The sequence below is a fragment of the Vombatus ursinus genome, unplaced genomic scaffold (assembly GCF_900497805.2).
Source record: "Vombatus ursinus unplaced genomic scaffold, bare-nosed wombat genome assembly UNPS02014816.1, whole genome shotgun sequence".
NCBI lineage: Eukaryota > Metazoa > Chordata > Mammalia > Diprotodontia > Vombatidae > Vombatus > Vombatus ursinus.
In genome coordinates, this window is record NW_020954594.1 from 27,772,665 (window position 1) to 27,844,753 (window position 72,089).

Sequence of the window (72,089 nt, forward strand, 5' to 3'; positions counted from 1 at the left end):
CCTAAATAAAATAAGCTATTCTTCTACATAGGGTAATCTTGCTGTGTTACACAATTGATTGTAAAGACTTGCTTCAGAATGTACTGATTTCATTATTTCTGTTACACTATAGTACAAGAAATAGATTTTTCTGCCATCATAGGCAATTTACTTTATGCTAGAAAGGGGGTACCAAAATTCTTAATGTTCTGAATACTTTTCCCAAATTATTACTTTTCTTTAAAGATTTTTCCCCCTGGTTAATGTTCAACAGTATTTTAAGGAGTCTAATGAAGTGTTGTATGTAACAATATTCAATGAACATGACCTCACCTCCCCTATTCTTCAGCACACTTTATTCACAGCTAAAATTTCCCAGGCTTTCTAGAGGATAGCAGATACTTCATTGTGTTTCTGCATACAAATCCAAGTCATGCCCAAGTAGATCCTTAAAGCTTTTAAGCTCCTTGGATCAATCCAATCTATGCAGTAAAAAAGTAGGTGTCCAGGGAAGAAATTATATGTCTACGTTTATGATTATTTTACTTTTTTTACAAGTTGGGATTAAAAGTTAAAGGATGCACAATCATTTTAACATAATACCTTTAAGTAACCCAAGTTTTAAGGTTTTAAAATTCATAATACCCAGTTATTACTTTAAAAGTAACTATGACCATTAAATTAAAAAGCCATGTTCTCAAAATACTTGATCTCATTTTCTTTGAACTTCATTTTAAGCAGTCTGTGGCCTGAAGTTTCCAGTAAAAAGGTAGTCAATTACATATCACATGAAAATGTATCAACACTATTGTGCCACCAGGATAAAATTTGATACAGTAAAGAGCTCATCATACAAATTTAACTAATAGCCTAGCAAAATACAGGTACTTCATTTTCTATTTATCTGGAGCACTATTGAAATAAGATAGTCATGTATTTCAATATCAGATATACATTTAAATTCTTGTCACATAAACTGTGCTTTATCTGACTCTTGAAAACTTTGCAAGAATTTTGATATTTGATTGAAATAAAACACATTCATTATGACACCAACACTTCTCCATGTACAAAACCTTCAGCAGGCAACAAGCTGCTTAATCTTATACAACATAAACCTATTAAAGTCACAAAAATCGTAAAATAGACCACAAAGATACCTCAGTCTAGTCAAGAAACAGATTTGGAAGAAACTTCAGAGATTAGCTAGTCCAAACTATAAATGAACTGGAGTCTTCTCTACAATAATCCTAGCAAGTTAACTTCTGTTCAAAGACTTGCCATGTGTGAACAACCCTTTCCACTTGAGGGCAACTCAACTATTTAAAAATTTTCCTTACAGTGAACTTACATCTGCCTTGATGGACTTGGACTCCAATTCCTTCATTTTATAGATTAGGAAACTGAGGTCCAGAGTAGTCAAGTAAATCTACAAGCATTTATTAAGTACCTACTATATGCCAGGTACTATGCTAAGGGCTAGAGATTTAAAATCAAAAGTCTAACAGTCCCTGCCCTCAAAGAACTTACACTCTAATGGGTTAAATAAATTGACCAAGATTACATAGATAATAGATGGCACAGCTGGCATTGGAACCCACTGTCCAGATTCTCACTCCAACACACTCACTACATTGCCACTCTCATTTGTACTTGGATGTGCATGGCAAAAACACAATGGTTTTACAAAACACAAAGTCCAAATATGACCATGATGTTTTGCTATACTTAATTAGGGTAACGATGCCTTCAAAAATGGGTTTGTTTGGGTTTTTTTTTTTGCTATTATGTTATATATTCCCTCACTGTCTAACGTCTGATTTCCACTGGATTTTTTCTGTAGGAAGTTGAAGTTATATTCTCATACCAATACTGGTAAGTAAAGTGTTAAAGTTATTTGTACCATACAGGAAAAGACTTATTATCAGCACTTTCCAACCTGTATATTGTTTTTTTGTAACAAAAAAAAAAAAAAATCTTTTTTTACTGAAATTAGCGGATACTTTCATACTGCTGATTTCAATGGTACTTGAGTTAAAAATAACCACCAGAAAATTATGTAGGGAAATACTGCATGCTTAGCATAATAGGATATTTTGGACAATAAGTATTAAAGTACTACTTTTGCTTTTATGGAAGAAATCAAATCTAAAGTATTAATTCTAGAGTGAATTAAAAAATTTTCAACTAAAGCAATCTGTCTCCCCCTCTATACACATACACATACACATAAATTGTGTTAGATTCAAATTTTCTATGAGACCACAGACCTTGACTCATAACAAGGTTTCTTTACCTAGTGCCTTGGTACTGGTACTTACTAAATGCTTAGTACTAAATTGAATAAACCCATGCCTATGCCATCACAAATTCAGGCCTTTTTCACTTCAGAGCTACTATTTCACAAGCAAAGTTCAAAGAATTTTTCTAAGTAGCAAATGAGACAACTGAAGTAATAAGTGTGTTCAAATGAAAATTTTCTTCTATTTATGCTAGTTGTTATGTTATTTTGACAAATTAACCAAAACTACCAGATTTTGATTTGTTGTTAAATGACAATTAGTTTCTAACCCAGTAGCCTTGGGTCAAGTCCCTTAACCTGAACCTTATTTGTGAAATATGAATTACCTGTCCTGCCCACCTGACAGTATCATAGTGATCAAATGAGATGATATATGTGGATGACTTCGCAAACTAAAGTGCTATACAAATAAGTCACTATTATTCAAAATAAATTATTAGTTTTTTTAAGATGCAGGTGTCTACTTTTTGAATCAAAATGTCAGAACAAAACAATGTATTCTAATAAAATGAATTAAAACAAAGTTTTCCAATGTTGTGAGTTAATATTCAACAGCAAAAATAACTTTCCATTACTATAATTAGACATTTCCAACTGTGATGTGTATTTTAGGTTTTATTTTTACTGGATATATGATTTCATTAGTATAAGAAGCTCTGGGTGAGGAATTTCCTTTTTCAATGTAGATCAGCATCTTCTCTATAACTTATACTCTTAAAAATTTGCCTAGAGTAATAAGTAAACTTGTTTAGGGTCACACACGAGTGTCAGAAGCAGAACTTGAACTCAAGTCTTCCTGACTCTTGAGACCAATTCTCTAACATTACACCACACAGCCTCTTATTTTAGTTACTATGAGCTGGTAAGACAGATCATTTAGCCAGCACACATTTATTTAATATCTACTATGTGCCAGCCACTGTGCTGAGCACTGAAGAGACAAAGGGAAAAAAATTTAGCTGCTCTAGAAGCTCATCCTACTGGATCAAAAACATATACGTAAACATCTGCTGTATATTGGCGATTTCTGAGAACCATTCCTTACAAAAGGCAAATGTCCTATGTATCATTTACATACATATCCAAACAGAGCACAGACTTCTTCTGAAAGAAATTAAGGGTCTAAAAACCTCATTTTGATATAAGAAGTTTTTGCCATATTTTACTTTAAAGTGTTAGTGAAATATATCAAAGAGAATTTCAATACTGAATTCTGCAACACGTACCACCTGCAACATGGGTATGATGTTATTTTAAAATTTCGGTTCACTAATAATTTGCTAAAACTTCAGATAACACACACACACTTATTATTTCTTCTTCTTTCTTTCTTATTTCTTTGCACCAAGTTCCTATGCATCACCTACTATATATTCTTCTGCTCATTCTTTCCTTTACATATAGAAATGGAAGATTAAAAGAATTAACTAAATAAATTACATGTTTCATTTAAAGTTTACATATTAATATAACCTTCAGATGAACTTAATCCTTCCTCTTATATTGTCCCTTTATTACTTCAAAAAAATAAGCATGCTTTCCTAATTAATGCCTCCTTTCTTAAAACACTTCATTTTAAACCAATAAACTCTTATTAAGTGCCTACTATGTGCTAGACAATGTTAAGCTAACCAAAAAATACAGGTTATTTCTATAGACTTACTGGGCTTGCAGACAGCAGGCATGCCTTGCAAACCAAAAATGGCATAAGTTTGGCTATATGTGATTGATTTTAAAGCAGACATTAACATTCTTCCTAAAATAAAGCAATATACCTGAGAGAGTACTCATTTAACCTTGCAAAGCTCACTTCTACATAAACCACCTTACTCTTTTAGCTGCCAGTAGGGAAAAAAAATCAGCTTAATGGAAAGAATTAATTAAGCCATCTTGAGAGAAGCCAACATCTCAATAACATATCAAACATTATTTAAAGGAACAAGTATATGGAGTTGGTTGCCAATATACTCTAATGGCTTTTCCAGCTTTAAAAGGCACTCATATTAGATTTTTTAAAAATACCTCACTGTAGTTCTTTCCAATTTGAATGCTCGCTTGAAACATAAAGTCTTCCTTCATGCCAAACAACTAGCAAGCTTTTCTGGATCAAGGTCAAATTTTTAAAATATTACATAATAATGACATTTAAATTATGTATAGAAAGAGAAAAAGAAAATTAACTCAAGGTAACAAAACTTCTACCTCTGTACTATTAGGCTAAACATGGCTCAGCAGAAATTAGAAGAAGCAACCTATGCAACTAAAGACGATGAGTATGTGTACTCATTTAATTGTCACCAACTCCCAAGCCAACATTTATCATGAACATGAGACTTGGCTACTATAATTTCCATAGGTAGGTCTCTATCTTTCCTCTGTGCAAAAATGGAAATAAAATTGCTCACACATACACAAATTCTGCTGGCCAAACACTTAGAGGAAAAAGATAAAGTCCTTCCACACATTTCCTCTCTCCACACAATTCAATAACAAAGGAGAAAAACTGGGTGAGAAAGGCAGATGCTAATAAAGCTACCTGTTCATTTAGATCAAAGCTTCTTCTTAACCTGGAATCTAAACTTTTTATAAAAAATATTCTGATAGTTATTTTAATAGCTGGTTTCCTTTGTAATCCTATGTATTTTACAATCTGCATTTAAAAACATTTTTCTGAGAAAAGGTCCATGGATTTTTCAAACTATCAAAGGGGTCTATGAAAGAACCCCTGATCTATAAAAAAAGAGTACCCTTTGAAGGAGGTTTCCTCTTTAGACAGAAGCAAGGCAGTTGGAGAATTTAGTGTCTCTCTATCTCTCTCCTTCTCAGGACTGAGCAGGCATTTTAAATGTCTTCATTTGTCTATGAGAATAAATCTCCACTGCCAGACTATAGGTATAAAATCAGTTTGAGTTGATAAGCATGAGCAACAACCCCAAATATGGAAATATCACCAAACTTCATTTAAATTATGTCATTTCTGCCTCCTTCACCAACCAGATTCAGAAGTCCAATTTTTTAATTGTTAATTGTACCTCCTCTTTCTAACCCTACCTGGCTTTGGCAAAAGTATTTCTAAAATAAAAGGCAGGCAGCAAGATAGATGAGAAGCATGTATTAAATAATCCTAAGCCCAAATTAATCCCTGATAATCCTAAAGTACTTTAAAAAGCAAAAAACCTTTTATTTCCCCCAGATACACAACCTAAAAAGATAATAAAAAGAGCCAAATCAATTTAATTTGGGCTGCCAAGAACTTTCACTAGTTCTGAGAAAGTGGGCAAATTTTTACCCATAATACTATATTAAAGAACAAATAGCTTGAATATATGATGCGAAAATACTTTCAGTAACAATATAACAAGAATGTTTAGAACTGGAGGGCTGAGCTTTCTCTCATTTTCCTATTGCCACAAAGAGTTTCAGAACTTAAATGAGGCCAGTTTAAGTAACATTACTACAAAGTGACTATTAAAATGTCAATCTAGTTAAGTAGTTTTAATGAAAACTAAATCACCTTCTTTAAAAGCTTGAAATCGGAAGGGGTTATTCATTAGTCATAAGCATGGAAAAATCAGAAGACTCATTCATTCACTGCCATCTATAGTGGTTAGAGTCCAGAAGCAGTTGTACAGTAGATACATTCAAGAATCTAAAGTCACATTAAGGGCTAAATGTTTTACATACAATTTTATCTTAGTGGGCTTTTTATTCAAGTACAAAAACAAACAAAACCCTCAAATGACAGAATCCCTTTTTGGTTCTCTCTCAATTTAGTTTAATTGTTTAAAAGCTCATTTAGAAATACAAAACTAAGGAGGTGGTTTATAGTTCTGCAACAAATGAACACATTTAAGCTTGTGGAAAAGCTAGTAATTGTTTGACTCATTTGTAATACACATACATACAAATAACAGTTTAAACAGTATTTTATTTTAATAACGGGCCATATCTCATCAATCTAAATTATTCCATTATGAAAATTTCTTCATTGAAAAGTGACCATTTCTTCCAATCTTTACAGCAAGCACAGCTTTAGCAAGTCAAGTTTATATATCAATAACCTTGAGAAGTACTTAATCCTCCCTCATATAACACTATTTCCCCTTTAAAAACTTGCTCTGGGTCGTCGAATTTATAACACACAAGGCACATAATGCTACAGAAAATTCTTACAAAGATAACATAGTATATGTAGTGTAAGAGAACAAAAGAACCTGTTCCAAAGATTTATTTTTTTCAATCTCAGATTCAGAAAATGTATTATTTCATAAATTAAACTATATTTCTGTGGTGTTTATATTCAATGGTTTACACAACACAAAAATATAATCTGTACCTACAAGGCACCTTAGCCTTTTGCATCTCCCCTAAAACAAACACTGATCTACAGACTTTAAAGATTTCTTATATATAGCTCCATAGTCCAGCATTTAACAAAAATGTAAAAACAAAGTCTCTTTAACATCAGCATTTTCTTCCTTGATAATTTCACCAACTGAACCCCATGAGATCTGTAAGGCAAGTTGGTTCTTCAGATGGAGTGGAATATCCTATACTTGTATTGATATCCATTTGTAGCAAAATAGTTCATTATAAAACTTAACAAAACAAGAATGAGGAGAAAATATGTATTTTAGAGTTTCAAAGAACTGAAACTATTATTATTCATTTTGGAGTAGGCACTGAAATATTTTTTCTATGTAACCTTGTCGGAGATTGTCTCTTCGCTGTATAGTGCTTCATCATCAAGCTAAAAATAAAGACAATATCATTAGATTATAATTTTCATAAACCTTAACCTTTTATATTATAAAAACTATGTTAGAATAGATAATCCTTAGAAAAAATTCTAATGCTGAAACTAAATATTGCTTATACTTCACTAGCAATTCTCACACTGGACTACTGTAAATACTACAGATGAGTCCTGAGAAGAATTCCAAAAGGTGAAACACTCTAGTCAGCCTAACCTATCAAAATGAACAGGTGTTCACTGTCTTCTCTCTGCAACCATGCAATATCACTAGTCTCTTTTCCCATGTGCTCTATTTTATATTCCATGATAATGCTGTTCTCAGCCTTCTCTGCCCCACTTGGTTACTTGTCCTTTGATATAAATAAAAATCATCAAAATCCACAGGTTTGCTCAGATAGGTAGGTATTATATGTGATATACTGGGAATGGGGGTGGCAAAAGAAAAATCACAGCAGAGAAAAACACATTTAATTTTAAAATGGCATATTAATAAAAAGAAAAGAAAAAAGACAATTGGCCCAAGATAGATGTTGTTGGTCTAATTTGTCATGCTAGTCACAAAAAGTAAATTGGATAATTCTACCATAAATAAATGAATGGGAAATCTATTCTGTATTGGGAATCTACAACACTTAAACACCAGTGATGTCAGCTCACACATAATGAATACAGCCAACTTATTTTTTTCAAATGTATTTATAGGCATACCTATTATTTATGAACAGCAGATAGCTCCATCCTCCTGAGAAACACTGTGCAAAGGAATGAGACTCTCACACTGTTCATTATCCTCTGGGACTCTTTAAAAAAAAAAGGCAAATAATTATGTAGAGTAACTAAAAAAGGTTTTATAAAAAGTTCTATCCTATTTAGTAAAGTTTCTGTGTCTAAATTAACTACAACAAAAAAGTTTTTTTCTCCAGTAATCAAATAAAATTTTATTAAGCTAAGAGTTTATTGACACCAAAAGTAAACATGCCTACTAATAAAGGAATTAATTTGCTATTATTAGTTTATCCAGCAGGTTATGCATTTTAAGTACAATCTTTATTCTTCACAAAAGCTCTAAAAGCTTAACTAGGATTGTATGGTCATCATATTGATAAAGAACCAATGTTATGGTTAAAAAACAGATTTTTCCTTTTAAAAAAACTTACCTCTGAATTCGATGTTTTCTACAAATAAAGGCAAAAATTCTTCTGACTCCCACCATCACTGGATCCCAGTTATTATAATGGCATAGTAGAGTTACAATGAAAAATGAAAAAAATACAGGGATAGCACCTGCAAAAAATAACCAGGAAAATTGCACCTGGGAAAAGAAATTAAGAAAACTCATTTATTACTGGCACAATTACTTTTTTCTTAAATGTAAGTTTTCATTTATGGAAACTGGCATGGATAAGTTTAATACCAAGAAGAAAATATAAAGCACCTAATTTTATTACTTTTAACATTAAAAATCTGGGTACTCAGATATAACCACTATCCTCTAAAGACTGATAGCTGTACCAACTAACTGAAAGAAGGGAGAAGTTAGCAGCACAGCCAGCGACACAGAATGCATACTTTTCTTGTATTTTACCCAAGAGAACAGTAACAATTTTCCTATAGCATCCTGTAACCTTTGATCCTCAGACTACACTACACGTTCATTCCTTAGTGCCTTTCATTTCTTACTTAATGGTTATCTTTACTGTTGTTCTCCCTTGTTCTTAGGCTAACTCCAGGAATCACCTTTTGGCTAAAAACTGTTGTATCTCTTAACATTAGCTATCAAAATTAAATTACTTAGGTGTAACAATTTTTAATTCACTGAAAGAAAAGAAATAAAACTTTTTTCTTAAAAACTTGTTCTTTTCATAAGGTAGCTATGATATACCATTAGTTCTAATCTGACTCAAAATGGCTTAGATTAAGTATCTCATGGAAAATATTTCAATTAAAACAGCATTTTAAAAGGAAATACAAAAACTAAATAGCTAAAAAATTAAGATGTTATTAGCCACCTAAGCAGCAAAAGATTAACAAAAAATTCACATCAAACCCATTTTTTTCTACCAAATTTAGGACATAGTTTTGATGCAAACACCATTAACTAACTTAACACATGAGAAGAACAAGGGGAAGAAGAAATGTAATTTCCATGGTTGGCCAGTAAGATTTTAAATTTGGAATTTACATATAGTACACTGAAAATTTTAATGAAAAGAAAGATTTCAACTATAAAATAAAAAAGTAAAAAGCTCTGCTTGCTCTTTGAGACTGCAAACAATTAAGGATGAAAGGCTTACATTCATAGGTAAGGCTCCCTCTGCTGGAAAGTACAGAATATTCCATTTCAAAACTCAAGTAAGGAAAAATATCCAATGATATATCATCATTCCTCTTACTAGGAATATTTTAAAGCAAATTCAGTAGAAAATTAAGTTAAAATCCCTTCAATCTAACTTATACATTTCCCAGTTGTTTAGGCATATAGTGTGGTTAGGACAGCTTATATTTCTATAAGGAGTCAAGGTTCATAAAGTGTTTTTGCTTATTCCCATTTTACCGATGAATAAGTCCAAGTACTCATAAGGAGAAAACATTGATAAATATTTTTAAATCATAATGTTCTGTTCATGCTACTTAAATGTTATATTAAAAGGGGTTTAATCTTTGACAAAGAGCTTAATAACTGAGAACTAAGAGTGTGACATCATGAACACATTAGAGGAGTAAGGAAGAAAATACTCAGTAGATAATAGGGATAGAGGAAGAGTTCTTGACCAAACAAGATAGAAAGGTTCACAGAAGGTAAAATGGACAATTTTAACTACATAAAATTTAAGTTTTAGCACAAACAAAACCAATGTGGCCAAAATTAGAAGAGAAGCAGGTAAGTGGGAAAAAAAAACTTTCTCATCAACTATCAGATTTCTCATTTCTGATATATAGGGAACTGATTCAAATTTAAAAGAACAAGAGCCATTCCCCAACTAATAATCAAAGGATATGAACAGGCACTTTTCAAAAGAAGAAACCCAAGCTATCACTAGCTATGTGAAAAAGGTGACATAAATCACTATTAGAAAAATTCTCACACTCATCAAGATTGGCAAAGTTGACAAAAAAGGAAAACCATAAATTCTGGAAGGGCAAACAGGTACATTAAAGCACTACTGATGGAACTCTGAACTGGTCCAGCTATTCTGGAAAGTAATTTGAAACTATGCCCACAAAGCTATTATACTGTGCATATACCCTTTTTGACATAGAGAAATCATTAACAGATCTATACCCCTGAGAAATCAAAGTAAGAGGGAAAAAAAATTTATGTGTGTCTGTATCAGATCTTTTTGCAGTGGCACAGAACTAGAAATTAATGGGATACTCATCAATTGGGGAAATGCTGAACAAGCTATAAAATATAAATGTGATGAAATACTACTATGCTACAAGAAATGATGAAGCAACAGTCTCTGACAAACGAGGAAAAATTTTTATAAAATGATGCAGAGTAAATTGAGCAGAACCAGGAGAGTAATTTATACCATAACAATACTGTAAAGACAAATGACTTTGAAAGACATAGGAACTCTGATCATTGCAATGACCAACTATGATTCCAGAAACCTCACAACGAAACAAAGGTAGCCCCATCTCCTGATAAAGAGTATAAAATGGACTCAAGAGTATAAAATGAAACTTTTTTTTTAATATGGCCAATGTGGGAATTTGTTTTGTTTGACTACACATTCGTAGTGGGTTTTGTTTTGGAGGAAAGGTAGAAGGGAAAGACAGATTTTAACCTTTTAAAAGTTTAGAACTTCAGAAAACCTGGATTCTAAGCTTTGTTCTCACACACTTTATCTGACTTTGGACATTTTTTCAAACAGGTATAATACTACTTGTCCAACCTACTAGGTAATATAAAGGGCAGGTGGGAGGGGGAGGGGGGGAAAGTGGGTTAAGAAAATAGATCAAAATAGATAAACATTTTTAAGGCCTTATAAAAATGAGTTATTATAGTGCTGTTGCTGTTGTTACTATTGTAGGGGAATTAAGAGTAGGATTTCTTTTGTTCACATATACATTTGCTTTTGAAGCAAACAACATTATCATTATCATCATCACAGCAACAGCTAACATGTATATAACATTTACTATGTGCCAGGCATTGTGCTAAGCACTTTGCAGTTATTGTCTCATTTGATCCTAACAACAATCCTGGAAAGTAGGTGTTATAATTATTATCCCCATTTTACAGATAAGGACTAAATGACTTGCCTAGGGTCACACTGCTAGGAAGTATTAGAAGCTGGATTTGAAGTCAAGTCTTCCTGACTCCAAGCCCAGCACTCCATCCACTGAGCCACTAAGACTGACCAGTAGGTAGGTGATAAATTTGAGGGTGACCATAATAAAACAGGGGAAAAACCAGTCACAAAAAAACAATGATAATACTCAAATCAGTATTGGGGATAGGGGTAAGAGAAGAACAAAGTAGAATAGATTCTTTTTTTTCTATACAATACCCTTGTTTCAGTGGACTTTGATGCTAACATTATACATATAGTTTTAGTCTGATATTCTTCTCACTCTCAATCTTGAGGATAATGTACTAAGGAGAGAAGTGAAAGATAAAATATAGCTCATCTGTCCTTGTAAGGTTAAAAAACAGACTAGAACTCCACAAAACAAATATGAAAGAGTTAATACATAAAGTTAACTTTCATTTTTAATATATTTCACCTATAATGAGCACATTGCTATTACCATTATTACTATGTTGCCTGAAAATGAAGAATCCATAGTTTTTGCAATTTAAAATTGATACTATTTTTGGTCATGTTTCTGAAATAATTTTGAAGATATGCTTAAGTCTGCCTTAATTACTAAGTTACTCTCCACTGGAGACCCTTATAAAGATATAGTGAAAGCTCATGTATTCACTACTTGAAATTTGTTATTTTAAAAGTAACTTACCAAATTTTAAAAATCTGTAATCATAGCTGGGAAAATGGTAAGCAAGAAAAGAACAGTGGATTTGGGTTCAAATCCAGCACTGCAAGTCACTGCCTGTATGTTAGGCAAATCTTTTAACCTCTGTGTACCTAAGTTTCCTCATCCGTAAAATGAAGAAGATGAGCTAGATGACCTAAATGCCATTTTCAATTCCACAATAAGAAAAACCAACATTCTTCCCTATCTTCTATTTTATAGCAGCTATATAGGACAACTCTAGGTACCCTATTGATCTTTCAAACTAACATTCATCTGAAGTTTCTAATTATGACACATTTTATTGATCAAGTCCATTTTAATAGTATATCATTATCTTTAATCAATAAAGGATAGCTTACCTTTTGCAAGCACATATCAGCTATTATGGTCAGAGGTATTGTAAGGCTTAGTGCAAGTGTGCCAATCAGGGATGAGGTAAGAAAACAGCCCCTGAAACAGATTAAAATACACATTCTTACATTTAAAAGCTACAACTAAAGCAAACCATCAAAATGCAGGTGTTAATTCTTAATTTTATATGTTGAGGAAGGGAAATCAATGGTAGCAAGCTAAAATTATGACATTCACATCTAATATTTTATTTTAAACAATGTCATATTGCTAAAACAATCCTTCTTAACGGTAAACTTGAAATGCCAAACCCATTAAAAATTCTTACTATAAAAATAATGGAAAACAGTAAAAAAAAAAAAATTAAGACAACTACAGAACATTATGACAAGCTAAAATTAAACTCTAAATTGTATGTTATATTCCATTAAGAAATAATGTATATATTTAAAATTAACTATAAGCTTTTCTAAAGTTCTGATATTATGAAATTACAAAGTAAGATTTAATCATTCAATTTATGAGAATAAGGATGTATGTGTTTGGTGGGGGAGGAGAGAAGGACTGTATGTCTGAGAAGTCTCCAGAGTTACGAAAACCTAAGTTGAAATCGCTCCTCTAGTCCATAACACTTTTGAGACCAGGGCCAAGTCACTTAACCCCCTGGTGACCCCCGAGAACTCTGTAAGATTCAAAGAAGTTGCTCTCTAGGAGCTCTAGATGAAATAGCAGGCGTCCCTTCTCCCTGCTCATGCCACTCCTGCCCCCCAACTAAAAAGAGGAGGAGGGAGAATCAAGTAACCTAAGGGATGGCTAACAATCAGTATTTCTAGGCCAACCCAAAGTCAGTGTCACAATGAAAAATAGGCCTACCCTATAGAACTGAATACCAAAAATGATGCATATTCTCAGTACTCTCTACTTCTCTACTCATTTCATAATCTAAAACATTTTTAATGTTCAATTCTGGAATATTAGTAACTAATTCTGAAAAAGCAAGTTGCTTTAGGATTATTTTGTAGAATTTCACAAAGAACTGGAAAACATACATCCTCTATTTGCAGAAAAATGAACTGTTGCTATTTATAAATAAAAGTTAACTTTATTTGTCCCCAATGGCCTACTTCTACAAACTCATAGGATTCCTCTTTTATGTTTTAAACATTTCAGACACCTTTCCTTTCACCAATTCTAATTTCACTTAAGGTAATATAAGACCACTTACAGGATTTGATTTTGTATGTACAGTGTCTAATTGCTCTTTTAATTATTTTCTCTCATTTCCCCAAACAAATTCATCACTGTCTTTTTTAAGCCCACAACAGCACCCAGCAGTGAGCTGGGCTTGTAATAAGCCTCCAATAAAAACCTATTGACAGACAAGTGACTTAAAATCATGAATATTTTTTCCCAGAAGTTACAGGAGCAAACCAGGAAAAATACAGTTTTGCAAGACTCTAAAAGTTCTAGCTAATAAAAAATAATACTTTGATCACCACAACTGGGCATCTAATACAACGTTGGGTTTAATCTCTATGTAAACAATCCATTTAACTTATATGCTTTCCATTACTGTCATAACATAGTCACGAAATAAACTGTTACCCTATTTCTGAACAAAAGAACTGAGACACAGAGAGGCTGAGGAGTTTGGCAAGATCAGTCACATTCAATTGTGTTCTGTATGCCACAGTAAGGATACAAATTTAGTTGATCTAACTGTATTACATGCAAATGTTTAAAATTTAAAAATAATTCACAGAACATTGATAATTTAAATATCTGCAAGTACCACAGTCCTTGTTTAAGATCATGGTGTATAACAAAGGCCATGCTAACCTTTAAAGTGATAAAAATTATTGTGAATTAAGAATTCAATGATTTATGTAAAGCACTGGTCTGACAAGCAGCAGGAACTTAATCTTTTCTTAAATGCACATTCATTTCTGCCAAAATTTCTTAATTTAAGACTCTGCAATTCAAATTGAACTAGAAGAATTTCATAAAAATAAGTATAGATTTTAAAGTAGCCATGTATATTTCCATCAAAATATTATGCTAATTGCTAATGGTTTTTACTTGCCCAAAATGAGTAGTCATAGATAGAAACAAGAGAAATGGCAGAACAAGAGAACAAAAGACAAGCTTTTCTTCAATGGCAGAAAGATGCCTTTTAAATAACGAGGACTACTGTGGACCATACTCCTGAGAAAAAGTGACCACTTCCAAAAGTAATTTTTTCTCATTACATATGTAAAAGATACATAAGTCCGAAAAAATTCTCATTTTGTAATCTTTTGTCTACCCAATGGAGGAAAAGAAATTTAATATTTGAGGACTCATTAAAGTTCCATTCTTAAGGCCTTATCATGGCATAAAAGTTATACTGGGTTCTTAAAGACAACCAAGTTGGAAAAGCTTCGAAAGCATGACCTAATGAGACTAAGCGTTTGGAGTCCAAAGGACATCTTGCCTAAGTTTAGAGAAGTTCATCGTGAGAAGACTGGCCACCAGGTGTTTTGGGGTTTTAGGTTTTTTGGACCAGAGTAAATCAAGACAGTTACCTAAAGTGTAAGATCTAAAGTGGAAAATTTGTTTCCATAAAGAAAATAGGCACAACAAAATTTGAAGGAAGTATTTGTTCAGCTTTAGTAGAATAGAGCAAGACACTATGCTAATTTCTGTAAAGAAAGTGAAGATAAAATAAGGAACAGTTCTTGACCTCGAGTACCTTAAAATCTCAGGACATAAAATAAACACACAATACACAAATAATAAAAACAGCAAGTAAAAACACAAAGGAGAATGTATTAAATACCATAAAAGAAGTAAAAACAAAGAAGTTAAGGCATTCAGAAGGAGATATTATCAACTACTAGTAAAGATGCAATTTTGTAGGCTTTTTTTTTCTTTTTTTTTTAAGCCACTAAATGAAAAAAGGGATCAGAAGTAAAGCTTTCATCCTTCTGTAGATTTCTTAACCTGGAGTCCAGACTCTACCACGAGGTCTGTGGATAGGCTTCAGGGGGTTTACGAACTTGAATGGGGAAACAAAATTACATCTTTATTTCATATAATCGGTGTCCTTTGTAATCCTACATTTTTTATTTTACGCATTTAAAAATATTATTTTGAAAAGGGGTCCATAAGTTTTACCACACTGTCATAGGGGTTCATAACACAAAAAATATAAAGAAACCCTGTTCTAAAGATTCTTGGCACTAAAGAACAAGTCAATATTGAGTATTCTGTGATTACTAAAGTGTGTGTGTGTGTGTGTGTGTGTGTGTGTGTGTGTGTAAATCTCATTTAACTTTCAGAGGTATCTTACATGATACTAACCACCATGGTATTGTGGATGAAGTTCTGCCACTCCATTGTCAAGCCTTAGGGGTCATGCCACTTCATCTCCCTAGAATTCATTTTCCTCATTTGTATTTTTTAAAAAGAGGGTAGGGGGAAGAGTTGGACTAAAAATCTTTCTAACTCAGTTCCTCCTAACCCTCTTGACCTAGTTCCACTATGCTCTAGTGATCCTCATTCCAACTCAGCTATACTCAAAGCCATGCTTTAACAATTCCTGGGATTTTATCAGTATTCAACCCCTTACAAAAGATTTTCCAAGCTCCTCTCCATCCTGCATCCTCTTCCTCTGTCCTTCATCAACAGCTCAAATGTTTCAAATAACTATTCAAACTTAGTTTATTCTCTCCTAATACTCTGCATGATAAGCAGAGACCCTATTCCTTCAACTAAAGCTTCTATCAACCCATGGTTTAATATAAAAATCAGTATTTTTTAGACCCCAAGGGGAAAGAATTTTCAACAAGTACCAAAAATTAAAGTTTTTTTGGGGGGGGTTCCTGACTCTACCCTATTCGGTCGTAGAACCTTGTCCAGCCTCTACTATCCCACTCTCCATTCTCAGAACCAGGCAATGCTACCCTCCCCTCAAAACTCTTCCCTCCAAACTTCTCTACTATTTTAACGTTGTTCTTAAGGTACTATACTGCTTCCTAGAAGGATAAAAGTTTTCATGGGCTCAATGAACGGAGTTAGATGAGAAACGTCCGTAGTTGGTATCCTTAATAATAAAAATAATATCTATATAAAATAAATAGTACATACCATAACCACAGCAACTCTGAGAGAACTGTTCCAATTAGGCCATTAATGACAATGCACATTAACACTAACTTATTGGGAAACTCAAAGGCCTCAAATCCAGTATAATGAAGTAAAAAGAAGCCCGGCCATAACAGCAGCAGATTAAAGAGACCTACAAAACCTGAACACACATATAAGAGAATCAGGGTTAGTCACTGTAATTTATTTCACTTTCAAAACTTTTTATTGTAAAACTATATCCCTGCATCTGGCATGAGGATCTTAATTATTTGATTCCCTAGGGGTTTTGTAAAAGGCTTGTTCCCTGGCGAATGTTTTATAACTTAAGGCAAAAACTGTATTAAAAAACTGGTGAACATTCTCTTAAATTTAAACTACCACAGAAGGTGAGAACCACTACTAAAATAATGCAAAATAAACTACTTTAAATTATTTTAAAATAGGGTTGAACATAGTTACTAACAATAGAGAACTTCTTAGTGCAGAATGATATAACCACTAAAGATATTAGAATCCAAATTGTCATTGAAAAATTGGGCAGTTCGAGTTTTTACTTTAGTCAACAAATATTTGTTGTCCTTGCTCTTCAGGAACACACACAGACCAAATACAAATAACTATAATAAAAGGCAACATGTTTTTAGTGCCATATAAATGAAATTGGTATATTTACATTTGTAATGACACAGAAGGGGATTCCCAATTTATATCTTTTTAAAAATAAGGTCTGTTCTATTCTTGTTATGAATGTCATGGACCAACAGATTTTAGAAGATATTTCAGGGAATCCCTAAGGTTCACAAAGTATTGCTAAGGTTGACTGGGGAGGGAGGAGAGGAACGACATAAGAAACAAATTATATCTACTGTCATCTCTAGGCACCTAATATCTCAATAAGCAGGGGATAAAATTCGAGAACACGAAAAACAAGGAAGAGTTCCACAAAAATCACAAACTGAGTTGGAAGGAACCTCAGGAATTGGTAGGGACAGGAATCCCTCTATGACATTCTCTGAAAATGGTCATCCAACCTCTCCTGAAGACCACCAGTAAAGAGGAAATCAATACTTTAAGAAGCAGTCCATTCCACTTTGGGGTCCTTCAAATTAGGAAGTTTTTTCTTTATTTCAAACCTAAATTTGTCTCTATTTCTACACACATAATTTTTTTTTTGCCCTCTGGTCTCAAACAAAATGACTCTACTCCCTCTTCCACAGTCCTTCAAATATTTGATTACAACTAATTTGTTATCTCTTCTATGAAATAAGTATGTCTGGTTCTTTCCACCAATACTGTATGGCATAGAGGGGTAGAGGAAGGGTATGACAAAGTCTGATGGTTGTCTTAGATAAAGAATCATAAAACCTTCTAGATTCCATTTCCTAAATAGGACTGAAAAATAGCAATGCGTGATATATCATATAAAGTTTTGTGACATGCCATTGTCAAGTTATTTAGTAAGCATGAATGATGGAAAGAATGAGTTTGTTACTGGTATCCCTGTGATTCTAGAAGACCTAAAGGTAGATAGCTTTTGAAAGATTTATGGGGAGAGACAAGAATCAAAAAGGATGAAAAGCCATGGATGGGCTATGATTTGCACAAACTGCAGTGCCTACATCAATGAGATCATAAATCTGTTGAAGTATTCCTACAAGATAAAGTCGAAACTACTCATTCTGTCATTCAATAAACTCCATCAACTAGTTGCATCCTCATTTTCCAAGCTGAACTCCCACTCCTCCTCTACATGAATTCTCAGCTCCAATGCGGCCAGAATAAGCTTTATGAATTCTTTCTTCCATGCCTAAGCTCCAGTCCAGCATCACCAATTGCCAATTGAACATTTCAAATCAAATGTACTTCCAAGATCTCAAACTCAAACATGTCCAAAACAGTTTTATCACTATCTTTCCCAAAAAACCAACCTCTTCCAAACTTCCCTGTTACTGCTGAGGGCACTATAATTCTTTCACTCATTCAGGTCACAACCTTGATGCCATCCATTACTCCTCCCTCTCATTCATTGCACATATCCAAAGAGTTGTCAAATCTTATCATTTCTATCACCAGATCATCTTATGTACTCCCTTTATTCACTTAACATAGCTGCCACCCTAAAGTAGGTCCATGGATTATTGCTATAGCCCCCGAATTAGTTATTCTAACTCAAGTTTCTCTCCACTCCAAACTATTCATTGCATAGCCACTAAAGAAATTTTCCTTAGGAGGAGGTCTCACCACATCAACCCCACATACACATGCATAACACCAGTGGCTCTCAAATGGAAGTAAATATAAAGTCCTCTTGCATTTAAAGCTCTTCAAAACCAGGGTTCCTCTTATTTTTCTAGTGTTCTTATACATTATTCTCCACTACAGTCCAGCTATACTGGCCACTTTGCTGTTCCTCACCCACAACATCTTTCACTTCTGTGCCTTTGCAGTGGTTGCTTCCCATGTGTGGAATACTGTCCATCTTCACCTCCCCCTTTTGGAATCACTGGTTTCCTGCAAAATTTAGTCAACCAGCATTTATTAAGTTTAAGTACTGGGCACTGTGCCAAACACAAGTGCCATTTTCTTTAAGAAGCTTCTACATATTCCAACCTTCTCTCTTTCTCTACACAGACAGAGACAGACAGATACATAGATACATAGATACATACACACACACACACACACACACACAATTGTGAGTGCCTGTCACACAGTGGAAACTTAAGAAATTCTTGCTGATCAATTGACTGACCTATCCAAATCTTACTGATTCTTCAAGGCTCAGTTCAATTTCCCCCTCTTCCACACATTTACATTCTGACAATTCTAGTATAGTGACTTCTCTCCTCCTCTGTTTACAGTACTCTGTATATCATTATATTTGACACATATCTTGGTTTTGCAAATAAACTCCTCACATCACAGATGCTAAATAAAAATGATCTGAACAAAACTTTGTAATAATTCATTCTAGTGCTAAAGAATAACAAGTTTATTAGAGAAAGAGTTTAAGGAAGCAACACTTTTTCAAAAGAAAAATCTTTTCCAACTCTTAACATTACACTAGGAAAGAAAACTTAAGATTTCAAACCAATTTAGATTTGACACATCATGTCATGGTTGAAGGTAGTTTAGTAAACTAGTTATCCCCTATAAAAGTAGGAAAAATTTTCTTTTTGAAATGTTAAGAAAAAGAAACAACATGTCACTAATACAACACTTTATTTACATGCATTATACTTGGATATATAACTTTACTTACATATCTTTTCACTGAAGTTTAGTTTTGATAGTGCTCATCTCCTAAAATTATTTTCACTACTATGTTTAAGAATTCGATTTTAAAGCCAGAAGCAACTTTAGAAAGAAAATAGATCAACCTTTTCATTTCACAGATTCAGAAACTGAGGCCTAGAGGTTAACAGGGTGGCTCAAGATTATACAGCAAACTGGTAGGAAAGCCAAAAAGGCTCTCCTAGGCCTTCTGACTCTGTGCCAAAGTCTCTCCTTACAATACCATATGGCTTCCTTATCTGAAGAAAATAATGGACACAGAAACAAAGAACAGCCTTTATAAGGTTCTTCTTCATTACGATGGAAGTGAGCTTCCAAAAGAGCCTAGGAGTCTGCTCATTTTCAGCAAAGAGTCCTATGAACAAAAGTTTTATTATTAAGCAGGTGTTAGGTAACAGAGAATGGATGGATTTATATTTCAGAAACCACAAATCCAAGGGATGGTGAGTTCAAGGGGTCTGAAAACTGTATTCGTTGTTCAATTGTTTTCAGTCGTGTCTTTGTGACACCATTGAGGTTTTCTTGGCAAAGACACTGGAGTGGTTTGCCATCTCCTTCTCCGTCTCATTTTACAGATCAGAAACAGAGTTAAGTGACTTCCCCAGGGTCACACAGCTATTAAGTGTCTGAAGCCAATTTTAACTAAGGAAGATGTCTTCCTGATTCCAGGCTTGACACTCTATCCACTGTACCACCTAGCTGTGGGTACCATAACACTTTTAATTTCAATAAGGAAATGTCAGGCAAAACCAATTCCAAATGCCCACATGATCTTTTTTCTTAGTACGGCAATAAAACCACAGAACAAAAGTGATATTCCTAATCCTGCCACAGTGAATGCATTCCTATGTTTTCTATGGTACACAAACTGTCATATGCAAAAACAAGAACAGATTAACTGTCTCATGAGATTTACATTACCTAGCAGAGAGGTAAAGTGATGTGACTCAATAAAGGAGTTCTCTTTTGGCAGTAAAATAAAGAATTCTCATTTCCAACTATATTCACATTATACTCTGAGAGAAAATACATTAATAGTTTTGCACTAAAAGCTTAAAATTCACAGAGAGAAGGTAGAAAGGAATGCTAAGGGCAATGAAAACAAGCTCAAAAACTTTGGCTTGGGGCAGACAAATTATGGACATTAAGAGAAGGCAAACTATTCAACTCTTGCACTTCTGTTTTCTCTCCTGGAAATAAAAGAAAAATGGTTAAGAGGGAGACGAATACTCAGATATTCAAATGGATTTGCTAATATCAATTTGGAAGTTGATCTCCAACAATGAAGATCGCAACCCATTGGTGACTGCCCACCCTGTGTTATTCACGTCCATATCCTTCCACAAGCTCGCCACAGGTGATCCATCCATCATGCTAGAGGTCTCTCATTTTCTCCTGACATTAGGAGGGTATATGCCCCTGGGTCATATACACTCTGGTTATATGCCTGTCACCTCTTTCCTTCATCCTCATCACATAACCAGCCTCTCTTCTTTTCCTACCATATATTTCCTTAGTGATGTCTTTTACACCTATTCAACATTTCTCATTTTGGTTCTGTCACTGCTCAGTCACATCTACCACATGCTACCAGAGTCCTGTGTGATAATTCATTTTTAATAATTCAGAGACTTGTATTCCATGTCTCATTGCCATATTGCAACACCAAAAGAACACTGGTATTTAAAAGACTGGCACTGGTTTTTGGGACATGTAGGGTCATTAAAGAGGCCCAGCAATTTCCCAAAGGCAAGCTATCCTACTATCTTCGTCGTTTTCAACTCTGTACACAACTTGTCTATCTACTGTCTAACCCAGATACATGTACTGACAAACAAGTTCTATAAACAGTTCATCCTAATACTTGTCGTAATTTGGGCAATAGACATTCTTCACACACACGGGTCATTCCTGTGTACACGGTCAAGGAGTAGAACCCAAGTAGGGAGACAGTTAAAAAAAAGTACCCAGATGACCATGGACCTGCCACCAGGTCCATGAAAGCTATATTTCAGTGTAGAAGGTGATGCACTAAAGTACTGGAGGACAAATACTTTGATTTTCAAAAAAGGCATAAAGTGGAGTGTGCAAATCACAAGTCAACAATGTTGGATACACTGTTAAACATGGTTGCTGTGTTGCTCAGTTTTTCATAACTATTTGGTCAGTTTTCTTCATTAGGTGGTTCTGGGGGTTAGTGTGGAGAGGAAAAGAAAGGAGATACATACACACACATGTGGAAATGATCGTCGGGTAAATAACTAAGTTATCCTTAAGAAAACACAGCCAATAAACCTGACTTCAATTCCTGTTAAACCTTGGAAGACAATATTAAAAGAACTGGTAAACAACTTGAAAGGGCTATAGCAATTACAAAGAATCATAACTTTGTAACATGTCTTCAACAAGAACAAGTCATGGCTTATGAAGTTCCATTATTTCCAATTCTCTTTTATTAAGTCTATTCCACTGTTCTATATCTCAATTTTTTTTTTACCCAAACCAAATGGTTTTAATAGCTTGCTTTATAACATAGTTTGAAGTCTAGAAGTGCTATTGCCCCTTCATTCGTACCTCTTCATTATTTCCCTGGATATTCTACAGATCTTTTCTTTCTCCAAATGAATATTATTTTAAGTCTATAATATGTATTGTTTATAAGTATGATTAGAAAAGCATTAAAATTGTAAACTAATCTTTATAGTAATATTTTTTATACTGGAACAGCCTATAAGCACTGAATATTTCCTCGGCTACTTAAGTTGTTCTTTAAGAAGCATTTTATAAATGGATCTATGCGAGTATTTTATATGCTTTGCTGGATTGATCCCCAAATATCTGGTGCATTTTGCAGTTAATGTGAATGAGATTTCTCTATTATTACCTCTTGAACTCTGTTATTATTATACTGAAAAGCTATTGATTTTTAAGGGTTTATTTTGCAGCCTATGACTTTGGCAAAGGCATTAAATGTCATAATTAAATCTTTATTGATTCGCCAAGATTTTTTTTTCATAAATTTATTTTAGTTTTCAACATTCACTTCAATAAGATTTTGACTTCCCCCACCCCAAGACAGTGTGTAAATTTATATAGGCTCAACATATACATTCATATTAAACCTATGTTCACATTAGTCATGTTGTAAAGAAGAATCAGAACCAATGGGAGAAATCACAAGAAAGAAGAAACAAAAAAAAAAAAGAGAGTGCATATAATGAGTTTCAATCTGCATTTAGACTCCATGGTTCTTTTTCTGGATGTGGACAGCATTTTTCATCATGAGTTTTTTGGAGTTGTCTTAAATCCTTGCATTGCTAAGAAGAGATAAGTCTATGAAGTTAGTCATTGTACAATGGGGCTGTCACTGTGTACAAGGTTCTCCTAGTTCTACTCACTTCATTCAGCATTATATCATATAAGTGTTTCCAGGTTTTTCTGAAGTCTGCCTGCTCATCATTAATAGTATTCCATTACATTCATATACCACAACTTACTCAGCCATTCCCCAACTGATGGGCATCCCCTCAATTTCCAATTCTTTGCCACCACAAAAAGACATGCTATAAATAATTTTGTACATGTGGGTCCTTTTCCCATTTGTATGATCTCTTTGGGATACAGACCTAGAAGTGGTATTGTTGGGTCAAAGAGTATATACACAGCTTGACTGTCCTTTGAGTATAGTTCCAAATTGCTCTCTAGTATGGTTGGATCAGTTCACAACTCCACCAACAATGCATTAGTATTCCAATTTTCCCACATATTCTCCAGTATTTATCATTTTCCTGTTTTGTCAGGTTAGCCAATCTGATAGGTGTGATATGGTACCTCAGAGTTGTTTTGATTTGCATCTCTCTAATCAATAGTAATTTAGAGCATTTTTTCATATGACTACAAACAGCTTTAATTTCTTCATCTGAAAATTGCGTTCACATCCTTTGACCATTTATCAATGGACGAATGACCTGTATTCTTATAAATTTGACTCAGTTCTCTATATATATTTTAGAAATGAAGCCTTTATCAGAGACACTGGCTGTAAAAATTGTTTCCCAGCTTTCTCCTTCCTTTTTAATCTTGATTACGTTGGCTTTGTTTGTGCAAAAACTTTTCAATTTAAGGTAATCAAAATGATCCATTTTGCATTTCATAATGTTCTCTATCTCTTGTTTGGTCATAAATTCTTTCGTTCTCTATAAATCTGACAGGTAAACTATTCCATACTCTCCCAGTTTGCTTATAGTATCAGCCTTTATATCTAAATCGTGTACCCATTTTGACTTTATTTTGGCATACGATGTAAGATGTTGGTCTATGCCTAGTTTCTGCCATACTCTTCCAGTCTTCCCAGAAATTTTTGTCAAATAGTGAGTTCTTATCTCAGAAGCTGGAGTCTTTGGGTTTATCAAAAAGCAAATTACTATAGTCATTGACTACTATGCCTTGTGAACCTAACTTATTCCACTGATCCACCACTCTTATTTCTTAGTCAGTACCAAGTAGTTTTGACGACTGCTGCTTTGTAATATAATTTAAGATCTGGTATGGCTAGGCCACTTTCCCGTGCATTTCTTTTCATTAGTTCCCTTGATATTCTGGACCTTTTGTTCTTCCAAATGAATTTTGTTATTAATTTTTCTAGCTCTACAAAATAATTTTTGGTAATTTGATTGGTATGGGACTGAATAAGTAAATTAATTTTGGTAGAATTGTCATTTTTATTGTATTAGTTCGGCCTACCCATGAGCAACTGATGTTTTTCCAGTTATTTAGATCTGACTTTATTTGTGCGAAAAGTGTTTTGCAATTGTGTTCATGTAGTTTCTGAATTTGTTTTGGCAGGCAGACTCCCAAATATTTCATAATGTCTATAACAACTTTAAATGGAATTTCTCTATCCCTTGCTATTGGACTTTGTTAGTAATATACAGAAATGTCGATGATTTATGTGGGTTTATTTTATATCCTGCAATTCTGCTAAAGTTGTTTATTATTTCAAGTAGGTTTTTGTTTTTGTTTTTGGTGAGACAATTGGGGTTAAGTGACTTGCCCAGAGTCACACAGCTAGTGAGTGTTATGTGCCTGACATCAAATTTGAACTCAGGTCCTCCTGACTCCATGGCCGACGCTCTATCCACTACGCCACCTACCTGACCCTCAAGAAGTTTTTTACTTGATTTTCTAGTGTTCTCTAAGTATATCATATTATCTGCAAAGAGTGATAGCTCTGTTTGTTCTTCGCCTATTCTAATACCTTCAATTAAAAGTATGTGGTGCTTCACGAATTTGCGTGTCATCCTTGCGTAGGTGCCATGCTAATCTCTATTGTTTCAATTTTAGTATATGTGCTGTCGAAGCAATAATTTCCCAAGGTTTTCTAAGTAAATAATCAAATCATCAGCAAATAGGAAGAATTTTATCTCCTCTATGCCTATGTTTATACCTTTGGTTTCTTTACCTATTTCACATAATGTAGATGGCTATTTCTGATGTGGAGTCAGGACTATCTGAGTTGGAATCTGACCTCAGCTTTATCAACCTGGGCAAGTCACTTAACCTCTGACTCAGTTTCCTCAACTGTAAAAATGGGGATAATAACAGCACCTTTTGTAAACTTTAGAGCATTGTATAAATGCTGTCGATCGCTATAATTAGTTATTACCATTCCATCTTACTGTTACTGCTAGCATTTCTAGAACGAAGTCAAATAATAGCAAGAAGAAAAAGCACTCCTTGTTTTGTTCTATTATTTACTGAGAAAGCTTCTAATGCATTTAGTTTCAGTTTTTTTATATTAAAAAAACATCCTCTGTGCCTACAGTTTGTAGGGCTTTCAAGAATTAATTACTGTTGTACTGTGTTGAAGGCTTTTTCTGCATCTTTTATGATAATCATGTGGTTTTGGATATTTGTTTTAAATATGATTATGTTGTTTTCCTAATGCTGAAACATCCTGGTATAAATGCAACTTGGTCATAATGAAAGATTTCTTAAATAACTACTGAAGCCTATTTGATAGACTTAAAAATTTTTAATTAACATTCATTAATAATATTGGCTGATATTTCTCTTTTATTTTATCCTTACATGGTGTAGGTATTTTAGTATATTTGTCCTGGGAGGGAGTGGTTTCCCTTTTACAGGAGGTCTTCAAGTAAAGGCTAAATACCCAATTTTTGGATAAATTACAAAGGCCTTTGTTGCTCAAATATAAGTTGGATTAAATGAATTCTGATGTACTTTTCTTCCAGTTTAGATTCTGGAATTCTATAATTTTCTTTCCCAAGCAGGGAGGATAGAATTAACCCACAATGTAGTGTACAGTACAAATGGCAAAACAGAGGTGGAGGTAAGGGTGAGGAGTAAACTACTTAATTAACTAAAACCCTTTATTGTGATAAAATTTCATGATCCTAGACACCTTTATAAATTAAAGAAAATTAAATATCAAAATATGAAAATAACAATTACAACACAGAGATAGTGACTGAGTCATTTAGAAAAAAGTCCTATGAATTAATAGTCTTACCAAAGAACATTGGTATATCCAATTTATCTTCTCTGTCTACTTTTCTCTTAATCATAACAATATAGACAGCATAAAGCATGGCACCAATAAGAGACCAAATGGAACCTGTAAAAATAAAAATAATTTAAAGCAATGTTTTTGATGTACTGTTAAAACACATTTGCTATTTCCATCTCCCTAATGTTGTGTCTTTATAACGTTTCTATTCTTCTCCGTGCAAATCCTACCCATCTGTCAAGGACCAACTCAAATCCCACATCCTCTGCAAAGTCTTCTCCAACTACTCCAGTCAACACTGACCTTTCCCTTCCCTTAATTCTTACTGTTGTCTTTACCACATAATTTAGTACTTATTGCAGTTATATATTCACTGTCTTATATTGTTCTCCAATTGAATAATGCACTTAAATGACATATGCTCAACTAATTTTAAGCTCCTTGAAGACAGGATATAGTACCAGCTATACAGAAGATATATAATAAATACTTAGTAAATGAACTATTGTCTCTTGAATATCTTTTGAATGTGAAATTTTAATAAATCATCAAAAGTATTTAAATCTCAAACAAGTCAAATATCATCTATTTGCTTTGTGATAATTTTGAGCACATCAAAAATTTCATTGCATTCATTTCTTCATTTTGGTTTTTCACTGTCTCCTGACATTCACTCCATAAAAGGACTTTCCATAACTAATAAAGACATTCAGAACTAAACAAATGGTAAAGGTGAAAGTCAGAATTTGAATGACAAATAACTGAAATATCCCTAGATATCTATGTTCATACTATTTTGCATATGAATATAATTTGGGGGCTAAAAGAATAGATGAGGAAACTGAAGTACAAAGATATTAAGTGACTTGCCCACAGTAACACAGAAAGTCTGCAGGATAGCCAGGATCTGAACTTAAGTTTTTGACCTCAAATCCACCCCTCACCCCACTCTACTGTGCTACCTTATACTCATAAAGGTGTGTATATAACTATAGATGCATACACACATAATCTGCTATATACATACTCCTATAAAATATGAAGATTAATTCAACAGAGTGGAAAAAGTGTGATATAATGTATAAAGGGCTTTTCTCAGTGCCAGGAAAAACTGTTCAAGTCCAGCCCCTCACATGTATTGGCAATATAACCCTGAGCAGGTCACACATAACTTCTCAGTGCTCAAGAAAACATTCAAAGGCTATAAATTATAGAAAAAATGCCAACCAGCATTATTAGAGGAAGTTTCCTCATCTGAGAGATCCTGCTACCTACTGAAAGTGAAAATCTAGTTCCTATCACTATTTAACAACTATTTATCATTTAGCTTATAGATACATAAAAGATATACAATGATATCTCTCTATATATAAGTTAAGCCTTCTTCTACACAGACAGAGACTTGTACATACCTATTGTATCTTTTCCAGCTGATTTCTCAGACCCTGAAAGGTTTACCAGCACAACACCTCCAATGCTATGGGAAAAAGAGGACTATTTGTAAAAATAAAAATTTTGAGTGAAAGATCTTTAACCTACTTACAGCCACTAATCCTCACATTAGTTAAAAGTTAAAAAAAAAAAAAAGGTTATTGTTTATTGCAGAATTAAACAGTCAACAAGCATTTATATTACCAAACTATCCTTCATAGCTGATTGATATATGTTTGTTAAATTCAAGTCAGGGAAATGGGTAGAGTGAGGTACAGAGTGGAAAGTGTGTGTGTGTGTGTGTGTGTGTGTGTGTGTGACCAACGGGATAAAAAAAACTCATAAAACTTGCTTTTTTAAAATTCAGGTCAAACTTCTTTAGATATATTTCTGTTTATGAATTTAAGCTGGATATTGAAGGAAGTAAGGGACAAGAAGTACTCCATCTCCTATCTCCACAGCTTTACACTGGTTGTCCCCAATCCCTGTAATGTCTTCTCTCCTCCCCCACCTCTAGATCTTAGAACCCCTAGCTCAGCTCAAATGCCACCTGCTACAGGAGACCATTTCCAGTCCTACAGCTTCCAGTGCTTTCCCTCATAAGGTTAGCTGCAATCCACTCTGTAATTATCCATGCAACTTCTTATGTACATGCTGTCTACTCCATTAGAATGTAATCTCCTTGAGGTTAAGGACTGCTTTTTATTTTTCTTTGTATCTCTAGCACTTGGCACATTGCCTGGCACATAGTAAACTTTCAATAAATGCTTGTTGACTAGTGTATTGAGAATTATTAAAATGTTAGCTATGATTAAATTTCAGAGATTTTTAAAGGATAAAGAAAAAAACTTCAAATTTATAAAGGTAACAATGTTTTTTCTTGAACCCCATAAATATACTATTTTATATGCAAAACAAAAATAATGACATTCTGCTACAGAAAAAGTTAAAAGTATAAATCTATCATATTCATAGGTGAAAAATGAGGCTAAATCAAAGACCTAACCAATTTAAGATTTGGCAAAGGTCAGCATTTCCGTTCCCAACTTTCTGTAGTATAGTACTGTAGGATGACTTGGGTTCAGATCCTACCTTTGCTTGCTGTGTGACTTTAGACCAGTCACTTAACATTTCTGGTCCTCAGTTTTCCTCATCTATAAAATAAAAGGGTTGAACTAGATGATCTCTAAGTTCCCTTACAATTCTAAATCTTATTAACCTCTTCCAAAATGCATCTCTTTAAATGGAATAATGAAATTCTTAACCTTTACTTTAAGGATTTATTCTTTCTTTGATGTGGTCACTTCTCTCCATTGTAGCAAGTCACAATCCCTATGCCACTTAGTAGATGGTCTTGGAGAGTTGCTATGGCTGAGAAATTCATCAGCCATTACATCATTCAAAAAGATAAGAAGTCTGATTATACAATCCATGGATCAGAAATCAGGATAGCAACAGAAATAGCCGATAGGTGTTTTCCCTTAAAGGATTCTGCTGGCGTTCATTTTTTTATTCTGAACTTAACACCAAATAAAATGGGCATTCTCATGTGTAGAACAGAAAAAAAAACAGGATTATATATGAAACTTCGGGGCTCTATTATATACAGCTTATTTTTCTTTTAAAGTATGTAAGTTCAATCTATAGCTTTCAAAGCTGTCATGCGTGTCTGTACTTCTTTCTGGCCTTCCTTACTTTTTCTTCTATGCATTTTCTAAAAAAGACGCCGAATACTCTCTTTTCTTTGTTTCTTTTTTTCCCATTCTATCCCTTCTTACCCTCCCAATCTCTGCTCTTGGGGGAGAAAAAAAACAAAACAAAACAAAGCCTTTATAATTAATATGTATTTTCAAGCCAAAAAAAAAACCCAAAAACCTTACTCTGGCTGTGTCAAAAGTATATCTTATTTTACACTCTGTGTCCATCACCTCTTTGTTAAGAAATAGCTACAGACTCCATCACCATAAATCCTCTAGAATCACATCTGGTCATCAGACTGATCAAAATACTCGAGTTTTTTAAAGTCACTTTTTAACATATCTTTTATTGCCAGAGCTCTCTATTTAGTATATTAACTCAAATTTAGGATTAAAAGTTAGAACTAAATTCCATGTAGAAATTGTTTTTGTATCTATACCAATCAACATGATTTAAAAAAAAAAAAGCAAGTAATGGTCACATACAAAAGGAAATCCATGGTTGTTGGAAGAGTAGTAAAAGGTTTATTTATATTTAAGATAAATCCCCCTCCTGGCACCCTTCCATTAGACTGTAAATTCCTTGAAATATGGGACTGTTTTCTATAATCTTTGTATTCTTAGCTCTTGTTATCATTCTTTGCACAGAGGAGTTCTAAAAACATTTGTTAAATCGAAAACCAATAATGTCTAACTCCCTTCTCACATTATTTTTCCTAAGAGGAACCCAGGGCAGACATGAGCAGCATGACATCACCTTCAAATCTCCACTCATATTTTTCTTTTGCTTTGGCCTATGTGGGATACCATCCCTGTTTGTACAATGTTGTACCATCTTTCCCTATATCCCAATGCATCCCCAATACCCCAGGACCAGAAAAAAAGTAACTCTTTTTGACCAGAACAAAGTACTTATCATTTGATAGTCTTACCATAAAATGACAGCTAATAGTTTAGAAAGAGTAAATCTGTCTCCACTGTTACTTGGAAACACTGCAGCTAAGATTAAAGTAAAAAGCCCTGTGAAAAATTAAAACAAAGGGTTAATTAAAATACTGCCATGGCTACACACTGCCAAATATTTTTATGAATAAGAAAATAACATGCTTAACTTTAGAATTAGTTCATATTTTATATTTAAATTATCTTAACAATGATACTATAGTTAGCAGGAATCAATTTTCCATTGGTCATTAAAAATGCCTTTAAACTAAATGACAATTTTTAATAAAATTCAAGAATGAACCCATACATTTAAAAAACTCATGCAACTAAACTGCACACATTCAAAGCAGTATTCTGACTTCATAATCATGCATGTGTGACAAAGCTATTTTTAAAATATTAAAAATATTTTTTATCTTCTAGTTTGAAGTGACTCAACTTTAAAAATAAAAGTTATCACAAGCCAGACTATAGTTCAGAAATAGGTGATTATATTTAGTCATAAGGCCTGGAAAAACAGCCCTCGAGAATGGAAATATGAGGAAATAAGACAATTGTATTATGAATAGTTGTATTATAAAAATGCAACAAAGGAACACATGTACCAAATCTAACAGCCTTTTAAGTCCTCATCCTTGACATATCCGCATTTTTTTCATTTTGCCTTTGTATCCCCAGCACCTAACAGTGCCTTCAGTATGACTGAAAGCAAATTAATGCTTACTGGGTTAGATATTGTTAAGTAGCCTTTTCATTCTTGATACTTACTCCTCCTCTGGTTTCCATGGTATTTCATTCCCACACTTCCTGTCCTACCTGACTGCTCCTACTATTAAACTTGTCTGGATCTTTATCTTGCTACCACTCCCTTAAAAATGGGTACATAACACATTTATACATGAAGCATTTTAAAGTATGCAAATGATTTTCCTCATAAAAAACTGTGAAAGGAAAGCAACACAACTGATATTATCATCCCCACTTTACAGATAAGGAAACAGGCTCTGAGAAACTGTGTGGCATACATTGCAATGCCTGCAGCATGATTTGAGTGCTTCACCAGTCATGCCACACCACTTAACTCTGGATGTCCTTTGCACTCCTCTTTTCTCTACACCCTCTTGATTAGCCATAGCTTCCACTCTGACTGCTTCAATTGTCACCTCTATATAGCTAATTCTCAAATCGGTCTCTCTCACCTAAACTTCTCCCTAAAGCAGTCCCATACTTCCAATTGCTTGTTTAATATTTCCACTTGGATGTCCTGCTCATGCTTCAAATTCAACATATCCAAAACTGAAATCATCTTACTCTCCAAACCTGCCCTTCCTTCTAATGTCTTTATTTCTATTAATGGAACTACCCTTTTCCCAGGCATCCATACTCAAAATATATGGATCATCTTTACCTTTTCATTTTTCATCATCTCCCAACCTATATAATTAGTTGCCAAAACCCATTGATTTTTACCTCTAATATCTCCTGAAACCTTTCACTTCTATTGCAACCACACTAGCTCAGATCCTCACATCAACTGTACTTACTGCAAAAACTTAGTAAATAAATTAAAGAATAGCACACTCAAGAGTAGAGAGGATGTTCAGAGGTGAGCTAAACCAACCTTTAAATGAACAGTAACCTCATTTTTAAAATCCCCAACTAGTGGTCATCCAGCCTCTACTTTAAGATCTCCAATGAAATGGGAACTCAATGGCTGCAAAGCAGCCCACTGCAGTATCATAAAGTTCTATTAGTAAGTACATCATTCTGTAGATCTAAATATACTTCTTTGAAACAGTTCTCATTTTCCCTCATTCTGCCCCCTAGGAACAAAGAGAACTTTGTCTAAAACTTCTTCCATCTAATAGTCCTTTAAAGACAAGAAGACATAAATCTTTCCATCATTCTTTGGGTCACCTGTAATTTTGCTTCATCTGAGACAGTGTGGTATTCCATGATTCACATTTATATGACATCATGAGAGAATGTGGGTGATAAAGAAATGGGCTTTCCAAAAAATAAACAGCAAAGAGTAATTGAAAATATTAAGCAATTTCTTAAGAATAATGTAACCCAATCTCCTCACTTCGGAGCCTAGCTCATCTGTCCCCCTAGAGCACTAGTCCAAAACATACAGGATAAAATATAAATCAGTCCAGTCCAGATATGATCTGCTATAGAACAGTGCCTGTAAAAACCTGTTCTTTTTGTGTATTTAGAATGAGGATACCCTCAATATGTGCATATGCCATTTTCAAGTATTTTATAGATGTGAGAAAGCAAGTATGAGTTTGTCTTCTCATTTTTCTTCTTTGTTGTTGTTTTCAAATATGTTAACTCCCTGATTGTTGCACAAGTATTATACATTAAGATAGCAACAACTTTTTTTGATTAATAATTAACACCATTTGTATCCTTTCATGCCACAAAACAGGTCTAATCATTCTCCTTCACTACTTAAAAAGCTCTTATAATTCCCTCTTGCATTTACATTAAAAGACAAATGTGTTCATTTGATTTTTAAGGATAGGAGACAGAGGTCAATCATTGGACCAGTGAATTTATTAGCACAGAGAACTCCTGAATGAGGAAATTTTCTCTAACAACATAGATCAGCACCTTCTCTGAAACTTATAATCTTGGAGAGCTGCCTAGGGTATTGACAAGTTAAGTGATTTGTCCAAGATCACATAGACAGTCAAGAGGGTGGAACTGAACCCAGGTCTTCCCAGCCCTGAGGAAGTCTCTCTTTCAAACATACCACACCACACTCAACATTCAAAGTCTCTCATAATCTGGCTCCTGTCTGCTTCTCCAGACTTACTGCACATTCCTCTTCTTCACGCTCTAGGTTCCAACCCCAATATTACTTACTTGTTGTTGCCCTTCCATGACATTCTAACCCTCTCAACTCAGTAACTTTACACAGGCTGTCTTCCATATCTGTAATGCACTCCTTCCTTACCTATACCTAAAAAAAGAAAAAACCAACCTCTTGCTTCATTTAAGGATCAAATCCCACCTTCTACAGAAAACCTATCCTGATCCTCTCTCATTTAAGAAATGTCCACACTCCCTTTTCCTCTCGAAGTTACTCTATATCTATATTGCATCTATTTTATATGTTACTCTGTGCAGACTCCTCTGCTACACCTTTCCTTCCTTCCTTCCAATAGAATGTAAGCTATTACACATTTGTCTTTTTAATCCCCAGTGTCTAGCATATTGCCAAGAAATAGTAAGAGCTTAATAATTGTTTATTTAAGGGCCACTTAACACTAAAGGCCATTATTTATCCTTTCTGCTTGATATGTTTTGCATTTCTGTTTATCTGGTTGCTATAGTAAAAAATAAATAAATAAATAAACTATTGGCCAACATAATTAATGAAATTTTCCTATGCTATTTTCAAATACTATACAATTCCATATACAATAAAAATGTAACATGCAGCAGGATAATTTTATTATGAAATGTAATATGTTTGCAAAGACCTATAAAGGCACACAAATTTATCAAGATTAAAAAAGCCTTACCTTTAAAAACAAAATAATGTCATAATTTTATATAAAAGAGAAATGTCATAAATCTTTAGGCATATCTACACAAATGTTTCTTAATTTATTGAAGTAAAATGACAAAAGTTTCAAAATAAATCTTATTAGGTAATTTACAAATTGCATTATACAATAAATATCTTACCAGAAGTTGAAGACAAGATGTTAACTATAGCAACTTGGGTGTCTGAAAGTGCTTCCTGATATGATAAATTTGCCAAAAACCACTAGAGAGCAGAAAAAGATTTCACATGGGAATAAGATACATTTACAATTAAAATTACAAATTTTATTTCTTTACTTCATTCTCCTCTAAATATTATTCATAACCTCAGTTTTAGAAACTGTTCTATAACGAACAAGTAGCTTTTAAAAAACTTAGTTTAGACTAACACTTCCACTATCAACATCACCCAAATAACTAATGCTAGCTATGTACAGGCTTAAGAAAAAATAAACCAATTTAGCAACTGGAAGTAGGAAAAAACTGTATTTGTTTTTAGAGATAAGAATAGGGATTTGGACCTGTGATTTCATTAACAAAGAGAACTCCAAGATGAGGAAACTTACTCTCTACTATTGCAAGTTGGCATTTTCTCTGTGACTCATAGTTTTAAAGAGTCACTGTTAAGTGACCTGCCCAGATTCACACAACCAATACATGCCAGAGGCAGGACTTGAAGCCAGCTGGCTCTGAGGCCAGCTATTTCTTTTTAATAAGGGCCAAATAATTTGCGGAATCAATACTGTTTTATTCAGTATTGATGGCATTCTATAAAAAAGGAATAGCAGTTGACAAATATTTTTACATTCAAAGGATTTTCAACAGTAAGAGAACATTTTAATTTTTTACAAACTGACAAATTTCACAAGTTCTAGGTGAAATTATGTTCATAGAATGAAAGAATGTGTAAGGCTGTATAATTTTGCTATAAAAAATACCCTTAAGAAACAATTTTTAGATTAAACCAGGTAATTGTAACTTTATACTTCCTCTTAATATGTAGAAATAGTTGTACCAGTCTTCATTATAGGGGGATGATATAAGATTAACTACGAAGAATCCACTCTTTTCCTATTCCTTTCTTTCTACACCTATTCTTATCTTAACTTAGATAAGAATTTTTCTGTTCCCTATTTTATAAAACCATAATAGAATACTAAATCATTTAAGTCAATAAAATATAAGTCTAACACTACTACCATTTAAGAGCTTTTCAACTAGCAGAGATCAATACATTCCCTCATCAGAGAGTCACTTGCATCTCTTTAAAGATGTACTTTGTCTTCTCAGATACTGGAATTAAGCCAGGAAATAAATCTTAGCCAACTTAATCCTCAAAGAACTAGCAGTCACTGTATCACCACTAGTCATCACCCCTGAAAGTCTATGTATGACTAAGGGCTCATGGTCTCCCTTCTGTCTTGAGTCAGTAAGAGCTGGAATAAGGCTATGACGGTTATCCTGACTCCATCTAAAGTTCTCCTCCTTGCTAGTTTTTTTCATCCATCGAAATAAGAAAATGAGGTAGTGATATAATCAGTATCAAAGAAAGTCAGCAATATATAATTAACTCATGCCTCTCACACACATTTATCACATTCTACTTTGTATCATATTTATTTGTGAACATGTTTTATCTCCCCTACCAAACCATAAATTCAAGGAGAAAGGGGCTGTGTCTTATTCATCTTTGTCTCCTCCATGTTCCTACACTATTGCCTTGCACATAGTAAGTGCCTAATAAATGTCTGCTGAACTACATCTTACAACAGTTAGTTTCTCCTGAAAGGGCAAAGTATCATCTTCTTAATGTCACATGAAATACTCTAAAAAATTCAGATTTATATTTGGTTCTATTTTCCCTACTTTGTTTGTTGTTGTTTCCCCTATACAATAGCATTATTCAAAATAACCGAGGTCTGAGGCAGAAATATTTGAAGGAAATTATCCCATATGAGAACTGTAATGAATTGGAGACAAGAGCTTTTGGTGAAAAGATCAAAGTCATTTACTACAGTTACAAATCAACTCTATGTAACACATTCTAGGATTAAATTACATTGGCAATGATCCAAAGACTACAAGGGCCACTATTTTGTTGACACTCACCCAGATCTAAGTTGGCATTCTCTGCTCATCATTCCCTTCATAAGCTTTCAACACTTTTCTCTTCATTTATCACTTGCTTTCTCTGCCATAAATTTTCCCTCCCTCTTGAACATTATTCACTATCTTTGTTATACTAATGACAACAAGCTAGCACATTGAAAAAGAAGAAGGAAGATTTCTCTAAGTATTCCACTGGAGGTTTACAGCAAGGAGGAAACAACACATATGACAATGATAACTGCAACTTCCTTAACCATTTCCTTTACTACTAGTATAAAAACATTAATTTTCTTAGTCAAAAATACAGTTTGCCTTCTCAGCAATCTCACTGTTCTCTGCTAGCATAAGAAAAGACGAACATTTAAATATCAGGTAATACAAAGATAGAGATAACATCTGAATCACATCATCTATCTACCAGTTCTTTCAAGGGACTTGCTTACTAGTCCTTTCCAACTGTCAAACAATGTTCCAGACTTAAGATACAGCTTCCCAAAAAACTGTCAAGACAATTCTCTACTACAAATCTATTAATTCATTCATGCTAGAGTTGTACACTAGGCCCCTCCCAATGTGAACAAAAACATAAACAAAAAGAGGAAGGTTTCCAGCATATTGAGTGGAACCTCAAAAGTAAACTTCTGGGAAGACATGATAAAGAGTCATAAAGGATGTGTAGGCAAAAATGTGTTGTGATCTGCACAGCTGGAGACAACATCCAAATCCATGGGATCAATAAAACATAGATCAATTTGAGTTTTTGAACAATTCTGATGAAGACTTAAGGGTAGTGACTGAAAAGCTATACAACTAATCTAGTAAGTAATTTATGTGTGGGAATACTGAGTACATGTGTATACATATGTGTTATATGTAAACATATGCATGCTTACATATATCTCACATATGCATACATGCACACATCTATTCACAGTGTACACATACATATGCACATATATTTAATTATGCATAATGAAGACTGTATCTATCAGGGAATGTGTTTTGGTAAAGCTAATTACCATCTAAATAAACCAATGCCTGGTGAAGCACAAAGTCAGAGGATCTGAGTTTGAATCCCGGCTCCAACTCCTGTTAGCTTGTGACCCAGAAAAATCACTTAATACATCACAGAGCTATGAACAAAGTGTTTCATACTTCTTGAATACATATTACATGAAGGATCTAAGACTTTTCTCAGCATGAAGGAATTCCTAGTTTTGAAACTCCACCAGCTGAGATTACAACCTAGGACTTAGTAAACAAATCTTTAGCAGTTGTCTAAAGCTCCAAAAGGTTAAGTGATTTACCCAAGGTAAGGTAGCGACTAAGTCTCAGAATCTTGACTTGGACCCAAGTCTTCCCTACTTCAAGCTCTGCACATCACCCTAACAGCAGGGTAGGATCATGCATGGGTCTAAAGCTGCAAAGGACCTCAGAGGCTATCCATTCTAACTCTCTTCACTTTATAGATGAAGAAACTGAAGCCCAGGGAGATTAAATGATTTGCTTAAGGTCAGGAAAGTAATTAAACCCCAGAGGTGGGATTTGGACCCTGGTCTTTTGATTCCAGTGCTCTTCACACTATACCACTGCTTCCAATACCCTGTTACTCCATACTACTTCTCTACATAAATGGAATTATTTTACTTCATGAAAGCTTTACGAAAAAAAATTCTCTAAAAGAAAACTTACTATGACTTGAAACAAAAATATAAAGAGAAATCACAATGTTTCTTTAAAACTACTAAGCAAAGGCTTTTAAAAAAAATGACCATGTTAATTTGTCAGAAATTTTCCTCTGGTTCCATGTAAAAGCCTTATTAATTCAGAAAAGACCAAAAGTTTATGGTTCTACCACTGGTAGGAAAAAAGTTAACTGAAGCAATTAATAATAGGTATAAAATTGGAATGAGAAATGTTTACATTTATAAGATCAAACTGTTTTCTGACATTTATGAAGCATTCAATTATATAGAAGCACTAATAAAATAAAATACACCAGGAAGCTCCTGGTGAGGTATTTTCTCTTCTAATACAGACTGGCACCTTCTCTGAACTCTATTTCCCCTAAACCGTTCCTTCTTCTCAATTTCCCTGTTACTATCAAGGGTACAACTATTCTCCCAACCAGGCTCCTAACTTCAACTCATCACCTACCCTCACACCATATATCCAATCTGTTGCCAAATCTTGTCATTTCTTCCTTAACAACATTTCTCCTATGTGTCCTCTTCTCTCTATTCACAAAGCCACCAACTGAGTGCAGTAATGAGTAACTTCATGGCTGGACTATTGCAATTGCCTTCTGATTGGTCTCTCTCCCTTCCTGTTTTCTTCCCTATTCTAGTCTATTCTCCACTCAGCTGCCAAAGTTATCTTCCCAATATGCAGATCTGACCACATCACCCTACCCTACTCACTTCTATGGCTCCCTATTACCTCCCAAATCAACCACAAAAAGCTCCATTTGGCATTTAAAGCCCTTCACAACCTGGTCCCTTCCTAACATTCCAATCTTCCTACATTTTACTTTCCCCTCCAAATACAATACAACACTGGCCTTCTTACTATTTCTCACACATGACACCTTGTCTCTTCTCTCTGTGCCTTTTCACTACTTCCCATACCTGGAAGGCACCTCTACCTCCTGGCTTCCTTCAGAAGTCAGCACAAGGGGTAGCTAGGTGGTGCAGTGGATGGAGCACCAGCCCTGAAGTCAAGGACCTGAGTTCAAATCTGACCTCAGACCAAACACTTGACACTTACTAGCTGTGTGATCCTAGGCAAGTCACTTAACCCCAACTGCCTAAGCAAAAAAAAAAAAAAAAAAAAAAAAAAAAAGTCAGAACAAGACCCATCTTCTGCAGTCCATTCCTGGTCCCTCATACTACTAATGCCTTTCCTTTCAGATTACCCTACACTTAACACTGTACCTATCTCATATGTAATTTTTTTTTTTGCAAATTAGCCACTCCATTAAACGTGAATCCTTTGAGGACAGAGACTGTTTTTGCCTTTCTTTGTATTCCCACTTCTTAGCAAAGTGCCTAGCACCTAGAAGTGCTCCATAAATGCTTGCTGACTCGCTGATTGATTCTGTAGTTTATATTCTCGAACAGCTGCCTGGAATACTGAGTTGAATCTAAACCTTGGTATTCATGATTCCAAGGTTCCTCTTACTCCATTATGACATGCTGTTACTATTATAAAATATTACTACTATTAACAAATGTGAAATTGGTGCTTTTCATGAATTCCAAATCATTCATATCTTGTTCTTTTAAAGCACTACTAAAGGACTACTCCTATACAATTAAATTTCTCTCCTTCAGACTCTCTATATTCCATTCACACTGTCTTGATACCTCAACACACATTTTCTCTTGCTACCATACATCCACCCAAGTTGTTCCTCATGACTAGAATATACTCTTTCAACTCTACCTCCAAATGATCCACTTAAGTACCAACTCTTCCATGAAGCCTTCTCTTACCTATAAAGTTGTTTGGTTTTCTCTCCCTCCTAAAATTAACTTGTATTAATTTGAGGGGAAGAGGATTGGTCTGAAAGCCATGATAACTGGATTCAAATCCCACATCTGACAAATATTGGCTGTGTGATCCTGGGCAAATCACTTAGCCTCTCAGCACCCTTAGTAACTCCCTAAACCTGTAAGTTGCGGAAGAGTTGCCAAAATGCTTGGTAAAAGAAGGCTCCTTCTAGGATGCTCAATACTCCAACAAAATCAAAGGTTTTGTAGAGGTGGAATTACTAACATCTATACATATATATATATTTATATATAGATTAGTAATTCCATCTCTACTCCACACTCTCTAAAGAATGTCAGCTCTCTAAAGGGTGTTTTCTTTTTGTCTCTGGATGCCTAGCTTTAACACAAAATAGGGATTTAATGTATGCTGAATTAAAAATTATAAAGCTTCACTAAAATTACAATCCAGATTTCTCACTATTCATAAGCTTTCTGCACAATTAGTAGAAATTAGTGAAATTTTATGATTAATATGAGAATCATTAATATGATTTATGTGAGAATATTAATATTAATAAAATTCCCTAATTTTCTACAAAGAGAGCTACTAGTTAGCATTAATGCTACTTCATAGATAAAAAAATGGGTCATAAGATTTACATACAGATCACATAATCAAGCTTTCAACAATTTCCTTAAGAGAAAATGTTTTGTTTTCATTCATGAATACTATAATGAGCATTAGGATGCTGTCCAAGTTCTTTTGCTTTAGTGGGATTCTGTTATCCATAATAATGCTAGAAATATGTAGGCCACAGGCTAATGCTTAAAAACATTCATATCAAGATCTTCATTTTAAACTAATTACTATAAGATTTGAACTAATTTACACTAATATTACATCAATATAAAATCATGAAAAACAAGTATACTTATTAAAGCAATAAAAAACAGTAAATCATCTTATACAGACATCTATTATCAACCCTAACATATATCCACAGCACACTTTATAATGATGAACTGGAGAAACTATAAGATTTTGAAGTGTCTCTTATCTACCAAATAAACATCTAATTACATTTTGCACAGTGAATCATTAAATTTTATTCTATTCTAATTCTCTTTAAACTGGTAATCCACATGTAAGAGTTTAATAGTTTTTATAATACTTGTTAAATAAATTAATAAATTTTTCACCCTTTATAACAGTAATTATCCACATGTAAAAAATTTGATTTACTAAATATAATATAAAGAGAAGACCTACCACAAAGCAAAAGAAAAAGCTGATTTTTGCTACTTGAGTTGCAGTTAGTTTTCCTACAGTTTTCAGGATTGACTCTTGTTCTTTCACAGCAGGATATGACATTCGAGATAACTTGGCTTCCAGTGCATGGCTTGATGGAAGTTGTCGGATCTCCATAATGTTACTGAACCTTACACGAGATTTTTTAAGTGCTTAAAAGAAAAAGTATGGCACAAGATCATTAGACATCCTCTACCCACAAATGAAGTTTTTTAAAAAGTGAATTTACTGATATTATCACTATACTTAATACTTCTGTCTCTGGTCAAACCCAGGAAGTCTAAGAAAGGACTATATATAATTAATTACGTGGATAAATTTTTTTATTCAAAATGGCAAAAGAAAAATTATCTTTTTAAAAAATAACCAGGTTCTTTACTATTTTTAAAAGTTTCTAAATACGACTAGTTGTCAAACTGTTATAGTCTACTGTGCATATTAAGAGATTCAAAAATGCAATATGATTTTCTTTAGGCCTGTTCCTTGAGAAAAATGTTATATGCACATACTTTCAAGAGACTGAAAACTAGAATGCTTTACTGAAATAGTGCACCAGCAGAGAGCTATGCAGGAATTATTAGCTGGCCTCCTAAGATCCTCTTTGTGTGCTTTAGAAGGCTGAACTTAAGTGGATACTGTATGTAAATTGTGTATGTGGTACAGTCTTAGAGATTTCTGATAATTCAACAAGGAATAATTATAAAAGTTAACAATCACGAAAATGCCTTACTAGACAAGACTCATGGTCCACTGAATCTAGTATATTACCTCTGACAAAAGCAGTAATTAAGTAGATGTACTCCATTATGTCATTTCAAAGGGCTGAAACAAACCCCCAAACATACACAAATTTACCTAATAACTCTAAACCCTCCATGAATATATTTGTAAAAATAATGATGATGATGATGGTGATAACTAGCATTTATATAGTGCTTTATGGTTTGCAAAGCACTTATTAAATTTGATCCTTACAAAACCCTGTGAGCTACGGTGCTAGAATTATCTCCATTTAACACATGAGGAAACAGAGGCAAACAGGAGGAAAAAAAGTGACTTACCGGGGTTATACAGTTGGAAGTATCTGAGATAAGATTTCAAAGTGAGGCCTTCCTAACTCCAAATCCAGCACTCTGTCTACTGCACCACTCAGTGGCCTTATAATTTAAGACTTACCATCTCTAACAATAAGTATCAAAAGTTCAGCTCATCTGTAAAGCAGGACTTTAATTTGTCTTAAAGCTCTCTCTCACTAACTTCCAAGAATGATTCCTAATATTACTATTCCAAAATTTAGTGAACAAGTTCAAGTTTACCTTATCTGTCCCCATCATGACCTTCAATAGCTCATCACTGCCTACTAAGTAAATTCACTCCTTAACCTGATTTATAGTCAAGGTTCTTTATAGTCTACTCACCCCAAATCTCATCTCACACTACTCCCTTTCATGCACCTGTCATGCCTGCCAAATTTTTTTTTACTAATTTATTTTGAATTATCAATAATCACTTCCATAAGCTTTTGAGTTTTAAATTTTTCTCCCCTTCCCTCCCCAAGAAGGTGTGCAATCTGATATAGACCATACATACACATTCCTATTAAACATATTTTCACATTACTGATGTTGTAAGTAAGAATTAGAACCAATAGGAGGAACCACCAGAAAGAGGAAACAAAACACAACAGAAGAAAAAAAAATAGCTAATAGCATGCGTCGATCTGCATTCAAACTTCATAGTTCTTTCTTCTTTGTGGATAGCATTTTCCATCATGAGGCCTTTGGAAATGTCTTAGATCTTTGTATTGCTAAGGAGAGTTAAGTCTATCAATATAACTCATAGCATCATTTGAAGTAACAAAAGGTCCAGAATATCAAGGGAACTAATGAAAAGAAATGCTGGGAAAGGTGGCCTAGACATTCCAGATCTTAAATTGTATCATAAAGCAGCAATCATCAAAACTGCTTGGTATTGGCTAAGAAACAAAATAGTGGAATAGATTAAGTATGCAAGACATAGTAGGTCAATGGCTATAGTAATCTATTACTTGATAAACCCAAAGACCCCAGCTTCTGGGATAAGACCCCACTCTTTGATAAAAACTGCTGGGAAAACTGGAAAAGAGTATGGCAGAAACTAGGCATAGATCAAAGTCTCACACCATATACCAAAATAAAGTCAAAATGGGTTCATGATTTAGATATAAAGACTGATATTGTAAGCAAACTGGGAGAACAAGGAGTAGTTTACCTGTCAGATCTATGGAGAACAGAAGAATTCATGACCAAACAGGAAACAGAGAACATTACAAAAAGCAAAATGGATAACTTTGATCACATTAAATTGAAAAGTTTTTGCACAAACAAAGCCAATGCAACCAAGATTAGAAGGAAGGTAGAAAATTGGGAAAGAAGTTTTACAACCAGTCTCTCCAATAAGGGTCTCATCTCTAAAATATATAAAGAATTAAGTCAAATTTATAATACAAGTCATTTCCCAACTGATAAATGGTCAAAGGATATGAACAGGCAGTTCTCAGATGAAGAAATTAAAGCCATCTATACTCATATGAAAAAATGCTCTAAATCACTATTGATTAGAGAAATACAAATCAAAACAACTCTGAGGTACCACATCAACCCTATCAGATTGGCCAACATGACAAAACAGGAACATGATAAATGATGAAGAAGATGTGGGAAAATTGGAACATTAATGCATTGTTGGTGGAGTTGTGAAATGATCCAACGATTTTGGAGAGCAATTTGGAACTACGCCCAAAGGGCTATAAAAATGTGCATACCCTTTGACCCAGCAATAGCACTTCTAAGGCTATATCCCAAAGAGATCATACAAATGGGAAGTACATACATATACAAAAATATTTATAGCAGCTCTTTTTGTGGTGGCAAAGAACTGGAAATTGAGAGGATGCCCATTAATTGGGGAAATGGCTGAACAAATTGTGGTATATGAATGTAATAAAGTACTATTGTGCTATAAGAAATGATGAACAGGCTGACTTCAGAAAAACTTGGAAAAACTTATATGGTCTGATGCTGAGTTAAATGAGCAGAACCAGGAGAATGATGTACACAGTAACAGCCACGTTGTGTGATGAGTAATATTGATAGACTTAACCCTCCTTAGCAATACAAGGATCTAAGACATCTCCAAAGGCCTCATGATAGAAAATGCCATCCACAAAGAACTATGGAGTTTGAATGCAGATCGAAGCATACTATTTGCTATGTTTTTTTCTTCTGTTGTGTTTTGTTTCCTCTTTCTGGTGTTTCCTCCTATTGGTGAAAATATGTTTAATAGGAATATATATGTGTAGCCTATATCAGACTGCATGCCGTCTTGGGGAGAGAGGTGGGGAGTGAGGGGAAGAAAAATTTAAAACTCAAAAGTTTATGGAAGTGATTGTTGATAATTCAAAATAAATTAAAATTTTTTTTAATTTAAAAAAATTTAAAAAAAAAATTAGTCATCGCACAACATGGCTGTTATTGCATACAACGTTCTCCTGGTTCTGCTCACTTCACTCAGCATCAGACCATACAAGTCTTTCCAAGTTTTTCTGAAGTCAGCCTGGTCATCATTTCTTATAGCACAATAGTATTCCTTACATTCATATACCACAACTTGTTCAGCCATTCCACAATTGATGGGCATCCTCTCAATTTCCAATTCTTTGCCACCACAAAAAGAGCTGCTATAAATATTTTTTTGTACATGTACGTACTTTCCCCATTTGCATGATCTCTCTAGGATATAGCTCTAGAAGTGCTATTGCTGGGTCAAAGGGTATGCACATTTTTATAGCCCTTTGGGTATAATCCCAAATTGCTCTCCAAAATGGTTGGATCATTTCACAACTCCACCAACAACGCTCCAATTTTCCCATATCTTCTCCAACATTTATCAATTTCCTGTTTTGTCATGTTCATGCCTCCCAAATTTAACATGCCCTTTTGTCACAGTTTACTGTCTCCATACCTTTTCTAATGTTACTGTCTGTGCCTTGCTTGACCAAACCCTCTGCCCAACACCACTGTTTCACTTAAATTTATCTTTCAAGACTTACATCAAAACAGATCTTCTTTCATAGAATCATTCCTGATTACCATGAGTGGAAGCTTGTCTTCCTTCATGCTGAACCCTCATAGCACAAGTCTAAACTTCTTACACACTTATCATTCTACTTTGTACTACTTATTTGTACATACCTAATTTCTCTCCTTAGGCTCTGTGGAGAGAAAACATGTCATCCAACGTTATATTCATCTCAGTTCTTAGTAGAGTCCCTTACACATATTATGTGCTTATTGTTAAGCAAATAAACTGATTATTCTTCCTGTGCCTTTCTAGACTGTAACCTTAATCTTGTCAATCTCTCCTCAATGCCTTCAAATCACTTTAATTGGCTTTTTCCAGACACAATTTTTTTTCTTTCTTAAGGTGAAGTAATCACAACTGCACAAAGCATTTCATGGTTTTATACAAAGGCAGAAAAACATTTTTCTGTTTTGTTTCGAATGTCTTAGGAATATTTGGCCTTTTTTTTCTATTGACACATTAAAAATATTTCTTTAGGAAATCTTCTGAAATTACTTCATGAGTCTAACTTGTAGCTTAAAACCCTATCAATTTGTGGGTGCTATTTGCATTAACATACTCTAAATTACTTATGTAATACTTGCCACAATGAAGCTCATCTGACAATTTACTAATATGCAAAATATCTTAAGATATTTCTGGTTAACAGCTTGACATTTCACTCAGGAAGAATACTATCTGCAAATCTGAGATATCTCACTATATAATCCCTCTCTAAGATCATTTACAAAAGTTAAATAAGATAGGCATCACCACGAATCACTGCAAGGATACCCCATTAGCTATATTGTTCATTGAGGGAATATTTCTATTATTTAGGCTATTTCACTATTATGATTCTTGTTTCTTGAAAGGGCTGTTTTGGTGGGAACTAATCTTATACTTGATATCCATCCCTCTTGTTTTTCCTCCAAATTTTAGGCACACCTCATGGGTTTCAGGTATGTTGCATGCGTGTGCATGTGTGTATGCATGCACAGTGTGTAAAAAAATACCTATTTCAGCAAAGCCCTTTAAATATGAAAGACCAAGCAAACCCTACAAACTTCAACATGACAATAAACAGAACACTGACAATACTGTCATCTGATAACACTAGCTCTGGCCTCCCTTTAAAACATCAAAGATCTTGGAGACTGAAGTAGGGTGAACCTTCATTAGGGTTAATTCAAAAGAAATTTACTCAAAGCTGGTTCCTTCCATTCATATATGTAGTTTCCATTTTTTTTTTAACATCCTACTTGTGTAACTTTAACCTCTATGGAACAGCTTTATTTTATCTCAGTAAAATGAGATCAGAATGGAAAAAAATCTCTTAAATCCATGCTAGTCCTAAGAGTCCATGACTGCTCTCTAAGAAACCACCTAAAAGGTATTAGTACTGTAAGCGGTGATTTATTTAATTCACAGTTTTGGAACTACCCTTTATCATAGACCTCTTTACATGCAATAATGGGAGGAGGGAATTAAAAAAAAGTCTAAGGGCTCTCTCTACACTTTCTGAATTTTCATATATCTGGATAACACCAAGTTTGGATTCACATCAATATAAAGTGATAGTATACGTAGCACTATCTATAAATTATTTATGTTTATTCATTGAATATGCCAGCTATAAACACTCTTATACAAAAGCATTAACTAAAGCACTGTGTCCAAAAGGGACAGCAATAGGAATGTTTTAAGTTTAAGAAATAAATAATGTTCAAGATGTAGCTTTACCTCATTTTATGCCCTGAATGAACTATTAAACATGGTGTAGAAAGTGAAACTTTGCATATTAAAAAGTTTCTGTATTAACTTTCATTATTACTTCTGAGATACATTCTCAACAGAAACAAAATTGGTCCTTACAAACAATAAAGATCAAGAATACCAACAATCATGTCAAACAGAACTATACCCTCTATTTGTTGTCTATTTGCACTAAATTCTCCATCAACTCACTAAAAGCACTTTAAAATATTTTAATTCATTCCATTTCAGAGGCAGTTCCCAAAGGCTCCATGAATGAATATTGTTTGCATTCTTTAATGCAATTATTCCAGATATGCTAACAGAACTCATTAGATAGGAGTCACAACTTCTCCAGATCTCAGTGGTTCTCCCAATATATATAACACTCACTTACACACAGTGAATTATGCAACAACATACTGAGTGCCTCAGTTAAGCTTGATGAATGCCATGCTAATCTCCACTTTTACAATGAATCTCTGAAATGTAGTCTATTACTTCTTTTAAATTTTGTTTTGAATACTAATGGCATCAGACATGAAAGCTGAATCCTGACTAATCTTTATTAAACAACTTTGCTACAGAATATGGTAAAAGTAAGCTTGTCATACAAATGGCCCCCAAAAAATCAATTTATACTTGAAAAGCATAGTATAAAATTGTTATTTAACCAGTGAATCCTATTGTACAGTTATTTAAAAACACATTTTGTCATTGATAAATTATCCATACTTTATGATAAAGGTAAGAAATTATTATTTTAACTTACTTTTTTCATTCTCACCATTTGTACTTTCAGGTTTTTCACTTGCCAAGTCATGAAATTTCACAGGAACATACAGAGGTTCACTCTGATATGGAAAAAATAACAACTGCAGTTAAACCAAAAACATCACTTAAAATTTATGTAGGTAGTAATTAAATACAGGTATAATTATGATGATGTCATTTATAAGAAGATTTATAAGACGTAACTTTCCATAAATTGAATTTAAGGATTTTTAAAAGTTGTTGCTATATAAAAGAATGCAACTAAGCCACATGGATGCTAGTAAGTCCAATGACTCAACAATTTAATTTAATTTGGTAGAAATGTTGGCATAGCATATATAATAGATTACAGATATATCACTTTCTGCCTCTCATTTTCTACTCGGTTGGTTGCTTTTCCTTAAACAAGATGCCTCTCTCCTTTGCCCAATTGTTTCTGTCCTTCACTTCAGAAGTAACTTAAAATCTGTCCCTATATCAAAACTTCCCCAGATTAATAAAGGACCTCTATGATTATAAACCCTCTCAAGACATTCTTGGATAACTGAAATAAATCTGTTGTTCTGTAAGAGTTCTTTAGTGTTCTATATATGTTTTATCTCCTCAATTAGACTAGGCTACTTGAGGGGCCAGACTGTGTCTTCTATTTCTTTGACCATCCTCTAGAGCTAGGGTTCTTAAACTGGGAAGTCAATGAACCTACATGGGAAAACAATTCCAACTTTATTTCAATATAACTGGTTTCCTCTGTAAACTTTTTTATTTAATTTTATGCATTTAAACACATTATTCTGAAAAGGGATGTAGAGGTTTCACCAGCCTGCCAGAGGAGTCCATGAAACAAAAAAGGTTAAGAAATCCTGACCTGGAGCACTTACTATATAGCATACTGCCAAAAGAAGGCACTCAAATATTGCTTCTGACACAGGCACTCGAGAAAAAAATTTTTTTGGTTACTCCTTACATAAAATATTGTTTAAAAAAAAAGGTCAACAAAATTCTGGCGGTATGTACAACTGGCTGGGATTTTGAAAGACATTTTTTCTTACACTAAATTTCTGTTTATGGATTTGTTTTTAAAAAATTAATCCACACCTCTTAGAAAGTAAACAAACAGAATTTAATTAGAACGTAAATGAGAGAGGCAGCTAAATGGCACAGTGCAGAGAACACCAGCCTTGGATTCAGAAGGAACCGAGTTCAAATCCAACTTCTGACACTTGACATTTACTAGCTATGTGACCCTGGGCAAGTCACTTAATCCAACTGCCTCAAAAAATAAATAAATAAAAGAGAATCAAGAAAGTATCTTAACTATAAAACTTCCTTCTCTTATATAGGTAATCTATATTGATCTATTCTAAGTCCCATAAAATCAGGGCCTGACTCTTTATCTCTTTGACCTCCAGGGCCCTATCCCTAACAGACGGCTCAAAAATGGATAATAATGACAATGATGAGAATGATGACAAAGACATTTCTATAGCAGTCACTCCTGGCTAAAGGACAAGAATATTTTCTTCTAATTTACAAAGGCAACAACATACTCCTTATGTGCACTTTCTTTTTGTCTCTCCAGGGTCCCATAAAAGGATCCCTTATTTTGAATTTTGAACTCCTACAACCTGGAAGAGAACAAATTTCAGGGCAGCTAGGTGGCGCAGTGGATAGAGGACTGGCCCTGGATTCAGGAGGACCTGAGTTCAAACCTGGTCTCAGACACATAACTCTTACTAGCTGTGTGACCCTGGGCAAGTCACTTAACCTCACTGCCTAACCAAAAAAAAATTCAAGGCACAGCCCTTAGGAGAGCTATCAAAGTCAATGAAATGGCTAAATAACTCCTGCTTTTATCTCTTCTCCCCCCTACGGCCCCATTTCTGATGCATGAGCCCTACAAATGCCAGATATGCAAAAAGTAACAAAAATAATTCCAAGATAGTGCTAATAAATGTGAGGGGATTAAGAAAAGCTTTTTGTAGAAGTGACACCTGAGCTGTGCTTTGAAAGAAGCTACAACATAGAAGTGAGGATGTAGTACACTCTAGACATGGGGGACTATTTGTGCAAAGACATGGAAACAGAGAATGAACTCATATACGGGAAATAGCTAGCCAGTAGTTTTGACTATGTACAGACAGGAAACATGAAACAAAGTTGGAAAGGTAGATGGGAGCCAGAATTATAAAGGACTTTCAATCCCAGGCTGAGCATTTAATTGAAGAACTTTGAGTAAGAGAAAGTAACATGGTCAGATCTTTATCTTAGGGATATATCTTAGCAGCTATTTTGAGGAAGGATTGCAGAGGGCAGAGAACAGAGAAAAGGGTACCAACTAAGGGAGTACTGCACTATCTAGGTATGTAAAGGCTTCATGAGTAGAAAGAAAGAGCTGGCATTTATATATAGCTTTATGGTTTACAAAGTGCTTTACCTATGTTATCTTATTTGATCCTCAAAACATTTTTGAGAGGGAAGTGCTATTATTATCCCCACTCTACAGCTAAGGAAATTGAGGCTGGCACAGGTTAAATGATTTATCCAGGGTCACAAAGCTAGTAAATGTCTGAAACAGGATTTAAACTCAAATCTTCCTAACTCCAAATTCAGCCACGTATTCGCTGCTCTGCCTAGAGAAATGAGAATGGAGATAGGATGAAAAAGGCTAACATCTACTTCCTTCCTGTACCAGTCTTTGTTTCTCTTTCCTTCTTTCTCCTTTTACTACTACCATTTCTCCAGTGATTTGTGGTTTTGGTGTCAAAACGACATGGCACTGATGGCCACTGCTTGCTAGTCAATAAGAGCGGTCCTTGTATACAGTCAATAAACCAAATAACCAAATAGTGTTTTTTGTAACTTTTATTTATTTGGCTCTTCCCTTTGCTTACATCCAGTTCACTGATGTACACACTGGTTAAAGGTTACCAGTCATGTAAAAATCAAATAACTTACACATTACTATATTCACCTCAATTTTAAAATGTTTCACAATGAAATATAATCCACATATTCTCTTCAAATGAAAGATGACTTTCAGGAAAAATCATTCTAAGGATTCCTTTCAGTTTTGATCAATTTATTATGTATGACAGAATTGTGTTTTAGCCTTTTTACTGCCTTTATACCAATAATTCAAATATCTTATAAAACAATCTAAGTGGAATTCTAGGCAAATTCACATTCATTAAATTCAAATTTTTCTATTCATTAGCAATTAACCATTTTACAAAAATCTTCCCACTTGTTAATATTTTGTTAGCATTAAAGCAAATACCAAAGTAGGATCTTTAAACGTTATTGAGCAATTTACTTAATGACAGCTCTAAACTCTTCAAATCAGATAAAACTTACCAAAGAACTATTCATGGTATTATCCGTAGTACAAGCAGCAAAGTAACCTTCAGCATCTGCAAACTGAATAGAGGAAAATTAGCATAAAATTCAGTTAAACTCACAATCAAAATCTATCATGAATTTATCAAGTACAGAGAGCAAGCCTACTCTTAATTCACCATTCTATGACAGCCAGGGAGTATGTCAAAGTGTCTTATGAATCTCATCAATCTAAGATAATCATCTGGAATGAACAATAATATCATTACAAAATACTTCCCTCTCTTCCACTATCTATCTTACATAAACCAAAGAATACTATATTCTACTAGAATTTAAGTTACTAGAAAATTTCATTTTTAAAAACGTTTGGAAAAAATATATCCTCAATGCTACCTAGGAAATTAAAAAGCACTCCATGTGTGATATTAAAGTTCCAGACCTTCCAAGTAAATTCTAGTCATACAATATCTTGTTCATAAAAATAAAACTGTTTTTTTATTGTCAAATTCAAATGTTAATGTAAAGTATGCCAAAGGTGAGAAAAAAGGACCAAATTAATCTCTAATCAACATCATTAACTTTAACCTATACTTCAAAGATAGGGAGAATTAAACTATTTCTGACAAAATTTGGGGAATTAATTTCTCAAGATGCCTTCTGGAGAATGACACAAGTTAGAAATAACTATTCTTTTCAAAATTAATGAAAACAGGGGCAGAAAAAGCTAAAAATCAGCTGTGAGACTATTCATTCTTATTAATTTGATGTCACTTTTTTCCCCATTTCCATTCTATAAAGAAGGTATACTACTATGACAATTTCTAATTCTTTCTGTGCCATGATGGAGTTTATAATGCTCTTTTAATGCTTAATGGATAATCCGGTCCATTGAACATTTAAAATTCAGTTTGTAATAGATATTTTTCCCCTAATATAAAATATTGAATTATTTTGCCAACACGGTCAATTTCTTTTCTTTTCTTTCAAGATTGGGTCTCCCTATCTGGCGTAGGCTAATCCCACTACTGATGAGGACAGCAGCTTCCACTTGTTCTATTTCCAGCCCAGGCTGGTTACCCTACCTTAAGCAACCTAATGCCCCCCCCCCCCGACTTCTATGGGCTCACAATTAAATGTCAAACACTGTGCAGACACCCAATGGGCATAGCCCACTGAAGTTCAGAACTTTAAAGCTCAAAAGATCTGCCAGCCACAGTCTTGCAGGTAGCAAGGATTCAAGGTGAGTATGTGCCACCACACCTGGCTACACAGTCAACTTCCAACAAGTTAGTTAGTCAACTAATTCCTGAAGCTATTGGTTGCTTCTCTGCTTCCTTTTTTTTCTTCTCTACACTGTTGGTTTGTTGTTTTTTTTTTTTGGTTTTTTTTTTTGCTACTTTACTAGACTGTAACAACTCTCAAAAATACAGGAAAAGGAAAAGAGATAAAACTCAAATATGTCTATTTTGCTCATTATTAACATTTAATTAATAGTTTAACATTACCAAAACTACTGGCTATAATAAGGACTTGGTTTTGTTGGGTTTTCTTACTTCTATGATATCTCTACATACCTAATGCCATTGGCAATTAAGATGTGGCTACCTTACGAAAATTTAAACATCTCTAAACCCTGATAAAATGTATACTCCATCTCCCCGCCAAACACAGAAATTATGAAACTTACAAAAGCAGCATGTCTTCCACGAAATCCTCGTGTGCACTGTTGCCTCCATGGCTTCCAAATAATAAAGCCCAAGAGGTATAAAACAAACATTGATGTTTTTGCAAAGGTGCTGAAGAATGGTTTATTATATTGAGTAAAAACATACTGTGGGGGAAAAAAGTTAAATAGACTACTATGAAATCGTTGAATCTTACTATTAATCTTTACTAAGACAAAGTTACAATTTTTTTAACTTAGAAATTTAAAGGTCAGATAAAGAGAACAATTAAAAATGATCATAGTAATAATTTGTCAAACACTTACTGCTGCAAATCTTATGCTGCAATAAGAGATAAATTTTAACCATATGCCTCTGCAACAAAAGGAACACGTACATGCACACAACCAAGTAGTAAATACCCTAACTTCAAAAACGCTATAAGCCAACAAAACTTTAAAATGCAAATATCACTAAGTTTGAAAGCTCTATGTGGTTGACAGCTCAGACTAAGAAGCAATATGTCTATGTGTATTAAAAAAACCCACCTGGGAGCACAAAAACAAAAATCAAAATACATAAGAATGTATACATTATATGTTAAATATATTAAAGGATTTCTTTCATATTAATTTAACCCATTTTAGTTAAACAGTTACTAAGCAAATAAGTTCAAAGTACTGAGCTACCCATCAGTGAAACAAAGACAAAAATTAAACAGTCTCTATCCTCAAGGGCCTTTCATTCTTCTGGGGAGAATAAATGTATATACTATATACATGTAAATAAATATAGAGTAATGGAAGAGAAAAAGCCTAGCAACTGAGTGTCCTGGGAAGGCTTCACCAAGGAAGAAGCACCTGAACTGAGCCTTAAAGGATTCAGAAAGATGAAGCTGAGGAAGAAGTCAATGTTAGGCATGGCTGTTGGCTTGTGTGAAAATGCAAAGGTAGGAAATGACAATGTCAAGTTTAGGAAATGGGATGTAGTACAACCGGACTGGAAAATAGAAGATTTTAAATGGCAGGCTATAGAGTTTGTATAAATAGGGGGGTTACCTAAGATTTTTGAACAGAGAAGTGGAATAGTAAGATCTATGGCTTAGAAAAATTGTTTTAGTAACTGTGTGAAGGATGGAATGGAGTACAGAAAGACCAGAAGCAAAGTGACTTTCACAATAATCCAGAGTACAAGAGATGTTATGGAAGTGAAATCAACAGTAACTGGTAACTAACTAGACAGAATGGATAAAGGAAAAGAAAGAATCTAGGAAGGCTCTTTGGCTACATGTGACAGCTTTAATCACATAAAACTTTTACTCTCACTTGGCTCCATATTGAGAAAATAAGTAAAATTAAGTGTTCTCTATCTATATCGGGGAGACTAAGTTCTAACTATGGCTGAATGAAATTTCTTTTTCTATTAAAGTTTATTTCTTAACTGATGTAAAAATTAATAAGATTAATAAAATATATTATCTAAGGTTCATATCCTTACTACCTTTAAACAATTGTTTATTTTCCTAAATTCTGGTCCAAAATTCATGCTGTATTACAAGCATTTAAGTCATAAAAGCTTCACCAGTGAAAACTACTTATTCTGGAAAACGAAAAATCACATTCCCCATCCCCACTCCCAAAAAAGCATTTTTAAAAGTATTCTAACCAAGATCTAGGAAGGCTTGGATGAAGCCAACTAACAAATTTATTAAACAACTATCATATTGTAAGTGTGATACTATGTTTTGCTTTTTAAACAAATGATACTTGTTATATATACAAGTATACACAAGGTCAAAACTTGACTACATTAAGAACTAGTTATTTCTAAAGAAAAAAAAAAACTGTCATCTTCACAGAAAGTGCTATTAACCAAGTAAGTTCAAATAATAATTACACTAGGAGAGAAAAATAAGACTCGAGTTCTTAATGAGCTCATTACCTGAGTGCAATGCATAAACTTTTACTAGAAAGCAAGCAATTAATTACATAATGTATAGCATTTCATGCTCTTTTCAACAGCACCATCAACACTTATTAAGAAAACTGGGGGGGGGAATATATTAATGGATATATTTGCAAAGTTAAAACTCAGTATTATTTTGCTTAGGTATCTTTTTTTTTTTAAATCCAACTTCTATTCATTGTATAAAAGCTGCTTTGCATCAAAAATACACTCTAAGATATACTTACCAACATAAAGAAATACCTTCAAATATTTATTTGGAAAATCCACACTAACATATCATATTTCTAGCCCAAAATAAGACCCATTCATCTTACCTCCCCTAATTGAATGCAAGGAAATCAGGTGAAATCAAGCTTTCAGTTTAAAGTTGGGTTAAAAATTAATACCACATCAACAGAAAAATGAAAAAATTCCACAATAGTTGTAAGACTAGCTAATTCTTTTATAACTGTGCTCTTTTATTAGATACATGAAGTTTTCTTAAAATAAAATTATTCTTTGAAAAGTTTAAACTACTTACTGAAGTAAGTTCTGATGAAGCAACCCATATAACATCCACAAGTAGGAGAATAACAATTCCAAGAGCCATTCGCCTCCGCTGAGTAAAACCACTGCTCTGGGAATTCATTCGGTTCATGATAAATAACCACACCATTTGCAGTCTATTAAAATAAATACAGACCATATTAAAAGACATATGTGGAAAATAACCACATAAAAGTAAGCAATTTAGCAGAATAGAAATATTTGATATCTGTTACCTAATATAAATGCAAATTATTTCACAATCATGAAGCAAATAAAGGGCCTTGTACTGACCTCCCTTTAAAGGCCCTTTCCAGGTCTTGGAGAGAAAAGCTTGAAAGCTTTGCACAGTTGAGAATATTACAGGCTGAAGAATTCAAATCACCTAAAAAACGACAAAAACAAAAGTTGAGGCTTACAAAAGCAAAAACTTAAGACATACTAAAGTATAACACTTTAAAAATTTAGCTTCCAAGATCACTGAAGCTGGTGCTACTCAAAACTGCCTATACAAAAAATAAAAGTTCTGTACTTCTCATCTTCTCCTTCAAATATACCTATTTGAGAGGATTCCAAGGATAAATAAAAAAGATCAATCAACAAGTATTTATTTAAACATCACTATTTGTCAGGCACTGTGCTAGACTGGGGATATAAGTACATGGAATTTATCTAACTCCCTTTTTATAAACTTTAAAGACAGTGGTCATAAATCAAGACTATGCTCAAAAATGAGTAATTCACATAAAGTAAAACACTGCCATACTGCACATAGGAGATTTTAATAAACATCTGTTGAATTGATTTATATAACCTAGTTGAATAATGATATGGCCAATACCCTAGAATATGTCTTCTCTGAGGCTACACAGTCCCTAAATCAGTCAACTGGCATTTATTAAATGCCTACTATGTGCTAGGCACTGTGCTCAAAACAGGGGATGCAAAGGCAAAACTTCCCCAAAAAACAACAGTCAATATTTTCAAAGAGCTCAGTCTAATGGGGAAAAGCATGCAAACAACTAGGCACAAACAAAATGCATGCAATAAAAATTGGAGATAATCAACAAATATGTGGGGCTGTAGCATTAAAGGGTGATCAGAAAAGGTTTCCTATAGGAGGGATTTAGCTGGGATTTGAAGACAGGGAGATCAGGAGATAGAGACATAAGGCCCATATCCTAGAGTTTGCAGTATATCACACCTCAGATACTTGTGACCCTGGGCAAGTACCTTAATCTCTTCAACTTCAGTTGTTTTATATGTAAAATGGGGATAATAATAGCACCTACGGCTACTGGCAGAGTGAACTATAATTTAGAGCATAAGCTTGAGTTCAAACTCCTTCTCAGGACAGAAGGTTACTAGCTATGTGACCCTTGGAAAGTCACTTGACTTCTGCCTGTTTCCTCAATTGTACAATGGGGATAATAATAGCACCTTCCTCCCAAGATGGTTGTAAGGGATCAAATGAGACAATATTTGTAATTTATTGTTTTTGTTACCTTGTGTTGGACTCTTTTGACCCTGCATGGGGTTTTCTTGGCAAAGATACTGGAGTGGTTTGCCACTTCTTTCTCCAGCAGATTAAGGCAAACTGAAGTTAAGAGACTTGCCCAGGATCACACTACTAGTGACTGAGGCCGATTTGAACTCAGGTCTTCCTGACTCCCGCGCCAACAGGTTATCTGAGCCACCTAGCGCTGCCTTCCTAGGACCAACATTTGTAAATTGCTTTGCAAACCTTGAAGGGGCTCTACAAGGTGTTCCAAAAGTCTATTAAAATCTTAAAACTGCACTCTGGGGACAGTGTGTAAATGCTCGCTTTTATAATTATGGTTTCAATCACTTAAGTAGTGGATGAATGGCTGAGCCCGGACTCAGGAAAACTCAAGTTCAAATACAGCCCCAGACACTGGGAAATGGGCAAGCAAGTCACTTGACGTCCGTCTGCCTAGGTTTCCTAACACGTAAAACCAGGATCATAACAGCACCTACTCTCCAGGTTGTTCTTAAGGACCAAATGAGATATCTGTAAAGGGGGCTGCCTACCGAAAAGATCTACGTTGATCCTAGCTGTTGTTTCTCCCCCACCCCCACATCTGAATCTACTTTCCAACGCGGGGATCCGGAGACCCCACCCCACGGCTGCTAAAAATACGGACCGAACCCAAGGTCAGAAGACCCCTCCCCCGCCAGGGGGGAGGGGAGGCGTTTCGGGCTGTGGCCGGCCGGGGCAGCCCGTTACCAAACCTCCCGCCCCGACTTCGGCAATTCTCGCAGGAAAGGAAGGAGGAGGAAACAGCTGGAGGGGCCCGGGCGGGTGGCGGCCCCGGGGGCCGCGCCCGCCGCCCTTCCCACTCCCCGTCCCAGGGTCACTCAGCAAACTCCATTCACCTCCCGAAAAACGGGGGCAGGGGGCGAGCTAATGCGTTGGGGGAGGGGTCTGATTTTTTTTTCTTAAAGAGAAGCGAAGGCAACGACCTGGGGAGGAGGAGGGAGGGCAGCGAGGAGAGGGGAGGCGCAGGGACGGCAGCTGTCAGGGGCACCGCCCCCCCCCGCCTCCCCGGCAGCCGTGGTCGCCCCACCTGCCTCCCTCGCCCCCTCCCCCTCCCTACCTGGCCGTCCTGCGCCGCGATGGCGTCGTGGCGACACCATGAGCGGCCCCGGCCGGGCCGGGCCGCGCCCCCCTCCGCCGCTACAGCTCAGTCCGCTGCGGCCGACGTCCGCTGAGGGGACTCACTGAGCCCGTGCGCTCGTCATCTCTCCGACAGGGGAGGGGGGAATCCAGGGCTCGCTAAAGCCTCCTGGGCTCCCACGGGGAGAGGGTTCCCAGTTGCGTCTCTCCTCGGGAGCCCGGGAGGGGGGCGGAGGGAGGTGGAGCTGAGCGGAGCCGAGGAGGGGGCGGGGAATAGCAGTGATGGCGGCGGAGCTCTGGCTGTGGCCCCCGCCCCCTCCTGGACACCCGCCTGCTGACGACACGCTGGCGTCACCGGCGGCTTCTGCGCAAGCGTAAAAGCTTGCCGAAACCACGCCTCTTTCTGGACTGGTGTTGGGAGGTGGGGTGGTGGTGATCCTCTAGGTTGGGGGTAAGGGTCAAAAGCTGAAGGCCCCAGAAGGGTAAGGGCTAGGAACGAAGAATTAGGTATAAAGATGAAGCCTATCACCGAATGAATGACCCCACCCCCTTTGCCCGGATACCATTTGAATCCTGAATAAGTGGAAGTGATTAAGCAACTTGAATAAAACCATCAAACTAGTTTGGAATAATTGGGGAGCTAGGTGGACAGAGTGCCTGGCCTAGAGTCAGGAACCTAAGATCAAATTCAGCCTCAGACATACTGTATGATAGCTGTATGACCCTGGGCAAGTTACTTAACCCTGTTTGCCTCAGTTTCCTCAACCCTAAAATGAGCTGGAGAAGGAAATGCCAAACCACTCCAGTATCTTTGCCAAGAAAATCCAAATGGAGTCAAGAAGAGTCAGGACTTGACTGAATAATAACAACAAAGTTTGGAATGAAGGCTTCCAGCTTTTGCCAGCATTGAGAGTGAGCCCAAAACTTATAAAGGGAAATGATCTGGCTGATGTTGGCAGGAAGAGATTAGAACTGGGGTTCTTAATTTAGCTTCCAATGTACCGCTTAAGCTGGGTCTTTGAATTTGAGTGGGAGAAAAATTACATCTTTATTTAATCTAACTTTTTACTGAAATTAAGCATTTCCTTCCATTGTTTAAAGCATTGAGAAATGCACACGGGTCAATTCCTAGAGCTAAGAGTTGAATGCATGTCTTCTCATTCCAGATCATTTACCCTTCCAGCAATGGTGATCCTACTATAGCTTAAAGTAAAAAGGCTTATCTTCTTAGTTTATATTCTACTTTGGGTTAGCTATTTAAGGAGACTCTGCTAATGTAGCAAAAATAATATATTTAGCTCGAGTGGGTTGCATAGTTTCACTCTGCTCCTTGGTCATGAGATACCTCTCCTTGGCTGACTGACTCTTACAAATGCAGGCTGTCATGCTGTTAACAGGTCACAAGGGGTCTAGTCAGAAAATCTGGATAGTTGAGTAAATACTTCATTACTTGGGAGTGGGGGCCTTCCCCCCCTCCCAGGCAATCTGGTAATAGTGTGTCAGTTTTATAGGACACTGGTTTAAGACTGAGAAACAGATCCAGAGAGATGAAGTAATTTCCCCATTCTCATATAGCTAACAAGTGTTGGAACTGGGACTTGGGCCCAGGGCTCCTGATTCCTAGTTTATCCCATTCCCCTGTGCCAAACTGCCTGTAATTTTTTAGGGGAAAGGAGAATAGCTTGTTTGAGGCCCTACCTGTCAGCCCACCAAAGGAATGCTAATTTAATCAATTTCATTTTTCACACAGTGATCACATAAGTATCTTCCCATATCCTAAGAATCTTCCTAGAACAGGAAAGAAAAAGAGCAGAGAATCAAGAGAATTGATATTTCAGATCAAAGGATTGCAAGGGGCATTGAAGATCATCTATTCCATTTTACAGATAAAAAAACTAAGGCCCAGGTAAATGAAATGACTTGCTGAAGTTCACAAAGTTTGGTTGGTTGGTTGATTGGTTGTTGTCCTTCGTTCTGGAAGAGGACCAAAATGACATCAGTATGTTAGAGTTAAGTTACAGTGTGTCTGACTGTGGCTGTTCAGACCAGTATGAGCTCAGAATGTTCTACCACAGGGCAGCCACAAATAGTCCATGTGAACATTTGGGGTGGATTCTCTAAATTTATGCATCTAGAGTCTCTTTTGAGTTACTTCAATTCTGCTTTGCTTATAGAACACATCACCTTCTCTGATGAGGGCACACCATGCTGATCGGTCCTGTGCCCATATGTCGCGTGTCACATGTCACACAATCAATTCTAAGGTTCTTAAAAGACACCTTGAGAATGTCCTTGTATTGCTTTTTCTGACTACCATATGAGTGCTTGTCCTGTGTGAGTTCTCCATAAAATAGTCTTTTGGGTTTCTTACATGTGCCTTACAAACATATTTTCATAGCACTTTCTGTTAATCTTTGCCCTTGTTTCCAGGAGTTTTATGTATACAGATTAAGACCCAAAGGCTTTTGTTTTAGTTAATTTTGAGAATGCTTCCCTTAATATCCCAAGAAGTAAAGTCTTGGCAAGTATTTTCATTCATTGTTGAAAAAATAAGACATACAAAGGTCAAGTGATTTATGTAAAGCTGTTTAGTTTGGTTTCAGTTATCAAAATTACATGGGGACATAAAATGTTACACAATCTGAAAACATTTCAAAATCACACATTTGTAATTCAAAAATGCCTCAGAAATTCTCCCTCTAGCCAAATAAAAAATCCCATATACTAAATCCCCAAGTTTATCCTCTGCTAGAAACCTTCTGGTGACAAAGAACTCGCAGCTCTCTCCCTCTCCCTACCTCCAAACCTCAATGAGGGGGCCTGTTTCTTTGGAACATTCCTAATTGTCAGGAAGTTCTTTCTATTAAGATGAAATCCATTTACCAGGTACTTCTAGTCATTGGTCAAAGTTCTATTTTCTGGAACCAAGCAGAACAATTCTAATTTCTCTTCCACATTACAGTCTTTTATATATTTAAAAACTGCTGTTCTATATGCTACTCCTTACCCTCGTCTTTTATTCTTCAACTCCCTCGCTTCTTTCAACCAATCCTTGTAATGACATGATAGTTTTTTCACCATCCCAGTCCCCTTCTTGTCTCAAACTTGCTCCAACTGGATTTTAATCCGTATATCCTTGCTCCCCTGGCTTTAAAGCAAAGATAAAAATGTAATTCTAACAAAAAAAAATTCAAAAATAAACTGACAAATAAATTGCATTTCTCCATTATAAATTTTTATATGATTATCTTTTAACAAAAAACTCACCACAAAAAGAACTTTAAATTTTGATCAAACAGTGGAAACAATAATTTAATTTTTCCTTGAAGAGATACAATGTTTTTTTTTCCATTTCCTTTTTAATTTTATTCTTCTCAGTGTTCACTGGAATAGAATACATTTCCTGAAAACTGATAAAGTAGTACCAGTGAACCTGTTGATCTCAATCTCTATCCAGCCAATTTCTGATAAATTATTCAATAAACACTTCTAATAAATCTTTCAAAAAGTTATCTGTAAAATAAAGAGACTTTAACCATCTTGAAATTGTAATTCTTTGGAAACTTGACTATTCATATTGATGTAAATTATTCTTGTGCCAGAATTTTTTTCTTCTGGATATTATTATTATTTATGTTTCTTTAAACATTCTTTAGGGGTTAAGTTTATGTCACCAAAAAAACAAAAACAGATAAAAGAGGAAAGGAGGTAACAGGTCTCAGAAAGGTATAGACATCTTTCTCTAACAATTAAATGAAGCAAAAGTAATTGGCTAAGCAGAAAAAAATCAGCCATGATAATTAGCTTCTCAGCCTAGCAGCTTTAAATAGTCAAGACTTAGAACACTTGTGGGGGTGGGTTGTGGGAGACAGAGGAAGAGGAGAAGCAAGAGGAGAAGCAAAAGGAGGAAACAGGAGAAAAAAAAGAGGAAATGGCCTCTCCTTTTCTCCCTCCTTCTCTCTCTCCCTCCCTCCCTCCCTCCCTCCCTCTCTCTCTCTCTCTCTTTCTCTCTGTCTCTCTCTCCTCCTTCTCCCTTTCCCTCCCTCCCCGTCTTCCTTTGCCACACATGTGCCTCACTACCAAACTACTCTAAGTTTGAACCTCCTCTTCCCATAGATGCTTGTGTTCTCTCCAGATTTATTGAGGAATGGAATGTTTTGTAGCTATGGTTTTTAATTATTCATCTTAGTAAATGCCCTGGCTAAGTTAGTTGAGTCTGTTGGCTAGCTGTCAGAGGAAGTACACTGTGGGTTCATGAGTTGTAGCTTTTGGAGTAGACAGCCACAGGGTTACCCCTGGAACCCCAGGTAGCAGCCACCCTCTGAGACTCTATGCTTGAGTCCTGAGAGCCAGGTTGGGGAAGTATCCCAGAGTGAGTGCTATACGTAATGCATACAAAACAGATAAAAGGCAGTATTGGAGGGGAAAGTAGTAGACACCAGGAGAGGCCTCTCCCGGAAAAGGTAGTTTTGATCTTAGTGGTGGAGAAAGCCAGGGATTCTAAGAGGTAAAAGTAGGAAGTAAGAACATTCCAAGGAAACAAAGACACAGAGACAGCTGAGATAGGGTCGTATGGTGGATAATAAGTAGTTCACTATGATTGGACCATACAGTGTGTGGAAGGGAATTAGGTGTAAGAAGACTGAAAATGTAAGAAGAGCAGACTATAAAGACAACTTTAAATTTCAGAGAGAGTTTGATCCTAGAGGTAACAGGCAGCCCCTTGTCTGTATTGTAATTCAAAAGGTCCATGATTTTATTGGTATGGGTGATCCCACACACAAGCAAAAAACATCATAGCCCTTCCACACCTGAAGAGGCTGTCTTAATGAGTTCCTATAGTTTAAAAAAAAAATTCCCACCTGAAAGCTAAAATTCTGATGCCGTCTCTCTGCAAAGAATTCTCATGGTCCATCACAAGGACCCTATTTGTAGCCTTTCAACTTGGCAGGACTTGGAAGAACTTGTGTTCTATCACTATAGCCTTTGAGAATCAAAGGTTACTCTCTATCACAGTCACGCGTCAGAGCAGGACTTGAGGTATCATCTCACTTAGTAAAGTGTCAGGCATACCTGCTTCTTCCCTAAAAAAAAGATGAAGACAATCCATACAGACCATCTGCAGAGGATTCTCAAACCTTTTTAGCTGTTGTTTTAACTTTTCTGTCAGTTAACATTTTGGTCCATTTGCTTTGATCCTTGTTTAGGTGTTTATTTCTGTTCAATACTCTTTTTAAAAAAAGCTCTTAAAGATCAACTTTTGAAATGCACAGTACTGGTTCTGCCTCCCCAACCACTCCTCTGTCTCTTTCTTTCCTTGGCTTATCTTCCTCCTAAAACTTCCTAACTTGAAGTTTCCTAACGTGGAAGTTCTTCCAAAGTTCAGTCTTCGTCTACTTTTTGGCTTTTTTTTTAACTTTCTCCCTTGAAAAATTCATTTAATCTCATGGTTTCAAGTATCACTTCTTTGGAAATCATTCTGCAGGTTAGACAGACTAATACAAAGGTAAAAGAAACAGTTGTCCCCAAGATCCCCAAGTTTGAGTAGAATCAAAGCTCCATTTAGAATGCCTTTGAATTTCTCTCTCTGCCTGACAGCCTTTCATTCTCCCTTCCTCTCACCTTAGTTTAAGATTGAGTACCTTCCTGCTGTACCTGATTAAACTCTTCCCAATAGTCCATTTCAGATTAAGGGACTTACAGTATGATTAGGGACCCTACCCCAAAGAAGATTCGAGTCAGGAATGGGGAAAGAGCATGGAAAGGATGAAAAAAAAACCCACTCTAGAAGGTGGAAATGGTGAATAATGGCCAGAGGAAGCAGCTGCTAGACAGCGTCATGACTGTAGTCTAGTATCCTTCAGTTTAATCTACCATATGGCTCTCCCATGAGGAAATAGTAACACTTTCTTCAGTTAAGAGTTGAGAACTCATATCTCCCCTTATTGGTGCCTTTCTTTCCCCTTACTTCATACCTAATAAACCCCTATTCAGAACCCAGCTCAATGACAGTCCTGGGGCTGGTGGCTAAATTGTTTTGGTGCGCAGGATTATCACTCTGAGAAATGGGTCGTCAGAGTTGGCTCTCAACCCTACACCCAACACACACCCTACAACCCTAAACACAACTTACTGTAATCCATTTAACGTGCTAGAAGAGAGACTTTGTGTCTTTAGCCTCAGGGCCCCACTGCTCTTCATCAACTTCTTTCCATTGTGTATCTTCAGTCATAGAATCCTACAATTCTAAATTTGGAAAGTTTTTCAGGTGTCATATATCCAACCCAATCGGCATTTCCATGTATTACTGACAAAACCCAGCAGCAAGAGATAGAAAGAAAAATTCCACTTAAAGTTGTTATAGACATTATAAAATATTTGGGAGTGTACCTGCCAAAACAAAACCAGGAACTATATGAACATAATTACAAAACACTTTTCACACAAATAAAGTCAGATCCAAATAATTGGAAAAAATATCAGTTGCTCATGGGTTGGCCGAGCTAATATAATAAAAATGACAATTCTACCTAAATTAATTTACTTATTCAGTGCCACACCAATCAAACTACCAAAAAATTATTTTTTAGAACTAGAGAAAACAATAACAAAATTCATCTGGAAGAACAAAAAGTCCAAAATATCAAGGGAACTAATGAAAAGCAATGCAAGGGAAGGTGGCCTAGCTGTGCCAGATCTTAAATTGTATTATAAAGCAGCAATCATTAAAACTACTTGGTATTGGCTAAGAAGTAAAGTGGTGGATCAGTGGAATAAGTTAGGTATGTAAGACACAACAGTCAATGACTATTATAAATACTCTACTATTTGATAAATCCAAAGACCCCAGCTTCTGGAATAAGAAATCACTATTTAGGAAAAACTGCTGGGAAAACTAGAAAAATGTATGGCAGAAACTGGGCACAGACCAACATCTTATACCCTATAGCAAGATAAAGTAAAAATGAGTACACGATTTAGATATAAAGACTGATACTATAAGCAAAATAGAAGAGCAAGGAATAGTTTACCTTTCAGATCTATGGAGAAGGGAGGAATCTGTCCAACCCAAAATTGAAAATGGATCTCTACTATAACATAGTAGACAAGTTCTATCCAGCCCGTTCCACTTCAGGGTAGCTCTAATGACTGGGAAAACATCATGTCATTTAGCCTAAATTTGCCTTTTGGCAACTTTTCATCCATTGCTCCTAGTTCTGTGCTTTGGGGTCAAATAGACAAAACTAATCCCTTTTCCATATAATAGCCCTTTAGAGCTTTAAAACTATCATATCACGTCTCCAAACCTTTTCTTCTGAAGGATAAACATTCCTACTTCCTTCAACCTATTTTTCATATGGTATGGACTTGAAGCCACTTTGAGTGTCTTTCTCTGGACATGTTCCACCTAACCAATATCTTTTCTAAACTGTGGCACCCAGAACAGAACACAGTACTTAGAATGCTCTCTGGCCAAGGCAGTATATAATGGGACTATCTTCTTTTTCTAGTAAACTGTCCTGTCTCAATGTAGTCCAAAATCACATTAGCTTTTTCATCCGCCCCGCTTCATTGCTGATTCATATCAAGTTTGCAAAATGCTTAAAACTTTTTCAACCTGTCTTCCTCATCTTGGACTTTAGAAGTTGATTTTTTTTTCAGGACAGCTAGTGGCACAATGGATAGAGCTCTGGCCTTGGTGTCAGAAGGACCTGAGTTGCTCAAAGCAGGCCTCAGACACTTGACACTTGCTAACTGTGTGACCCTGGGCAAGTCACTTAACCCCAATTGCCTCACCAAAAAAGCAAAAAAAAAAAGTTAATTTTTTGAAACTAAGTGTAAAATTTTATAATTGAATGGAATTTCATCTTATTAGCATAAATCCAATATTCTAGTCCAGGGGTTCTTAATATTTTTGTGTGTGTGCTGTGGTGGACTTTTTTTGATAGTCCAGTGAATCCTATGAACTTCTCAGCATAATGTTTTTTAAAATAATTGAGGAAAATGCTAAATTTTAATTGGAAGTGAGTTAAAATAAAAATGCAATTTTCTTCCCCAATTTTAATGATTCTGAAATGTATCAACAGATCCCAGGTTAAGAATCCCTGCCAACTTGGTCAAATTTTTTTAGCCCCTGACTATCATCCAATGTGTTGCCCATTTCTACACCTTTATATCCATGAGAAGTTTGATGAGCATGACATCTATGCCTTTATTCAGGTCAATGATAAAAAATATTAAATGGCACAGGTCCAAGCAGGGATCTTTGGTTCACTCTACTGGGTACCACCTGCTAAGCTGATAATGATCCATTAATGATGCTTTTGCTATTCAGCCAGTTTAGAATGAATCTAAATGTATCACCATCTTGGCCACATCTTCTCATATTATCCACAAGAATATTATGAGATACTTTAACAAATACTTTGCTAAAATCTAGGTAAAATGTTTCTATAATATTCCCTTGATACACAGCTAGTTTCTAGTACATCCCCTTTTACCTGTGCTGTCTATTATGATTAAAATATATCCATTCAAAACACTTCAGTTACAGATTTCATCCCACAAAGTCTCGCCTTTGAGGTAACATTTTCCCTCATGTGTTAGTACCTCTAGTTCCTCTTTCTTTTGTTTAAACTTTGGTCATTTTTATATAGACAAGAGAGGCCAAAGGTTTTTGTACCTTCCTTGGATTTTGTATCCTGTGCACTTTTGGGTCTCTCAACTGCTATTTTTCTTCCTTCCTTGTCGTTATTCTCTGCAGCACTTTTTAAACTATGGGTTGCAATCCCATATGGAGTTGCATAACTGAATGTGGGGGGGTGGTGAAAAATTTAGCCACAATAAAAGGTGTCTGAACACATAATGACTGAAAATTAATTCAAAATCAAATGTGTCATTAATCTGAGGTGTTACTGGTAGCGCTTGCCCATATTGCATTGTGCAACTTCACTACAGACTTGGTTTTGAACACACAACATGCACACTTTGTACGGTGCATGCCATCATGCCATGCAACGCCAATAGCTACCAGAAACACCTCAACTCAGATTTGAGATTATTGTATGCTGCGAATTGCAGTGTTTTTACCATACATAAAAAGTTTTCTGCTCTTACAGAAACATAATAGTTTAATTATGGAAAATAAAGACTTTTAATATTTTCCTACCATCATTCCCCAGCATCTAAGTATCAAATTAGTATATCTTTGGACTGTATTGTGTTAGAATGTTTGATTTTTAAAATTGCTGTTATCTCCTTCTTTTACAAAAATGTGTTTAATTGGAGCAAGTAAAGACAAAAACCCTTTAATAATATCTCTCCACCATTACTGCTGTATGTGTATGTAAGTGTGAACATCAATCAGTTTTAAAAATTAAGCACAAACAAATGTAATTTCATACACTAAAGCTAGTATTTATTTGAGAAATTATTGACAATATTTATATTTTAGGATAAAAATATTTTTCAGTTAATGGATAAGTGGCTAAATTTAGACATAAAAGGTAAAAATACCAATGACAATGTGGAAGAGTCTTCACTATCAGGTTGTAGTACACCTAAACTGACAAGTAAAAGAAAATATGTTGGATCATTTATGCAATATGAATTTACTTCTAATAATGATGATGGTGTGGAAAAACCTCTTTGCTTAATTTATAATGAAGTTTTGGCTGCAGAGAACATGAAACCAGCTAAACTAAAACAACATCTTATTACCAAGCGTGCAGCATGATGCAATAAACCAAAGAAATATTTTGAACAACTTTTAAAATCTTCAAATAAAGAAAAACAATGTTTTCAGAAATTTGTTACTGTCAGTGAAAAGTTCTGACTTACGTCTTACAAAACTTCTTATTTAATTGCAAAAAACTAAAAAGCCTTATGCAATAGGAAAAGATCTCATGTTACCTGCTGCTATTAAAATGTCAGAAATAGTTCATGGGGAAAAGTGTGGGGGGATGAAATTTGTAAAATTCCTTTATTTAATGATACTATTTCCAAAAGAATTTCTGAAATTAGTAATGACCAATTCCAGCAGCTTATTACCAGGCTTAAGAGAAGCCCAAAGTTTGCAATTCAGTTAGATGAAACAACTGATACTTCTAACATAGCACAGTTGTTACTTTATGTAAGATGTTTATGAAGGAAGCATACATGAAGAATTATTGATTTGTTGCCCTTTGGAAGGGCACACAAGAGAAGAAAATATATATGGATATATAGATATATATTGATATATAGATTTATATTAAAGTTGATGAATTTTTCACAAATTTAGGTTTACAGTGGAAAAATTGCATTGGAGTCTGTATAGACAGTGCTGGAGCAATGATGGGTGAGAATGTTGGATTTATAGCAAAAGTTAAAGCTGGTAGCAATGAACATATCACTTTTATTCACTGAATGATCCATTGGGAGGCACTAGTAGCCAAAAAAGTATCACGAGAGTTAAATGTTGTACTTTGCAACAAATCAAAATCATTAACTTCATTAAAAACTGTGCCTTTAATAGTAGTTTGTTTTCACACCTTTGGAAAGACATGGACTCCAATTACAAAAGCTTATTACTACATGCAGAGGTCAGGTGGCTCTCAAGAGGGTGAAGTTTAAACAGATTATTGAAAATGAAAGATGAAGTTGTTATATTTTTGACTGAGCAGAAATTTAATTTTCATAATAACTCATGCCTTTCAAAACTGTGTTATTTGTCAGATATTTTCAAAAAATCAATGATTTAAACATTTTACTTCAAGGGAAAAAATTGTAATATTTATGTTAAAAGATAAAATTGAAAGTTTTACTAAAAAAGTTAACATACGGAAGAATAGGATGGAAAATGGCTCTTTAGAAATGTTTAGAGCTACAGATGATTTTATAATTGAAAATAACCTTCCCAAAGATTTAATTGTAAGAGTTATAATTGATCATCTGTAGTGCCTGGAGGCAAAGTTTCAAAAATACTTCCCTTCAGATTTTGATTCTAAAAAACTAAGTTGGGTTCATAAAACATACTCAATTGAAATAAAAAGTGTCAGTCCTCTGCCATTAAAAGTTCAAGAAGAATTTGTCAGGTTATCAAGCAACACAGGTTTAAAACTTGCATTTTCTAAAAAATTGTTAAGAGAATTTTGGCTTGGAATTAGGACAAAATTTCCAGCAATTTCTGAAATGGTTCTAAACATATTTCTGCCGTTCTGTACTACATATTTATGTGAAGTGGCATTCTCAACATTGAAATTATAAAAATCAAAATATTGATAAACTCTGAAAAATGTTGAAGATGCTCTACGTCCTACAGTATCAAATATTCTGCCAATATTTAATTCTTTATGTAAAAATAAACAAGCACATACATCTCATTAGTATGCAAATTTGCTTTTGTTTTTAATAAATGGTAAATGATATATATACCAAAGAATTGTATTAAAATAAATTTCTTTATAATTTATTATCAGTAAATGTTTGATTTGTATACCTATTTTATATACCTATATGCCCAGGGTCACATAAAAATTTCTCAGGTGAAAAGGGGTTGCAAGTGGAAAAAGTTTAAGAAGCCCTGCTCTATGGTATCTACCTTACTTACCTACAAACACAGGTACCAAATTTATAACAGTCTATTGGTCATTTTCAGTTTGATATCCTACTCCAAATTCATGTTCAAAACCAACCTCATAAACCAACTCTTCATCTAAAGACTCCATTTTTGTCAATGTCACCATACTTCCACATATAAGCTTAACATCTTGGCATATTTTTTTAAACTTTTCCCTTTAACCTTCACTCCTCAAATTTAATCAGTCACCGTGACTGTCACTTCTATTTTTTGACACTTCTCACCCTTTCCTTTCTATTGCTACTACCCTAATTTAGGTCCTTATGACCTCATGCCTGGGCTTCTATTGTAGGATGATAGGATCATAGATTTAGAAATGGAAGGGACCTTAAAGGCCATCTAGTCCAAGCCCCTCATTTTACAGATGAATAAAGTAGACTCTGCAAGACTAAATCACTTGCCCTAGTTCATAGATATTTTTATTTTTTTGTTATATTTTAAGTTCCAGATTGTCTTCCTTCCTCCCTTCCTCTTTCCCATACTCTCACCCCATACTAAAGAAGGCCACCATTTCATATGATTCATAAATATGTGTAAAACCATACTATGCATACTTCTATGTTATCAGTTCTTTCTCTGGATGTAGAAAGCATCTTCCTTCATAGGTCCTTTGTAGTTGATTTGAGTATTTATAATACTCAGAATAACTGGGTTGTTCACAATTATTCTTCAAGCAATATTGCTGTTACTGTATACATTATTCTCTTGGTTCTGCTCATTTCATTTTTCGTTATTTCATTCAAGTCTTTCCATGTTTTTATAAAATCAATCAGCTCATTATTTCTTACAGTATTGTATTCCATCACAATCATATACCACAACTTGTTCAGCCATTCCCCAATTGATGGTCATCTCCTCAATTTCTAGTTTTTGCCACCATAAAGAGAGCTGTTATAAATATTTTAGAACATTTAGGTTCTTTTCCTTTTCCCCTGATTACCTTGGGAAACAGACCTAATAGTGGTATTTGTGGGTCAAAAGGAATATACAGTTTTATAACTCTTTGAGCATAATTACAGATTGCTCTTCAAAATGACTGGTTCAGTTCACAGTTCCACCAACAGTGTATTAATGTCCCAATTTTTTCATATCCTTTCCAACATCCTTCTATCATTTTAGCCAATATGACAGGTGTGAGATGATATCTCAAAGTTGTTTTAATTTGTATTTCTCTAATCAGTAGTGATTTAGAGCATTTTTTCATATGACTACATATAGTTTTGATTTCTTGATCAAAAAACTGTGTGTTCATATCCTTTGACCATTTATCAATTGGAGAATGACTCATATTCTTATAAATTTGACAAAGTTTTTTATATATTTGAGATATGAGACCTTTATCTGAGAAACTGTCTACAAAATGTTTTCCCAATTTTTTACTTTCCTTCTAATTTTGACTATATTGGTTTTATTTGTACAAAACCTTTTTTGATTTAATGTAATCAAAATTATCCATTTTACATCTCACAGAGCTCTCTGTCTCTTGTTTATTCATAAATTCTTCTCCTATCTATAAGTCTACCCCATTTAAAATAACTGTAGACTGTATAAAATACCTGGGAGTATACTTTCCAAGACAAACCCAGGAAATGTATGAACATAATTATAAAACATTTTTATAAAAATAGTCAGATTTAAATAATTGAATCAATATTAATTGTGGACAGAGCCAATATAATCAAAATGACAATTTTACCTGAATTAGTTCATAGATATTAAGGGACATGTAGTCTCCTTACTGTTCTTACCTTTAATCTTTCCCCCTTCAATACATTTTGTATACAGTTGTAAAATAAATCTTCATAAAATGTTATTTTTATTATCCCACTCCCCCACTCAAAAATCTTTAGTGGCTCCAATGCTTACCCTGGCTTTCAAGGCCTTAATCTGAATAATAATAACTGACCTTTATGTACTACTTTGTTTGTGAAACATATAACATTTGATTTTTTGAAGTAAGTGCTACAGATATTCTCCCATTAACGAGGACAATAGAGAAAAAAAAGAGGAAGCTGAAGCTGAGAAATATGAAGTGATTTTTCCCAGGGTCATATAGCTAGTAAATTGTTTCAGGTAGAATTTGAGTTAAGATACTCCTGATTCCAAGTCCAGTGTTCTATCCACTATACCATACCTCCCTGAGTACCTCCCTGACCTACACTATTTCTCTAACTTTATTTTCCACAATTTCCTAAAAGATACCTTCCATTTCAATTAGACCAACCACTTCACTGTCCTCCAAAAATATTCACAATATAACATAAGATCTGTGGAAAATCACTTAACCTATCTAGGTCTCAGTTTCCTTATAAAAGGAGGACATTGGTTAGACTCATTGAACCCTAAGGTTCTTTTTAGCTCTAAATCTGTGATCCTATGATCTTATCAATGTGAGTTCCCTCCATTTATGCAGATTGCAATCTATCCATGCCTGTCTATGCTGTAAGACTCAATATAGGTTTGTCATAGAAGGTCTACCTAGTGTGTTAAAAGTCTTCTTCATTTACTCTTGACATTGCAAGGTTACCAGTAGATTGCTTTGTTTGTCCACTTATCAATCCTCTTCAGCTAACCAGTCCATGTTCTCTTCCTCTGGTGCAATTCTTTAATGATGTCCTTTAGTCCTACACTTCTTTAGACTTCCTCATTGAGTATATGCCATAGCCTACTTACACCTACCAAGAACATCTCCACTGACCTATGAATGATGCCTATTTTTGATTCTTCAGAAACAGGTATATCCTATGTCTTATTGTCAAATATGCTTTGGAAAATACTACCTTTACTCATACAACTCCTCTAGCCTGAAATGCATTAAATTCGCCTATTGA

The 72,089-nt window shown here is 34.9% G+C and overlaps 1 protein-coding gene and 1 pseudogene across 1 annotated transcript; both read right to left on the bottom strand.

Annotated features, from left to right (window-relative positions):
• Window positions 1–6,189: 6,189 nt before the first annotated feature.
• Window positions 6,190–57,672, bottom strand: SLC35F5 (solute carrier family 35 member F5). The gene is made up of 16 exons (XM_027835744.1): window positions 57,619–57,672; window positions 55,295–55,385; window positions 54,996–55,137; window positions 52,531–52,674; window positions 50,859–50,921; window positions 47,503–47,584; window positions 40,836–41,026; window positions 34,104–34,185; window positions 30,389–30,476; window positions 27,741–27,805; window positions 26,332–26,436; window positions 16,506–16,665; window positions 12,386–12,476; window positions 8,195–8,349; window positions 7,746–7,837; window positions 6,190–7,031 (listed from the first exon to the last, which is right to left on the bottom strand). Exons 1-15 carry the CDS (start codon window positions 57,656–57,658, stop codon window positions 7,753–7,755), a joined length of 1,584 nt encoding a protein of 527 aa, XP_027691545.1. The 5' UTR covers window positions 57,659–57,672; the 3' UTR covers window positions 6,190–7,031; window positions 7,746–7,752.
• On the bottom strand, window positions 25,065–25,162 carry LOC114023202 (annotated as a pseudogene).
• Window positions 57,673–72,089: the final 14,417 nt, after the last annotated feature.

Excerpts from the sequence above, each read along its gene's own strand:
- SLC35F5 (XM_027835744.1), bottom strand. The coding sequence starts at position 57,658 with ATGGTGTCGCCACGACGCCATCGCGGCGCAGGACGGCCAG. Across the intron at positions 47,585-50,858 it reads ATACCATGAATAGTTCTTTG|AGTGAACCTCTGTATGTTCC; the intron begins GTAAGTTTTATC and ends TTTCCATATCAG. Across the intron at positions 16,666-26,331 it reads GGATATACCAATGTTCTTTG|GTTTTGTAGGTCTCTTTAAT; the intron begins GTAAGACTATTA and ends ATGTGTGTTCAG.